The sequence below is a fragment of the Helianthus annuus genome, chromosome 1 (assembly GCF_002127325.2).
Source record: "Helianthus annuus cultivar XRQ/B chromosome 1, HanXRQr2.0-SUNRISE, whole genome shotgun sequence".
Classification (NCBI taxonomy): Eukaryota; Viridiplantae; Streptophyta; class Magnoliopsida; order Asterales; family Asteraceae; genus Helianthus; species Helianthus annuus.
Genome location: NC_035433.2, coordinates 114,606,933 through 114,679,021, shown reverse-complemented (window position 1 = coordinate 114,679,021; position 72,089 = coordinate 114,606,933). Strand labels below are relative to the sequence as shown.

At 39.6% G+C, this 72,089-nt stretch overlaps 3 protein-coding genes and 1 non-coding gene across 5 annotated transcripts; 3 read left to right on the top strand and 1 right to left on the bottom strand.

The window, feature by feature from the left end:
* Nucleotides 1-19,354: 19,354 nt before the first annotated feature.
* Nucleotides 19,355-20,700, top strand: LOC118491217. Its single transcript, XM_035988796.1, has 4 exons — nt 19,355-19,690; nt 19,780-20,067; nt 20,146-20,258; nt 20,622-20,700. Exons 1-4 carry the CDS (start codon nt 19,355-19,357, stop codon nt 20,698-20,700), a joined length of 816 nt encoding a protein of 271 aa, XP_035844689.1.
* Nucleotides 20,701-24,587: 3,887 nt separating this feature from the next.
* LOC110875254 (F-box/FBD/LRR-repeat protein At1g13570-like) lies at nt 24,588-27,127 on the top strand. 2 transcript variants are annotated; one of them, XM_022123454.2, is made up of 5 exons: nt 24,588-24,736; nt 24,953-25,534; nt 26,022-26,254; nt 26,402-26,572; nt 26,676-27,127. In XM_022123454.2, the coding sequence occupies exons 1-5, from the start codon at nt 24,733-24,735 to the stop codon at nt 26,808-26,810; spliced, it is 1,125 nt and encodes a 374-aa protein (XP_021979146.1). In that variant the 5' UTR covers nt 24,588-24,732; the 3' UTR covers nt 26,811-27,127. The 2 variants fall into 2 exon arrangements, with proteins under 2 accessions (XP_021979146.1, XP_021979153.1); XM_022123461.2 differs by lacking the exon at nt 26,022-26,254 and having other exon boundaries at nt 24,591-24,736; nt 24,953-25,068.
* A 3,091-nt stretch (nt 27,128-30,218) lies between these two features.
* Nucleotides 30,219-32,188, top strand: LOC110929538. The gene is made up of 3 exons (XM_022172698.1): nt 30,219-30,615; nt 31,697-31,862; nt 31,951-32,188. Exons 1-3 carry the CDS (start codon nt 30,219-30,221, stop codon nt 32,186-32,188), a joined length of 801 nt encoding a protein of 266 aa, XP_022028390.1.
* Nucleotides 32,189-37,842: 5,654 nt separating this feature from the next.
* LOC118483068 lies at nt 37,843-37,949 on the bottom strand. The gene has a single exon (XR_004869537.1). It is a non-coding gene; the product is annotated as a small nucleolar RNA R71 (small nucleolar RNA).
* Between the last annotated feature and the right edge of the window lie 34,140 nt (nt 37,950-72,089).

The window sequence follows — 72,089 nt, the reverse complement described above, 5'->3', positions numbered from 1 at the left end:
CCTGAGCGGAATGCAATTATCCAAGAGGAAGTTGAAAGATTATTGAAGTCCAGGATGATTAGAGAAGTCAAATTCCCTAGATGGCTAGCAAATGTGGTAGTGGTTCAAAAGAAGAATGGGAAGTGGAGAGTCTGTGTAGACTACACAGACCTGAATAAAGCTTGTCCAAAAGACCCATTCCCTCTGCCTCATATAGACTCGATGGTGGATGCCACTGCCGGTCATGAAATGTTGACCTTCATGGATGCATCCTCAGGATTCCAACAGATTCAAATGGAACCTTCGGACCAGGAGGATACTGCTTTCATGACACCCATAGGTATTTACTGTTATACTGCTATGCCTTTCGGTTTGAAAAATGCAGGTGCAACGTACCAGAGATTGGTGAACATGATGTTTAAAGACAAACTGGGGGACACCATGGAGGTGTACATTGACGATATGGTGGTCAAATCCAAGAAAGCTGAGGATCATCTCCGGGATATTAAAGGAGCATTCGATATCCTGGACCAGTATAATATGAAACTTAATCCTGCAAAGTGCCATTTTGGAGTGGGGGCAGGAAAGTTTTTAGGATACATGGTGACAAAAAGAGGGATAGAGGCAAGTCCGGAGCAGATCAAAGCTATCTTGGATATAAAGTCACCCTCGAATATGAAGGATGTTCAGCGGTTAACAGGACGAGTGGCAGCCTTGAATAGGTTTATTTCAAGATCCTCGGAAAAGTGTAAAGAATTCTATGATATCCTGAAAAAGAATAAGAAATTTGAATGGGGCGAGAAGCATGAAGCAGCCCTGCAGGATTTGAAGCAGTATCTCTCAACCGCGCCTCTATTGATGAAGCATGAGGATGGTGAACCATTATCCCTGTATCTTGCAGTATCAGGGAATGCAGTAAGTGCAGTACTCGTAAAGGATCACCAAGGTCAGCAGTATCCTGTTTATTATGTTAGCAAAAGTTTGTTAAATGCTGAAACTAGATATTCTCATCTAGAAAAGCTAATACTGGCTCTAGTAATGGCATCAACAAAGCTTACACATTATTTTGAAACACATAGGATTCATGTTAAAACTAATTATCCTGTCAAGAATGTGCTTAGGAAACCGGAGATGTCGGGTAGAATGGCTAAGTGGTCGGTAAAATTAAGTGCCTATGATTTAATATATGAACCTAGAAATGCAATAAAGTCTCAGGCTCTAGCAGACTTTGTGGCTGATTTCAGTAGTGATATTCAAAATGAAGTAGACCTAGAAGTGCAACAACTAGGAGAAAACTTAGAATCCTGGACATTATATACTGATGGTGCATCTAATGTAAGGGGTGTAGGTTTAGGTATACTACTAAAGTCGCCACAGGGGGACATAATACCCCAGGCTGTTAGATGTGAATTCCCTGCTACTAACAATGAGGCAGAATATGAAGCTTTAATTGCAGGATTAGAATTGGCTAAGAATATGAATATCAAGAATTTGCAAGTATATGTTGATTCCTTGTTAATTACTAATCATTTTAATGGATCCTATGCAGTCAAGGGTGAGAAAGTAATTGAATACCTCGGTATTCTTATAAAATTAGCAGGATATTTCGATATTTTTACACTTGAACAGGTACCAAGAGAGGATAACGCCGAAGCAGACGCATTGGCAAACTTAGGATCATCAATCAGGATACCAGAAGGGACCCCAATACCGATATTACATATCCTGTATCCTGCAACGAATCCTCAGGATAAAGAAGTAGCAGGTATTCAGGATCCTGGAGCGCTGTATCCTGAAGAGGATCCTAAATCCTGGATGGCCCCAATCATGAGATATCTCAAGGAAGGACATATCCCCGGAGATGAAAATCCTAAGGCATTTAGGATGAAGGTATCACGATTCACTATTATAAACAATGTTTTATACAAGAAATCTCTTGCAGGACCGTATTTGAGGTGCTTGGAGGGTCCTGAAGCCAAAGAAGTACTTCAGGATATACATGAAGGGGATTGTGGTAACCATACTGGAGGCAGGTCGTTATTCTCAAAAGTATTAAGGACAGGATATTATTGGCTAACAATGAGGAAAGATGCCGCAGAATATGCTCGAAGATGTGACGCATGTCAGAGACATAGTAACATACTGCATCAACCTGCTGAACCATTGTATCCTATTGTTTCCCCTTGGCCATTTATGAAGTGGGGTATGGATATAGTGGGAAAGCTACCAAAAGCCCCGGGAGGAAAAGTTTTTATGCTAGCAATGACGGACTATTTCTCTAAGTGGGTCGAAGCGGAAGCATTTGTTCAAGTTAGAGACCAAGAAGTGGTATCCTTCATAAAGAGGAATATCCTGACCAGATTCGGAATACCAGCCGAAATAATCTGTGACAATGGTTCTTAGTTTATAAGCAAGAGAACTACTGACTTTTGCAAGAGTTGGGGAATCAAAATGGTAACATCTACTCCAGTACATCCTCAAGCGAATGGACAAGCAGAATCCTCAAACAAGATAATTGTCAATAACTTAAAGAAAAGGCTTGGAGCCAAAAAAGGAAGATGGGCAGAAGAATTACCCTTTGTTTTATGGGCTGATAGGACAACGGTAAAGAATGCAACAGGCCAAACCCCATTTTCCTTGGTATTTGGAGCAGAAGCAATGATTCCGACGGAAATGACAATACTCACTGCAAGATCTACCCTAAGTGATCCTGAGCAGAATCCTGAAGCCTTGAGTCAGGATTTAGACACTATAGATGAGAAGAGAGATGCGGCAAGGCTAAGGATGGCAGCATATCAACAGAGAATATCCAGGGCATATAACAAGAACATTAGGACCAGAAGATTTAAGGTTGGAGATTGGGTGCTAAGAAAGGCTTTTCAGAATACTACTAATCCTGCCGATGGCAAGTTAGCTCCAAAATGGGAAGGACCATACGAAGTTGAATCAGAAGCAGGGAAAGGAGCATACAGACTCAAGAATATGGAGGGGGATATGCTACCGAGGTCTTGGAATGCTATACACCTTAAGCTCTATTTCAAGTGAGTTTAGAAATTAATTTCTAACTCAGGATGGTATGAATTCTACCTTTTTTAAATATGTTTGGTTTAATTTGTTCTTTGTAACCCAATACTGACTTAAGCATCGGAGGGGTGTTAGCCAAGCTAACACCCACCTTAGTTTACAATTGTTTTGCAGGATATGTACTCAGGATAACTCGAAAGATTAGAGGATTGGCCCCCTCTCTCACGTTTAAGGGATACTGATCCCTTCACAGGTTTAAAGGTATTCACCTTTCTTCCGAATTGGGTTTAAACACCCCGCCTGGAGCGCAAGTTATTCGGGAATAGTTCAAGGTGGCGGGACCAGTCCATGTAAAAGTGGCTGACAATTTCGTTACTATTGGCTATATCCTGAATCCTAAAGGTATATGAGGATTGATCACCCTCTCTCACGAAAGGGTATTTTCATACTCTCTAAGGTTTAAAGGTTTTCACCTTTCTAAGTCTTGGAGTTTATACACTCCCGCCTGTAGCGCATGAAAATTTGGGATTTTCCCCAGGATACAAGGGATTTATCTCCAGTACATCCTTGGGTTTTGCCCTTGGGACGTAAAGAAATTGCCTATACAATGGAAACTGGCATTCAGAAGATTTCTAAAGTATTTGAAGGCATTGTACACAGGGGACATTCCTACCATGGTGGTGGTGTAAAGCTAAAGGGATAAGGCTTGGAACTAATGCACTAAGTACCTTGCACAGGGGACATCTTCATTGGAAGAATTGCAAAGGGATTGAAGTTTGGTAATAGGTTTATACCCTATTTCTGGTATGATCTTTCCTTTTAAACATCGTCTAAGTTTTTAGTAACATTATGATAAGTATCCTGATATATTCTTAAAGTTCTTTTCAGAATATTTGATTAGGGTGTTTGAAACTAGTGTTAGTTTGGAACTTTGATCATTTAAATATTATCGAAAACTGGTTTTGGAAAACAGATTGTTTATCAAAAACTTTCTACAAAGTGGAAGGGATGTTTGGAAGTTCTATCTAATAAAAAGTTTTTACAGTATATCGCTGAGCATACTGATCAGGAAATTTTATAAGATAACAGTATGAAATTTTTTGCAAGCTAAGATTTATACTTAGAAATATATAAAGATGAAATTATTCTTGAAGCAATCAATACTGGTTGATAACCGAAGGTTTCATCCTGAAACCCAGGACCCATCCACCATCGGCTATCAAATTGTTTAGATACAGAAATATAAATTGTTCATAAAACCATAAAATTGTTCGAATAATTCAAAGGAAATAAGCTCTAGGGGGTAGTGCCTTCATGGTCCATAGTGGTTTCAGCAACATCCGTCTTGGGATTCGCTTCAGTATCCTTCTCAGCATCGGTTGCTTTTTCGACTGTTTTGGAAGGTTCATCGACAGTTGATTTGGAAGAGGTGCCGCCAAGGTTCTTTAGCTTGGTCTCCCAAGCACCAACATCCCAGGAAGGGCAGTCGAAACCTAATGTTTTGGCTTCATGAGCCATCTTCAACCTGGCTTGGAGGAGAGAAATGACGACGGAACTTTTGAGGCTTTCCCGGTAGCTGACCATATCCCGTTCATGCTGCACATGGGTGGCTTCCAGATCGGCCTGGGCTTGAAGAGTAGCTTGGTTGAGAGCAACTTGGTGTTCTTGGGTCATAGCTTTGTATTTTTCCTCGTAATGACGAGATTTGGCGGCCGCAATCATACCTTGGTCGGAGATTGTGATTTCTGCTTCCTTTAGTTTAGATTCAAGTGTCTTGTTGAATTCAGGAAAAGGGTATCGAAGACCTAGTGAAAAGGGATATGCTGGAAAATAAACCCATTCAGTGGAAGAAACATCCGATCGGATTGACCGATCGAATGGTCTGAAGACCGTGTTATCGGGGAAAGCGCCGGAAGCTCTTAAAGCTGCAATGTCTGCGTTGTCAAAAGCACAGATCTCCTTTTCGGGATTTTTAAGGAGATTCTGCTGGGTGAAGGTCTCGGCATCCATTGCAAGTAAGGTGAAGTAAATTGACAGGAAGAAAATCAGAAATGGAGAAATTACCTGAGGGTTCTGTTGAAGATATCTGCTTTTCAAACAAGAAAAGAGAATATATGGGGGCATCGTGGATCTCCATTGAGTAAAAAACGCGTTGGAAGTTACGATGTGATCTTGACCGTCGCTTTGTTTTAAATGCCTTGAGTTATGGGATAAGATTTTTGAAATATATCCGTTGGATTGGTATACCAACAGAAATATTTGGGGACAATTGTTATGGCTCATTTTCTAAGCATACATATCCTGACCAATATCCTGCCTTTGTTTGTTTATTTGTGGCCAGGATGCTGGAAGAGGATATTGCTAACATCTTGGGCGATATCCTGAGGTTTATTAATTAACCACGTACAGGTTAAAGGCTGAGACTTGCTAACGGTCAAGAGGACTTCTTCTCCTCAGGACTCGGACGAGTTTGTTGAAGGAGAGACGTTGAGCCCGAAAGACCAGGTCTACAACGTTCGATGAAGGAATATTCGGTGGATCCCGGAAGTTTAGGATAGTTTGTTATTTCATCTTTACTATAACTAGATGGGGGCGGATCAGTTTAAGGCACACAATCTCCACTAACACTCTCGCATACTTTCACTTTCTAGCTCATTGCAAACAACACACTTGTATTCAAATTTCATTGTAACACTTAGTCGATCCGCACCACATCCTGCACTGTATCCTGATATTTGAAGCAATAGAAGAACAAGGCAGCTGCGATTGTCAGCTCCCGAGGTTTTATGCCGGCGATCTAGATTGATCAAGGGCTTTCCTCGTACATCTTGTGTCATTTACTTTACTTTTTTGCTCATTGTTCGATCACAGATACGACTCTATATCCCGAGCCGTATCCTGAAACTGTTTTTGCAAATAACTCAATTAACATATTTTTGAACACATTCTCTTAGCACACTACCTCACTTAACTAATTTGATCACTTAATTGCTTCGGTAATTTTTGACCAAAACAGTACGCACACAATGGGCATACATAGCATGAAATGTAATGAAATCATGTACTATAATGTACTAACGAACATAGCAGGTATATGATGTGAAAACATGGAAAGCATGAAAGTAACAAGTAGGCACATGTGTTTCACCCCAAAACAGTTTGGAAAACAGTAAATGTGGGGTTCAATGTACTCACCTGAGATTGCTTTAAAGTCCTTGTATAACAACGAAATAATGCTAGAGATCACGGAATATCAAACGGCACCTAATAGGTAGCTATATTATATACCGGACCAAAATCGGAAGGATTGGATAGTATGCGGGTTCGTAAACCAAACGAGTATGGAGACTCGTGTAATATGGTTTAACAAAGCCTACATACTAAAATGAAACCTAACCTAAGTGCTTACGGCCCATTACGACCCGTTTAGGTAGCTTATGCTACCTTAACGCGTCGTTCGCGTAGAACGCGTTTGGAACGCCTAACATCGTGACCACAAGGTATAACCTCGGAAGGTTACAGCTATGGTCACCTAATGTGTTTGGTCGGATCCTAAAGATCGACTAAATGGGTCGGGTTCGAAAGTATAAGCGATTGTTTAGATCGCTTACCTTACGGCCCTATATAAGCACTATACTAAAAGTGACGAGCTAAGCATGTTAGAACATGCTTAACTAAGTTTAGAAAACAGGTTTGGCATCAAAACAAACGGCTTTGATGCTCACGAGTAGTTTGGTTACAAAATACGCAAGAATGCGCATTTTGGCCGAAACTACGACTCGTCACTGAGCTTTGATAACGTGGTAATCACTAGGTATAGTCACTACGGACTATAACCATCGTGATCACGCTCACGTTATGAAGTTCCAACGAACTTCGTGTTGACCATAGGCTGGTCAACGCAGAAAGTCAAACAAAACGTTGACTTTCGGACTCGAAAAGCGAATAAAAGAACGAAAGAACACTTACGAAGGGTCCCCGAAAGCTAATCTCGATCCAGGAGCTCAGGTATGAAGCAAAGGCCTCAACTTAGAGCTTTAGATCAGATTTTGTGAGTTTTTAGCCAAAAGGGGGGGGGTATTTATAGGAAAAGTAAAGCCGTTAGGATCGTTTCTTGAATATCGTGCCACGATCCAAGCCGTACACTTGTCGCAAAGTTGTGGTGCCTTATTTTACCCCCACCATAGGAATCCGACACGTGTCGTTGCCCTTTGGGTGTTCGAAAGGCTAATGAAAGTGGATCAGAAACATTGCATCTGGTCTGTTTGTCTGATGCGGCCCGCGTAAGGAAGCACACAGGCGGCCCGCCTGATCAGCACAAAGTTTCAGAAATTACAGTTTTAGTCCCTGTTGCATATTTAAGCCATTTCCGACACTTCTAAGGCCCGTAAAGCCAACTTTAAGGCCCTAAAATGATGCCTAAACATTGTTGACATGAAACATGCTCAAAAATGCTCCGGTTGTCGGTTCGTTTGGCCGTACGATCGCGATGTTTGCTTAATTACGACGAAATGCGCATAAGCGCGAAAGACGATCCAAATGACGCGACGAATGGATTTTTCTCATGCCAAACACTAAGGCATAATATAAGGATGCTTACATAAATTTTTGGATGTCCGGATGTATTCAAAACGTAAGTTATGCGCGAAAGTGCAAACTTGTGCACTTTTTGACATTTTAGTCCCTGAATGATCCAAAAGTTTATTTTAGTATACCAAACCCCTCAAAGCCTATTTCTAAGCTATGTAAAGGATATTTATGGTATGTTTAACTTAAGGACATGTTCCGGAATGTTTGTTACAGTTCAAATTGGCATACTTTCGCAGTTTGTCAAGTTTAGACCCTGTAAGCGAATTAACTTGTTTTTGCCATACCAAAGCCTTCAAAACTTATTTCTAAGTTATGTAAAGGTTATTTAAGGTATGTTGAGTATATGTTGATGTTCCGGAGTATTTGTCGCAATTAACTGAGTACGTTTATGCACCAGTTTGCGTATAATTCTCCAGAAAGCGATGTAGAGTTTGAAATTGAACAAAAGTCAAAACATGAAAAATGTAAAACACAACCAAACAAACATTGGGATCAAATAACATTGTTTTATTCATAACTGAACTGTTCACAATGATTACAAGCACAAATGTTACAAAAGTAAACCTGTATCATACTATTACGCTTTTAACAATAAATTTGTTGTTTATATTCGCTTAATATAAATTAAAGGTAAAAGAGCATTAAAGCAACCATTATCACATAATATTACTTAAGTTCACCAATACCTTCGTCCTCAATGAACATACGAAGCTCGGCTGATGTTGCCTAAAGAAAACAAAACAAAAATGCATACTTTCTTTCCTATGGTTATGAGCTTTTGAAAATACAGAAACAAAACAATATATTAAACTTCCATTCATTCGTGTGTTTGATGAGGGACATGACAACCTTGTGCTAGTCATGTTTGTGCAAAAAAATAATCCCTTCAAATTAAGAATCACATTTACTGCACATTCCCAATGATGATCCCTTAAGCATACAAAGTATGCCTAATGTACAATTCTCAATACATCAAATACGGTCCATATATAGAAGGATACAACCTAAAGCTGTCAGATGTCATAGGGCATAAAATTGAACAATCAAAACAGAAAGTGAACAATCGCAGTCACCGTGGAAAAAAGCCGTTAATGGTAGTTCTGTATTTCTCAAGTAAGGATACAACCTCGAGTTCTCAGACGACTGTTAACCGCCACCGCCATGTGAGACCACATAGAGGATATTCGACTGGTAGCGGCAATTCTGTATTTCTCAAGTAAGCAAGTGGTCATCATCGTCGACCCTCACGGTAAAGCAACGATTCAACCGGAGAGCCACTGCCATCTTCACCGGGAGGCAAAGAGACGTTCGACGACCCAACTCAAGCGATACACCTCCGCTGTCATCACCGACAACGGTGGAAGAAAAATAGAACGACACAAATGGGAGCGACTGAAGGAGAAGAGTTCCAAAATTCTAGGTGGAATTGAGGGAGTCAGAGAAACATGTCTTATAAACACCAAGGGGCAAATGTGTACGACAAACTAAACGTTAGTGCAAATACCCAAATATCAGAACATTGATAGCCAAAACCAAAAGATGAAAACGGTTCCTGGTGCAATAGCCTTTTATCATTTGATATATACTAGTGACGTTACCCGCGCTTCGCGGCGGGCCTTTGAGCGATACTGGTTAAACCAGATTTACGAAGCAGGTGACATTAAATATAATTTCAAATATGGAAATAATAAGGATTAAAAGAATGCTTCTATTAGTAAAGACATTGTTATAAACGTTAAATAAATGATGGGCACTCTTAGAAATTGGAATTGCCATTGTTGAGTTCAAACTCTAAAAAAGTTGCTGCAAAAAAGTTTCAGTTTATGTTACATTTTCACACACTAGTTAGAGTACTACGAAAATATCATCCTATTTTGTTATGCTACAATAATGAAACTCACAAACTTCAATGCTACTCAACTTGGCCATCTTCGCTTGCTTAACATGTGGTATTGGAATTTGGAACAATGAAATCTTCAACATCTGTATCGCCAATATACGTTGAGAACCAACAACAAAGTTAACCAACGTAAGTAACAGCCACCTATAAGTACATAAGTTTATATTGTATTGCTATTGTTACGTTCTAACCAATAGTGAACATAGAATTAGATTACATAAAAAAAACAAAGCTCAACATCTTCGTATACCAAACCAATGCACAGTACATCATAAACAAACAGTATTTCACAACACAAATAGGCATGTAAAAGCGTAAATACTTTCAATTCACTTAAAAACACATGAGCACAATCAAAACCATTTAAACACTTGTTTCGGTGAATTCCAATAGATAATACATTGATTAATCAGTTTATAATCCCTATTTCTAGGGATATACTGATTCAATATATCAGATTTTCTACTACAAAAAAACACACATAAAGAATAACAATTCCTAATATACACAGAAGAATCTTCTAAGTAAAACCCCAAAAGCAAATATGTTAAGACAAATTGTCAAACAGTTGGTGTGTGATGTGTGTAAAATACAACATATAAATTACATCAAATAAGGCATAAAACTAACCCTTTTTAAGTACTAATGTTGGAAAAAGTGTGTTTTTGTCTTCCTTTTGTATTTTCAGGAATAAATGAGCTCAAATAACAAAAGAAGCAAAAAGACAGCTAAATCTAGCATAAATACAAGAAAAGGAACAAAAGTGGATTGCCCGACCCCTCAACAGCATCCTCCCAAGCAAAACAGAGAAGGCAGAAGACTGAACACGCCCCGTGCTCAGCGAGCACGGGGTCGTGCCCAAGAAGCAGCAAAAAAGACAAACCTGTAGAAGCTTCTATTGCTCACCACGGGGCCGTGCCCAGTGAACACGGGGGCGTGCCCAAAGTACTGCAGGCGCATTAATTGTAATTGCGAATTACAATTAATGAGGAGAGATAGTGTCAGACAGGCACGGGGCCATGCCCAGCGGACACGGGGACGTGCCCAGGCCTCTGTTCAGCCTATAAATAGGAGTGCTTGGCTTCATTGCAACTCATCCCTTGGCACACCACCTCTCTCACACTTCATCCACCACCATCACAACACCATCATCCACCACCATCATCCATTGTCCATCATAGAGTGTGTGAGTCATCTCGGGATCCAAGATTGATCGTAAGAGTTCTTGACAATCAAAGCCATGTTTGCCTAAGTCTCTTACATCACTTGGTGAAGACAAGTGTTTAGTATAATACTTTTTATTTTTAATCTTTTGCACTTTTTATTTGGTTTTTATTAATGACTTTAATAACTAGTTTCTTATGTTGAAGGTGACTTTTCCTTATCGTTTGTCCGTGGTGTCTCGGCATTATTTTACTGTCTATATAAAATAAAAGATTTTCACCATTCATATCTCCACGGTCTATATGGAGGTATGTTGGCTACCTGGTCGGGGGTTAAGGGAACGGTTTGGTAAGGGTCTTGCCCTTGTTCAGCGTTTAGAGGTCCTGCAAGGGACCTGGGTCAAATTTAGTAGGATCTCCTTCAATACCCAAAGGTATTGGATGGCGGGGATCCAAACTCTTTGACCCCCTCATAAGTAAACTACTATTAATACTATAACCCGGCTATTTAGGACTGTATCCCTGCTGACTCGGACTACTTAGTCGAGGGTAACGTCACCTCCAAAAGAGGGGCCTACCATAATTTTCATTAATAACTTAATTCATTATCTTTTAATAATCCGACCCTTTAGGATTGTATCCTTGCTGACTCAAACTACTGGGTTGAGGGTAACGTCGCATTCAAAAAAGGGACCTACTGCAATAACTAAGATAATCTCTTAAACAAGTGCAAAAGTGCGAAAATAATCAAAGGTTATACTAATACACGAGTCGGATCCAAGTGATTCATCTTGTCTATCTGTTTTTATTTTTATTTTATTTTTCAGCATTTAGTTAGTTTTATTTTCTTAGTTTAAAAATCTTTTTCTAACATTTCGATTTGATTAGACGTTGAGGATAAACCGGTACTAAAAGCTCTTGTGTCCTTGGATGACCTCGGTATCTTACCAACACTATACTACGTCCACGATGGGTGCACTTGCCCACATGTGTGTTTACTGTTAGTAAATATCGTGTTTTATAAATTTAAAACTTGGCTAAAAAGTGTAAGTTGGGAATTCTAAGACTAACAAGGTTATATTTTTATAAGTTTGTAACCGATAGCGTCGTAATAAAAAGAACCAACATAAGAAAATTATGAAACGACATGACAAGCTTAGTTAAAATTCGATTATATATACTTGATCACATAAAAACCTATTCCCACAAAAGTGAGTTTTGAGCCTTTATTGAGCATACAAATATACATCTTTATGCTAAATGCTCATTTTTCGTTTCTTGTGTGAATAGCCGCTTGGTTCTTACGACTCTAGAAATTGCCACGACAATTCATTCCCGGTCCTTACCAACTTAAACCCAAGTAAGTAAATGATGGAGGCATTAGGACTAACCCTTTTTTCTTTCAACACCATTATTTTTATTTTTCTTTTCACCTACCCAAAAACTCCCCCTAGTTAGCCCCTTTGAGCCTAAACCTTTTCGTTTCTTAACCCAAAACCCTTTTTACCTACCAAAAACCCTTTTTTATTTTTATCCTTTATTTTAGTAACAAGCTCGGTTTTCGTGTGACTAATATATATATATATATATATATATATATATATATATATATATATATAATGTAAGTATCTTTAGAAAACCCACTTTAATTTATAAAACCCGGGAAACTCAAAGCTCCCGATGTTTTTTTCTTTTGAAAAAAATTACACATGTTATATACATGTTTTTAGGGGTTTTGGGCAAAAAAAAACAGAAAAGCGCCGAGTAGATATTTTTTAAAAAAATAAACAAGTTTTGGTGTAACACATGTTACAAATATGTCAGATGAATGTAACATGTGTTACACCAAAACTTGTTTATTTTTTTAAAAAATATCTACTCGGCGCTTTTTTGATTTTTTTTGCCCAATACCTTTAAAAACATGCATATAACATGTGTAAATTTTTTCAAAACAAAAAAACATCGGGAGCTTTGAGTTTCCCGGGTTTTCTAAATTAAAGTGGGTTTTCTATACATCATTCCCCTATTTACAATGAAGTTAGAAATAAACAAACAAAGCTCCTCAAACAAAAGCCTGTTTGAAGAAATATTTCATTAAAAATAAAAAGTCACAAAAACAAAATGTTTTACGAAAACCGACGTTTTTTACGACTTTCGCCCTTTTCTACTAACCACTAACCCAACTACCCACCTTTAGCCCAAACCTAACCCTTCACCCCAAAAAGTCCTCTTAATATATACAAAGGTATAAAGTTAAAAAGGAGGAGGATTGAATGCTTGGCAAGTTTATGGTAGGAATAAGTTCTATGCCGCTCTCGAGTGATTCACTAAAAATACACCTTCGGCCGAGTGTGAGTGATTTCTCCCGTGAGGTATGTGAACTTGTATATAAATGGAATTTTAGAAAGGTATGTTATGCCTTAATAAATAATTTACCTTATGAAAAGTTTTTAATAAATCATGACGAATAGGATTGTAAATAAATAAAAATAAAACCCAATAAAGATCTTGGATTCCCGACACTCTATGACAAGCCAAAACCTTCTCTTCTACCCATTCCATTTGGGAGTGTAAGCCACATATTAAAGAGTTTTGCTTGAGGACAAGCAAAAGTTCAAATGTGGGGATATTTGATGTGTGTAAAATGCAACATATAAATTACATCAAATAAGGCATAAAACTAACCCTTTTTAAGTACTAATGTTGGAAAAAGTGTGTTTTTATCTTCCTTTTGTATTTTTAGGAATAAATGAGCTCAAATTAACAAAAGAAGCAAAAAGACAGCTAAATCTAGCATAAATACAAGAAAAGGAACAAAAGTGGATTGCCCGACCCCTCAACAGCATCCTCCCAAACAAAACAGAGAAGGCAGAAGACTGAACACGCCCCGTGCTCAGCGAGCACGGGGCCGTGCCCAAGAAGCAGCAGAAAAGACAAACCTGTACAAGCTTCTATTGCTCACCAGGGGTCGTGCCCAATGAACACGGGGCGTGCCCAAAGTACTGCAGGCGCATTAATTGTAATTGTGAATTACAATTAATGAGGAGAGATAGTGTCAGACAGGCACGGGGTTGTGCCCAGCGGACATGGGGCCGTGCCCAGGCCTCTGTTCAGCCTATAAATAGGAGTGCTTGGCTTCATTGCAACTCATCCCTTGGCACACCACCTCTCTCACACTTCATCCACCACCATCACAACACCATCATCCACCACCATCATCCATTGTCCATCATAGAGTGTGTGAGTCATCTCGGGATCCAAGATTGATCGTAAGAGTTCTTGACAATTAAGGCCATGTTTGCCTAAGTCTCTTACATCACTTGGTGAAGACAACTGTTTAGTATAATACTTTTTATTTTTAATCTTTTGCACTTTTTATTTGGTTTTGTATTAATGACTTTAATAACTAGTTTCTTATGTTGAAGGTGACTTTTCCTTATCGTTTGTCCGTGGTGTCTTGGCATTATTTTACTGTCTATATAAAATAAAAGATTTTCACCATTCATATCTCCACGGTCTATATGGAGGTATGTTGGCTACCTGGTCGGGGGTTAAGGGAACGGTTTGGTAAGGGTCTTGCCCTTGTTCAGCGTTTAGAGGTCCTGCAAGGGACCTGGGTCAAATTTAGTAGGATCTCCTTCAATACCCAAAGGTATTGGATGGCGGGGATCCAAACTCTTTGACCCCCTCATAAGTAAACTACTATTAATACTATATCCCGGCTATTTAGGACTGTATCCCTGCTGACTCAGACTACTTAGTCGAGGGTAACGTCACCTCCAAAAGAGGGGCCTACCATAATTTGCATTAATAACTCAATTCATTATCTTTCAATAATCCGACCCTTTAGGATTGTATCCTTGCTGACTCAAACTACTGGGTTGAGGGTAACGTCGCCTTCAAAAAAGAGACCTACTGCAATAACTAAGATAATCTCTTAAACAAGTGCAAAAGTGCGAAAATAATCAAAGGTTATACTAATACACGAGTCGGATCCAAGTGATTCATCTTGTCTATCTTTTTTTATTTTTATTTTATTTTTCAGTATTTAGTTAGTTTATTTTCTTAGTTTAAAAATCTTTTTCTAACATTTCGATTTGATTAGACGTTGAGGATAAACCGGTACTAAAAGCTCTTGTGTCCTTGGACGACCTCGGTATCTTACCAACACTATACTACGTCCACGATGGGTGCACTTGCCCACATGTGTGTTTAGTGTTAGTAAATATCGTGTTTTATAAATTTAAAACTTGGCTAAAAAGTGTAAGTTGGGAATTCTAAGACTAACAAGGTTATATTTTTATAAGTTTATAATCGATAGCGTCGTAATAAAAAGAACCAACATAAGAAAATTATGAAACGACATGACAAGCTTAGTATAAATATACTTGATCACATAAAAAACCCATTCCCACAAAAGTGAGTTTTGAGCCTTTATTGAGCATACAAATATACATCTTTATGCTAAATGCTCATTTTTCGTTTCTTGTGTGAATAGCCGCTTGGTTCTTACGACTCTAGAACTTGCCACGACAATTCATTCCCGGTCCTTACTAACTTAAACCCAAGTAAGTAAATGATGGAGGCATTAGGACTAACCCTTTTTTCTTTCAACACCATTATTTTTATTTTTCTTTTCACCTACCCAAAAACTCCCCCTAGTTAGCCCCTTTGAGCCTAAACCTTTTCGTTTCTTAACCCAAAACCCTTTTTACCTACCAAAAACCCTTTTTTATTTTTACCCTTTATTTTAGTAACAAGCTCGGTTTTCGTGTGACTAATATATATATATATATATATATATATATATATATATATATATATATATATATATATATATATATATATATATATATAATGTAAGTATCTATAGAAAACCCACTTTAATTTAGAAAACTCGGGAAACTCAAAGCTCCCGATGTTTTTTTCTTTTGAAAAAATTTACACATGTTATATACATGTTTTTAGGGGTTTTGGGCAAAAAAAAATCAGAAAAGCGCCGAGTAGATATTTTTTTAAAAAATAAACAAGTTTTGGTGTAACACATGTTACAAATATGTCAGATGAATGTAACATGTGTTACACCAAAACTTGTTTATTTTTTTAAAAAATATCTACTCGGCGCTTTTTTGATTTTTTTTGCTCAATACCTTTAAAAACATGCATATAACATGTGTAAATTTTTTCAAAACAAAAAAACATCGGGAGCTTTGAGTTTCCCGGGTTTTCTAAATTAAAGTGGGTTTTCTACACATCCTTCCCCTATTTACAATGAAGTTAGAAATAAACAAACAAAGCTCCTCAAACAAAAGCTTGTTTGAAGAAATACTTCATTAAAAATAAAAAGTCACAAAAACAAAATGTTTTACGAAAACGACGTTTTTTACGACTTTTGCCCTTTTCTACTAACCACTAACCCAACTACCCACCTTTAGCCCAAACCTAACCCTTCACCCCAAAAAGTCCTCTTGATATTTATAAAGGTATAAAGTTAAAAAGGAGGAGGATTGATTGCTTGGCAAGTTTATGGTAGGAATAAGTTCCATGCCGCTCTCGAGTGATTCACTAAAAATACACCTTCGGCCGAGTGTGAGTGATTTCTCCCGTGAGGTATGTGAACTTGTATATAAATGGAATTTTAGAAAGGTATGTTATGCCTTAATAAATAATTTACCTTATGAAAAGTTTTTAATAAATCATGACGAATAGGATTGTAAATAAATAAAAATAAAACCCAATAAAGATCTTGGATTCCCGACACTCTATGACAAGCCAAAACCTTCTCTTCTACCCATTCCATTTAGGAGTGTAAGCCACATATTAAAGAGTTTTGCTTGAGGACAACCAAAAGTTCAAATGTGGGGATATTTGATGTGTGTAAAATGCAACATATAAATTACATCAAATAAGGCATAAAACTAACCCTTTTTAAGTACTAATGTTGGAAAAAGTGTGTTTTTGTCTTCCTTTTGTATTTTTAGGAATAAATGAGCTCAAATTAACAAAAGAAGCAAAAAGACAGCTAAATCTAGCATAAATACAAGAAAAGGAACAAAAGTGGATTGCCCGACCCCTCAACAGCATCCTCCCAAACAAAACAGAGAAGGCAGAAGACTGAACACGCCCCGTGCTCAGCGAGCACGGGGCCGTGCCCAAGAAGCAGCAGAAAAGACAAACCTGTAGAAGCTTCTATTGCTCACCAGGGGCCGTGCCCAGTGAACACGGGGCGTGCCCAAAGTACTGTAGGCGCATTAATTGTAATTGTGAATTACAATTAATGAGGAGAGATAGTGTCAGACAGGCACGGGGCTGTGCCCAGCGGACACGGGGCCGTGCCCAGGCCTCTATTCAGCCTATAAATAGGAGTGCTTGGCTTCATTGCAACTCATCCCTTGGCACACCACCTCTCTCACACTTCATCCACCACCATCACAACACCATCATCCACCACCATCATCCATTGTCCATCATAGAGTGTGTGAGTCATCTCGGGATCCAAGATTGATCGTAAGAGTTCTTGACAATTAAGGCCATGTTTGCCTAAGTCTCTTACATCACTTGGTGAAGACAAGTGTTTAGTATAATACTTTTTATTTTTAATCTTTTGCACTTTTTATTTGGTTTTGTATTAATGACTTTAATAACTAGTTTCTTATGTTGAAGGTGACTTTTCCTTATCGTTTGTCCGTGGTGTCTTGGCATTATTTTACTGTCTATATAAAATAAAAGATTTTCACCATTCATATCTCCACGGTCTATATGGAGGTATGTTGGCTACCTGGTCGGGGGTTAAAGGAACGGTTTGGTAAGGGTCTTGCCCTTGTTCAGCGTTTAGAGGTCTTGCAAGGGACCTGGGTCAAATTTAGTAGGATCTCCTTCAATACCCAAAGGTATTGGATGGCGGGGATCCAAACTCTTTGACCCCCTCATAAGTAAACTACTATTAATACTATATCCCGGCTATTTAGGATTGTATCCCTGCTGACTCAGACTACTTAGTCGAGGGTAACGTCACCTCCAAAAGAGGGGCCTACCATAATTTGCATTAATAACTCAATTCATTATCTTTCAATAATCCGACCCTTTAGGATTGTATCCTTGCTGACTCAAACTACTGGGTTGAGGGTAACGTCGCCTTCAAAAGAGGGGCCTACTACAATAACTAAGATAATCTCTTAAACAAGTGCAAAAGTGCGAAAATAATCAAAGGTTATACTAATACACGAGTCGGATCCAAGTGATTCATCTTGTCTATCTGTTTTTATTTTTATTTTATTTTTCAGTATTTAGTTAGTTTTATTTTCTTAGTTTAAAAATCTTTTTCTAACATTTCGATTTGATTAGACGTTGAGGATAAACCGGTACTAAAAGCTCTTGTGTCCTTGGACGACCTCGGTATCTTACCAACACTATACTACGTCCACGATGGGTGCACTTGCCCACATGTGTGTTTAGTGTTAGTAAATATCGTGTTTTATAAATTTAAAACTTGGCTCAAAAGTAAAGGGCTTAAAATATATACCAAAAATATATTACACTACACGCACATCAGTGTGTAATAACAAAACCCCAAAAAAGAAGCAATAGCACAAATCATATAATAAAGAACAAAACCATAGACTTTGATACCGAAATTAGGGCATAGAGAGCCGTCACTGGCCAGAACAAAAAAAACCGCATAAGAGCAGCGCCCAAGCTCTGAGGATTTCGCAAAACGATAATCGTCGGTGGAACCTTTGTGTCGTTCAGATCTGGGCGTATCAAACAGTGGCTGTTTTGGGGTAGGAGGGATGGGGATTACTCTGGTCAGTGAAATCGTCACCATAAGCTTCACCGGCACCACCATGTTGCCGGTTACTCAGTTTCTCTCTAATCTAGGTATATCTGCTGCAGGGGAAAGAAATTAAAGAGAAGAAACTTAGGTGACCAAAACCTCAATTTTAAAAGGTGACTGGCGCAAACCATCGATGTAAAATGATATATATAATAATGTTTAACAAGTTTTTCTGAACTTGGTGATCAACCTTAAAAAATAGATACTATGCATTAGAACTTGTAGAGGATCATATGAGATGCATAGGTCAAAATTAGAACTTGGTGACAAAATTATCTTTTGTGCAAGACACATAATCATACTTAACAGAAAAAATTAACTGAGTTAGTGTTAAAGGACTAGCAAGTAATATTTTAAAACATTAGCTATAAAACACATCAATTTGATTTTAGAGAAAAATGCAATTTGCGTTCCTGTGGAATATGCCAAACATTAACCTGGGCCCCTAAATTCATTTTTTGGTTTTTTAAGCCCCTGACCTTATAAATTCATAACAGTTTGAGTCCTTCTGTCACACTGCCGTTTGTTTGACTGTTTGAGCAAGGGGTAAGACCGTCTTTTGGATTTATTTCCCTTCTAAAAACCCCAAAATTCAGTATTAAGCCCTAATTTAGTCCCGCCAAAAACAAAGAAAGTTGATTGTGCCAGAGAGAAACCCCAAATCAATGGTGTTCACATGGCGACTTCGTCCTCAAGGTGAATACTACGATCCTGAAGATATATATGGTAAGTTGATTGTGTCTTCCTCCTCAGGGGTATAGTCTGTTTTCGGTTTGTTGAGAATGAGTTTGATGTGTACAAAAACTTGTTGTACGGAGTAGCATGCAAGACATCAATGCCATATTTGAAAAGTCAATGAAAGAAATGAAGATTGCAGAGCCTGGTTTCCATGAAAAGCTATCAAATATCCCAGCAAGAAGTTGGTCAAAAGCACACTTTTCAGGTAGGGCCAAATGTGACATATTGTTGAATAATATATGTGAAGTGTTCAATAGGCGGTTGATAGGAGCCAGAGACAAACCTGTAATCACATGTTTAGAGTTCATAAGAGTGTACATGACCAAAAGAATTGTGAATGTAAAGAAGATTCAAGCTAAAGCTCATGGTCCATTAACTCCTCATGCTCAAGAAGTGTTTAATAAGATCAAAGAAGAAGCCTCACAACTCAATGTTTTAATGGTGGATGCAGTACAGTACCAGGTATGTGTATTGCAGTTTGACCAAATAAGACCCTTTACTAGTTGTATTGCACTTTGACCATTTCAATGTTGGATACTGATTTTGTGTAGGTGAATAGCTCAAGATCCCAGTGTGTTGTTAATGTGAAGAACAAAACATGCACCTGCAGAAAGTGGGATTTAACTAGCATGCCATGTAAACATGCAGTGGCTGCTATCAATGATATGGCCAGAAATGATATTAGGATAGGGGTGCCCGAAGAATTGGTTGATGAAGTGTATTGGTTATCCACATGGAAGAAGGTTTATGAGAATGTGATTAATCCAATTCCCGGGCCTGAGAATTGGATAACCTCACAATGTCCCACCAAACTTCTGCCTCCCAAACACCATAAGCAGGTTAGTGGTTTTTAATAGGTAATCTCATTTATAACAGCTTACCTTTTCTATTTTTAATTGTAGTATAATGACAAATAGGTTGGGAGGCCACAAAAGAAGAGAAAGAAATCAGTTGGTGAGGCTGAAGTTGAAGCTCATTTTGATAGTGAGAGAAAAATGACATGGAAGGGCAACACAACCAAGTGCAGCAAGTGCGGAAATTTGGGACACAACAGTAGGACATGCAAGGGGTAGGGTGGGGAGAATGTTGTACATGCACCAAGTGAGGATCAAGTTGCAGGTGGAGAAAACAAAACCAGGAAGGGCAAGTGTAGCAAGTGTGGAACCTTGGGTCATAACAGTAGGACATGCAAGGGCTAGGGAGGGGAGAATGTTCAAGAATCTCAAACTGCAACACAAGGTGCACCAAGTTCGAGTGAAGCTTAGTTAGGTTGATTTCAATGGTTTAAGACTTGATTATGTTTTGTGAATTACTTGTTTATGTATGGTTTAAGACCTGTTTATGTAGTGGCTGCTATAAGAATTGTTTATGCAGTTTATGTTTTGTAATGCAGTTCAACTGCAGTTTATGTTCGTAATGCAGTTTATGTTATGCTGCTCTTGGTAATGCAGTTAATGTATCAAACACATTGAGTCTCAACCACAACTAAATTTCATTAAACGTATCAAACACATGCCGAGTCTCATCCAATCGGTCAATACAAACATTTAAAACCCTAACAATCTACTTCCAATGAGCATCATCATTTGACCATTCGGAGTCAGAAGAAGGCTCCCCCTGTAACAACCCGCACCTTCGTGCGTTGTTAGTACTCGATACACTCGTTACGCCTAGCACCAAAGATTCAGATCATAATGTAACTATATCAGATATATCGCTAAATCGAAGTATAATCGAATAATTACGCATATTCTATCGCTATTACAAACCTATTTTCGTAAATTATAACACTCACGATGTTGTTGAGTGAGGACTTAATCTACCCTCCTCGATAACTGTGAGGTGTCAGAACGTAAACAACCAACGCTAACAAGGACTATCGGGTGAGTACCATGCCCCCAGCCGTCATGACGATGATGACAATACGAGCAAGTAGTACCCCGATAATCTTTGTGACACATCACATCGAAGAACGCACTCGAAGGCACGCGTAACTCGATCATCGCACCGAATATTGGTTATATAGATACGTATATATGGCCCTTTGTGATTAATTATAATAAATAACTAAATAATTAAATAATTATATAAAAATACGGCCCAAACAGTCGAAAACGTGCCAAAAACGAGGACTAAAGGCCTCCGTACGGACGGGCCAGCCAAACGGCTGGGCCAGTCGATCGGACGGGCAAGCCGATCGGCTGGGCCGCCCGATCGAACAGGCCAGCCGATCGGCTGGGCCGCCCGATCGGACAGAACAGCCAACCGGCTGGGCCGCCCAATCGAACGGACCAGCCGATCGACTGGGCCGTCCGATCGGACAGGCCAGCCAATCGGCTGGGCTGGCCGACCGAACGGGCCAGCCGATCCGGCCCGCCTTTCCTCCTTTCCTCTCCTACCTTGCCTATAAATACCCCTCTTCAACCCCAAACACTTGTTGTTGCTGCTACTACTCGACCAAGACGTTCCAGCCCCTTAATCTCCCGATTTCTCACGATTCTTGTAAGTTTTTAACTCAAATCTTGTACTACTTCGATCTATACGCAATCCTTCATCTTTCTATCTTTCAAAATCCGACTTCTAACCATGAAATCATCGGATTTGGGGTGTTCTAGGGTGATGTCACCATGAAGTTCTTCAAGAGTGATGTCATCCCATGAAGAACAACTCAGATCCGAATGGTTTCCATACGATTTTACATAAATCTCGCCTAAATCTATGTTTTCTAATCAAGAAGTTACGGATTTGAGATGTTCTAAGAGTGATGTCATCATGAAGTTCTTACGAACTTTAAGTGTTGGCCTCATTCCACCAAGAACAACTCAGATCTGAGAAATCCCATAAAGATAATCAAGGTTTTCACATCAGATCTAAACCTAAAAACGGTAGAGACAGAGCTTAGACCGACCTTCTACTCATTCCTAGTGTCGTGTTGGCCAAGGATCTGATTCCTACCGAAGAGACGACCAATTTCGGGTTAAACACGGAAAAACTGCCAAGGACGGCCAGTTCTGATGAAACGGGGTGATTCCCGGCCGTAGAACAGGTCGTAATTGATGGGATTTCAGTTGTTCAACACGTCACAACAACGTCCCGACCAAAACACCGAAGAACACTCGAAAATCATCGAAAACAGCTGGACAGGCTGGCCGATCGAGCGGCCCAGCTGATCGAGCGGCCCAGCCGATCGGCTGGACCAGCCGATCGAACGGCCCACTCGATCGAACGGCCCACTCGATCGAGCAGCCTGGCCGATCGAGCGGTCCATCCGAATGGGCCAGCTCAATCCAACTTTTCGTTCAATTTCACGTAATTCGATACCGTTTAACGCGTAACCCAATACTTATGCAATTAGTCTGCAATCAGGACATTCTCAGGCACCATCCCGTCAATCCAACCGAATACGCACTGTGAGTATACTTGACCCCTTTTTATCGAACTTTGGGTGTAACATACGTTCCTTATAAATCGAACTTATCAAACGAATGATTCAATTGGACAATTTATCATTTGCGAATAACTGTTTGCATAGATATACGTGATGCTAGTTCCATGTATGCTAGGACTTATACTCGTGACGTCCCACCACAACTAGTATAGTACTATTTCGCCCGACGGGGTCTAGTTATGCCATCGAAGAGTCGAGCATCGAGGACTTAGCTGGTAGTATCAGTTTTGTGAGTATATATGTCGTGTATTACGTTTATGCATATGGAAATTCGCAGCACATTTTAATCTATTATATAGCAAACCTGTATACTCGCCAATACTTTTGTATTGACATTATTTTAACGCATGTTGCAGGTTTAGTCGAAGTCTACATCAAATCAAGCTAGGAAGTCTAGAAACTCATCTAAAATCTAGGTTGTCGGATTTGAATTGTTTGAGAGGACAAGAAATCTGTGATAACTTATGTGATTGTATTGTTTGTTAGTATGGGATAACAAATGTAATAAATATTATCGCAATATAGTTGTTATGGATTCTCTTGAGCAATCTGATTCGCCTAGTGCCGCGCCCCGATGATTCCGCCATCGGTTGAGGTGTGACACCCCCGCGTACGGATCATGGTACCAATCATCCTCCGGTGGTTGAACTGCACATTCCCACCTAGCCCATTCCAACTCTTCTGAGTCATAGTCCGCTGCTGGATCTGGAAGAGACGCTTCATACTCTGCTTTCAACACTTCTATCACAACATCATAGTCATCAAACCACTCATCCTTCAGCACAGACGACACTAAGTCCAACTCATTGTCAGCCACTTCCTCAACCAATTCGTTATTCTACACATCAATGGCAACATTCATAGCATTAAACTGATACTAAACTTGTTCATTCATACATTAACCAAAAAAAGACACAAACCAACATTCATTACATTAACAAAAAAAGACACATAACCAACATTCACTACATTAAACTAAAAATACACATAAACCACCACAATCATTAACCAAGTAAACAATAAACACATCTTCAAAAACATCACTTCCTTAGCTTTCTTAATTGCTAAATCATCTTTGTTTTCCATGTTCCTTAACAATACGGGTATTACCTTCTCACAACCAGAGCATGAATTTGAAGGTGGAGATGAAGGTGTATCAGCCCACCGTATAAAACCACAATCTTTCTTCTGTAAAAACACATCAATCGGCAAATAGCCATATAATTAACTTCAATCTTTCTTCTATAATTTTAACTTACACAGCATAAGAAGCGTCGATTTGGATTAGCTTCAGTCTTTGAAACGTTGTACCAAGTCGCTGCACCACATGAACACAGGAATTGAGAAGCTTCCCCACCCTGAGATGATTTCTTGTTGGAGCTTGCAGCGGATTTTTGAGACATCTTCACAATAGATCAGGTTGGATCGATCGATTTGGGAATTAGGGTTAGGGTTCGTATGAGATCAGTTGTCTTATGAATCAGTTTGATCAATTTAGGGAATTAGGGATTATATGTATGTATCATTAAGGGTATAAAGGACATTTCACAATAGTCAAACAGACGGAAGTCTGACGGAAGGACTCAGAGTGTTATGAATTTATAAGGTCAGGGGCTCAAAAAACCAAAAAATGAATTCAGGAGCTCAGGTTGATGTTTGACATATACCACAGGGAAGCAGATTGCATTTTTCTCTCTTGATTTTATCTGCATAGTACCGCTTGAAATTGGCTCTATATAGGGCATCTTTGGCTTAGCTTATTTTCAACTTTTGCAAAAGGACTTTTGTCCAAAATAAGTCAGGAAATCCTGACTTTTGACGAATCCAAAGGAATTTTGCCCTTCAAAAGGAAAGCCAAACACTTTTCAAAAGTATTTTTACGCTTCAAAAGTCCTTTTATCCTCAAAATAAGGAACCCCAAACACCGAAAAAAAAAAAAAAAAAACACTTGCAGTTCACTCTCTTTTACCCCCTTTTTTTATCTTCGGAGCCCTAAATTCCCGTTCTTTGAAGTTTCCAATCCCCAACTAGTTGATCGCTTGAGAGTTTCCAATTCATGGGTAAGTTGTACTAGTTCACACACCTGCATTATTGTATCTCTTTCTTTTATTATCATTATAATATATTGTTGTTTACGTTTTAGTGAGATTCTGTTCAAACTATCCTCTATTATGTGATTTCATAGTGTTCTCTAAACAAGCATTGTTCTAGATTCTAGTTAAATTCATAAACTCTGTTTACTTTTGAAGTCATGGTTTTGTTGAATGTAATGATAGATAATCGTCATACAAGGAGGAGGTTTGTAAGCTCCTCTGCTGACAAGGACATAATCAGTAACTTGCCTGAGGATTTGCTAGACCCGATTTTAGAGCGGCTCCCAGTTAAAGATGCTGTAAGGACAAGTGTTTTATCTAGAAAGTGGAGATACAGATGGACCACTATGAAGACACTGTTTCTCTATAAGCAATTCTCTCAACAGTTTTTAAAAACTGGAGCCTTCAGTTGTAATGGGTTTATTAGGGTTTTAAACCAGATTATGATCCTTCACAGTGGTCCCATTTTCAAATTTGTTCTCCATATACCAAAAGAGATATTTCTTGATAGTCTCAAAGAAGTTGATCAATGGATGTTAATCCTATCAAGGAATAATGTTAGGGAACTCCACATTGTGAACTCCAATCGGGTTTATCATATTCCATCCTCCGTATTCTCTTGTCTACAATTGACAAAGCTGAACTTGTTTACCTGTATTTTCAAGCCACCACCTGCGTTTAAGGGATTTCCCAATCTTCAAGATATTAAATTAATGCATGTTGATTTCGGGGTTAATTTAGGTGGAACTGTAATCAACTTACCACCATGGTTGCAGAAATCGGCCTAGGCGGCCGATTAATCGGCGCCTAGGCGCTAGGCGGTCATCTACTGCCTAATTTTGAGCTAGGCGGTCAATTAATCGGTCATGGTAAAAAATCGGTCAATATCGGTCCTAGGCGGTCAAAATCGGTCCTAGGCGGTCAAAAATCGGATTAATCGGACAATATTAGTCGGTCAAAATCGATAAAAATCGGTCCTAGTCGGTTCTAGGCGGTCCTAGGCGGTCCTAGACGGTCAAAATTGGTCAAAATCGGTAAAAATCGAACCATACTATCTGAAACTTGAAGTATTTATGTGAATTTTGAAGTATTATTTTTATATTATTGGGTATATATATATAATTTTGAAAAAATACATATAAAAATCCCATTCCGATTAATCCCGATTAATCCTGATTAATCCCGATTAATCCCTAGGCTGTACCTCACCGCCCGACTAGCGCCTAGCGCCTTCTACAACATTGCTTACCACAACTTAAGAATTTGATACTTTATGGTTGTCGCAATGTTAACAACTTCAACATCAAGGCTGAAAAATTGCAGAATTTGCGTGTCAACGGTTGCCCTGATGCCAATGCCATGGTGCTCCAATTGTTGCATAGTGAACACCTTAATGCAGTTTATATATGTCGTCTGTCAAAATCCGTAAAAGATTTATTTCAAGTTAAAAGATTTAGTTTTACTATTGATAGTTATTTTCTCAAGGTATGATACAAACTTTTATATTAGAATGCTTAACCTTCGTTTTTTGTCAGTCACAAACTAGCATTTGCACAAAAGATTTATAGTTTGTTAGTCTGATACAGTCCTCATGTTATTTCGGTAACTTAAAATCTCACTTTCACCGCACAGATTTTGGCTGCAGAAAAGTTTCCAAACTCGCTTCCACATGTGGTACAATGCTTACAGGAACTGGAGTTCACAAGTTTTAGTTTCGGAGATTTGAATCAACTTCAAGGTGCTCTATCTATGCTTCGGAACTCACCTTGTTTGAAAAGACTTCTTGTGACCCATATGCCGATGGTAAGGAGGGCTAAAGTTTGATAAAAGTTTATTGGCTTATATAGTAAGTAAACAATTAGATGGTAAGACATAATATCACTTTTGTATTGTATTGTATTTGTAGGGACAAGAGGCTGATTTGCAATTAACATCTAACTACTTAGAATCCCCTGACTGTCTGGATCAGACATTGCTCAAGTTGCAAACTGTAGAAATGACATATTTAGAAGGGTCAAGACCAGAGCTCCTCTTTGTATAGCTTCTGCTCGATCATTCTCCACATCTTGAAAGTATGATTATCAGACCAAGTGCAAAGGTTGATGCTGAGAAAAGGCACAACATTGCAAAGGATGTTTTGATGTTCCCACGAGCCTCACCAAAAGCAAAAGTGGTCTTCTTGGATCCGGAGCCATAATTCTATAAGAATGTTTTAAGTGCATTGATATCCGGTAGCTATCTCGTAGTTTATATATTGTCTTTTATTTAACCTTTTTGGTATGCAGTTGAAAGAACAATGTATGTTAAGGACGCGTAGCTCTATATATCTAGTTAAGACTAGTGGACTTGGACTCAAAACGGGTGTTGGTCAAACTAGGTTCAGGTCAAAACATATCGCGTTAAAATAGTATCATTCTCGCTCATGTCAAAACAAGTTCCGACCAAAATGGACTCGGGTTGAAGCGAGTCGTTTTAAGAAAAAAAATATCGAAATGAGTTTACCCAACATTATGTTTTTATGGTGGCTAGTGATGTTTGTGAGCGGAGGCAACAAGCGCGACCGAGGTGGAGGTAGTGAACCGCCTGGCGGTGCATGACGGTTATAGGTTAACAAGGGTGGTGATGACTATATGAACATAAATACTTCTTTTAAAAGTTTGGGTCAATGCGCACCAAGTCACTCTTCAATCCAAGAGAAATATGAAACGTTAATTGCTTAACAGCACAACAGGTCAAGCTAACGAGCTATAAATACTATGCCTTTAAACTAGATATATGATTTCTTTGAAATATATAAATATGGCATAATAATAAACTTATATAAAAACATGGTGATATCTATAAATTCTTAACGAACCCGTCACCTTAAATATAGGATTCGACGAATGAACGATCAAAGATAGGATTTATCTTAACAGCATAAAAGGTATGGATTTTTACCCCTCCACTTATTGTTACCACGGAGGATTGTTAGACTATGGGGAATGACGCTTGGGTTTGGGCGTGGGAAACCCACCGAAGCCCTCAACCCCCCACCCATGGGCTTGAGATGGCGTGTGCCCTTTTAGCTTGGCTTTTTGATCGGACGTGGGGCATGCTTGGGTTGATTGGGCTAGTTTTTTTTTTCCGTTGGGGGATGACCGTTATAAAAAAAATTATATTATATACACACAATATTAAACCAACTTAAAACCATTTTCCACAAACCATTTAACATCAAATTCTCTACACCATCTATAATTTCAAAATAAAAATGCAATCTTCAAGTTCGTTAGATTCATATGAGCAATTTGTTTTGTCATCTTCATCCGACGAAGACTTAGTGACGATGCGAGAAGATTAAACAAATTTGAAATCCAGAACTGAGCGGATTTGGTTGAACATATTTGGACGGTTCCGAGATACAACCCCAATGATGATGACGATGGTGATAATTAAAAATCTGAGATGTAGTAGTTTTATTTTATTTGATGTATTTTTTTATTTAATTTGATGTATTTTTATTTAATTTTATTTCATTGTTTTTTTAAATTAATATAACATAAATATGTTTTTTTTATATTTAGTTCATTTATTTAACAAAAGAAATTACAAAAAAAAAGAATATAATAATGACACGTGTCAAGTTATGCCCACAACTCAAGCCCCTCAACTCTCATCTCTTTTGGGGTTTGAGTTGTGGAGCCAACACATGAGACGTGTCAACTCATACCCTCAACCCAAGCTCATCCACTCCCTTGAGTCTTGTAAACCCCATAACATCCCTACTCACTTCCCATCACATATAAAACAACAAAATCATTTAGAACAACACTAAACACTTAGTCTTACACAATTATCTACCATAGTCCATAATTCTCAATTTTAATTTTAAAAAATTCAAGCATCAAGCCCTAATTTTAAATGTGATTACTTGTAACTAAACATTTAAACAAATAAAACATCAAAATCAAATCACTAAAAGTCCAAAACAACAAAAAAAAAAACTTCAAAATACCAAAAAAAAAAAAAACAAACAAACCCTTTTACATCTCTATTCTCACAATCAACACAAAAAAAAAAAAACAAAAAAAAAAAAAAACAATAAATAAACAATGCATACCGATCTTATAAGGGATTCCGACGATTAGAACCTCCTTTTGTGGCCAAAATTTAGGTTTTCCGGCAAAAAATTGTCCGGCCATGGACTGCCCAGGTTGCTAGGGCGAGAGTTCGACTGGAATTGTAAAGACGCTAGCTTTCGATAAACAATTCCCTCAACAGTTTTTAAATATTGGAGCTTTCAGTTGTCATGGGTTTATTCGGGTTATAAGCTAGATTATGATCAAACACAAGGGTCCCATTTTGAAATTTGTTCTCCATATACCAGAACAGATAGTTCTTGATAGCTTCCAAGAAGGTGATCAATGGATGTTAATATCGGAAAGAAGGAAACAAATAGTATATGAGCTAGTGTGTAATATGTAGTCTATATAATCACCATCTTTGTGTAACCCTATTCTTGTATAATACAATTAAATTCAGAAAAATCAAAACCACAGTATCTTTTCTCTATGCCAAACAACATGGTATCAGAGAAAACTTTATGATCCTTGAAAACTCTGTTCGTCAATCTCAAACCAGCAAGACCAAAAACAAACTTCGTTCAAAACCAAATCTCAAACCAAAACCAAAACCAAAAAATCGTTCAACAATCTCAAAAAAATCAGTCATTCAACCAAACCAAGAAAAATCGTTCAAAAACATTGAATACTCCGGTCTGTGATTTACCGTTTTTCCGTTACTGTCACATCGACCGCCGGAAAAACTGCACCAGTTCCCTTTACCCACATTCCTTTTGTCAACAAAACCCTAACCTTTTTCGCCCACGAACCCTCATTGCCACGAACTCTCATTGCCAATGAACCCTCATTGCCACATCCAACGAACCCTCATTGCCACATCCAACGAACCCTCATTGCCACATCCCTTCACCCACGAACTCTCTTTGCCAACGAATCCTCATTGCCTACGAACCTTTGTTTATCCCACGAAGAATATTTTTTTTTTTTTTGGTTAGAATAAAACACAATATTTAACCTTTGTTTTATCCCATGAAGAATAAAACACAATATTTAACCATTCTTCGTTGCCCCATATTGGTTTCATAACATATTGGTTTCAAAAAAAGCTTCCACTATTCAAGGGAAGTATTTGTTCAAAAAAAAAAAAAACAAGAGAAAAAAATAGAGCTCAATCATGGAAAAAACAGTTCTTGGATAAAACACAATATTTAACCATTCTTCGTTGCCCCATATTGGTTTCATAACATACTGGTTTCAAAAAGAAGCTTCCACTATTCAAGGGAAGTATTTGTTCAAAAAAAAAAAAAAAAAAACAAGAGAAAAAAATAGAACTCAATCATGGAAAAAACAGTTCTTGGATATTCGATCTGGTGCCCTCTGACACCATGACATTTGAACCGTTAGACATACTGTCAATGTCCAATCCTCAAAAAACTCAAATCCATACTGCAAACAACGGAACGATGCAAGTGAAAGGAGGAGGAACAATTGAGATTTCACCAACTATGAAATTATCAAATTGTCTTTATGTTCCATCATTGTCGCACAAACTGCTCTCAATTAGCTATATTACCAAAGAGTTAAATTGCACGGTACTAATGCATCCTACTTTCTGCCTTCTACTGGATATCAGGACGGGTGTGATTATTGGACGTGGTACTGATCGCCAAGGATTGTACTACGTGGATGAAGTGGCTCGACAGGGTACTGTGATATTGGCACATGGAACCGAAAATCGAGAAGCCTGGATATGGCATAGACGTTTGGGACACCCATCCAATGGTTATTCACACCTTTTGTTTCCAAAAACTCTTCCCTTCAAATGGGAAAATAGATTGTGATACCTGTCTTCGTGTCAAAAGCCATCGACAACCATTTAAACCTAGGAATACGAAAGTTTCTGCACCTTTATCACTAATCCATTCTGATGTGTGGGGTCCTACTCCTGTGATGGGGGGGGGGCAGGGTCTTCGGTACTTTATACTATTCGCGGATGATTGCACTCGCATGACATGGGTATATTTTTTAAAAAACAAATCCGAAGTTTACAAAAAATTTATCACGTTTTATGCTATGATTCAAACTCAATTCCGAACTCAAATTCAAATCCTTCGATCCGACAATGGGGGGAGGGGGGAATTTGTCAATACATCCATGAAACAATTCTTTAAAACCAAAGGATTAATTCATCAAACCTCTTGTTCTCATACCCCCGAACAAAACGATGTTTCCAAACGGAAAAACTGTATTATTCTTGAAATAACTCGAGCCCTTTTAATCGAATCCCAGGTTCCTAAGTCTTTCTGGCCGGAGGCAGTTGCAACCTCCGTGTATCTCCTGAATCGACTTCCCACAAAAGCTCTTGAATTTAAAACTCCCTTAGAGTGTCTTTCTAAGTCTGCTAGTATTCCCCATCCTCTTACACTTGAACCTCGAATCTTCGAGTTTACCGCATTTGTCCACATACCCAAAATCAACCAAAACAAGCTCGGCCTATGTGCTGAGAAATGTGTATTTGTCGGCTATGGGATCGACCAAATAGGTTACCGGTGTTATAATCCAAAAACTCATCAAATGTTCACCACAATGAACGTTGACTTTCTTGAAACAAAATACTTTTATAACACCCAACTCAGTGGTAAGGGGGAGAACAAATGTATAGACACCCTGAGTTGGCTAACCCAACTTCCTTCATCTGAAGAAGAAACAACAGAAAATCATCACAGTACTACGAGTCCTTCAAACACAGCCACACAATCTGCGGAGCACAGTACCACTGAAGAAAGTCCATCCAACGTGATACCTAAGGTAAGAAATACTGAGGACCCTGGATGTTCTACGTTTTATAACCATGAGATAACAGGGGAACACATAGAACCGACAACAACGGAACCTACTCCACAGGCTGAACCAGATGTGGAACAGGGTGAACCAGACTTGGAAGAGGTTGAAAAAGTCGTTGAACATGTGGAACCAGTTGCAGCAGAGACAACCGGAAGATACCCTCTCCCTCCTAGAGCCAATAAGGGGTCCCTCTAAAACGGTACTCGCCAGAGAGGCAAACTAGTACCTCAAGGTATCTTGTAGCTAATATAGTTAATGGGAACTTATTAACAGTGCGAAAGCATTCGTCACCTCTCTATACTCCGAACAAATACCTGGCTCTGTAAAGGAAGCACAAGGTAAGAAGAACTGGAAAGAAGCTCTGGAAACAGACATGCAAGCTCTTATGAAAAACAATACGTGGGAAAAGTGCATTCCCCCAAAAGGAAAGAAAACAGTTGGCTGCCGTGGGTGTATTCAATTAAGTATAAACCAGATGGTTCTATTAGAAGATACAAAGCTTGACTTGTAGCCAAAGGGTACACTCAGACGTATGGGATCGATTACTCTTAGACGTTTTCTTCGGTTGCAAAGATGGACACCATCAGAGTCCTCTTCTCCATGGAAGCAAATAAGAATTGGCCTCTCCATCAGTTTGATGTTACAAATGGATTTATCCATGGAGACCTAGCGGAAGAAGTCTACATGGAAGCACCTCCAGGTTTTTCAGGGGCGGTTTTAAAGATAAGGAGGTTTGTCAGTTGAAAAAATCTCTATACGGGCTAAAACAGTAACCTCGGACCTGGTTTGGAAAGTTCACCTTGGCCATGAAAGAATACGGGTATTACCAAAGTAACGCTGATCATACCCTATTCCTCAAAAGAAGAAACGACCTCATAACCTGCCTGATCATATATGTAGACGACATTATTATCACCGGAAATGATGTGGAAGAGATAACACGGCTGGAAAAGAATTTGTTTTCAAAGTTTGAAATGAAAGACCTTGGGAATCTCAAGTATTTCCTCAAATAGAAGTTCTCAGGTCTAAACGGGAGATTTTCATCTGCCAAAAGAAGTAGGTCCTTAATCTCCTGGCGGAAACTAGTTTGATTGATTGTAAACCAACAGATACGCCAATGGTGGTGAACAACAATCTTTACATGGAACTTAATGGCGAGCTTGCAGATAAAGAAAGGTACCAACGGCTCATGGGCAAGTTAATTTATCTCTCCCACACTTGCCCTGATAAAGCTTATGCAGTTGGAGTGGTAAGTTAGTTTATGCACTAACCGCAAGTTACTCACATGGAAGCTGCTTAGAGAATTCTAAGGTATCTAAAGGGAACCGCAGGCCATGGAGTGTTGTTCAAGGCGAATGGACATTTGAACGTTGAGCTCTACACTGACGCCGACTGGGCAGGAGATAAGGGAAATCGACGGTCAACATCAAGGTACTTCTCCTTGGTTGGTGGAAACCTTGTTACCTGGAGGAGTAAGAAACAGAAGGTGGTCGCTCTGTGGAGTGCAGAAGAAGAGTTCAGAGGCATAGCTCGAGGGTTAAGCGAAGTTCTTTGGATCAGGAAACTTCTAGAAGACATTGGTTTCTCCCAAAGGACAACACCCAGTAAAATTATGTGCGACAATATAGCTGCAATACAAATCTCAGAAAATCCAGTTCAGCATGATCGAACAAAACACATGGAGGTAGATCGACATTTCATCAAGGAAAAACTGGAGGAAAGGATCATAGAGCTCCCGTATATATCATCAAAAGATCAACTAGCAGACATTCTCACAAAAGCAGTCAACAGAAATGCTTTTAGTAGCTGTTTAAGCCAGTTAAGTATTGGAGATCCCATTACTCAACTTGAGGGAGAGTGTTGATGTGCGTGAAGTGTGTTATATTTTAGGTGTATATCTTAAGCCCTTTTTACACTTTTTTAGCCAAATTTTAAATTTATAACACACGATATTTACTAACACTAAACACACGTATGGGCAAGTGCACCCATCGTGGACGTACTATAGTGTTGGTAAGATACCGAGGTCGTCAAAGGACACAAGAGCTTTTAGTACCGGTTTATCCTCAACGTCTAATCAAATCAAAATGTTAGAAAATATTTTTAAACTAAGAAAATAAAACTAAATGCTGAAAAATAAAAATAAAAACAGATAGACAAGATGAATCACTTGGATCCGACTCGTGTATTAGTATAACCTTTGATTATTTTCGCACTTTTCCTCTTGTTTAAGAGATTATCTTAGTTATTGTAGTAGGCCCCTCTTTTGAAGGCGACGTTACTCTCAACCCAGTAGTTTGAGTCAGCAAGGATACAATCCTAAAGGGTCGGATTATTGAAAGATAATGAATTAAGTTATTAATGCAAATTATGGTAGGCCCCTCTTTTGGAGGTGACGTTACCCTCGACTAAGTAGTCTGAGTCAGCAAGGATACAATCCTAAATAGTCGGGTTATAGTATTAATAGTAGTTAACTTATGAGGGGTCAAAGAGTTTGGATCCCCGCCATCCAATACCTTTGGGTATTGAAGGAGATCCTACTAAATTTGACCCAGGTCCCTTGTAGAACCTCTAAACGCTGAACAAGGGCAAGACCCTTACCAAACCATTCCCTTAACCCCGGACCAGGTAGCCAACATACCTCCATATAGACCGTGGAGATATGAATGGTGAAAATCTTTTATTTTATATAGACAGTAAAATAATGCCAAGACACCACGGACAAACGATAAGGAAAAGTCACCTTCAATATAAGCAACTAGTTATTAAAGTCATTAATACAAAACCAAATAAAAAGTGCAAAAGATTAAAAATAAAAGGTAATATACTAAACACTTGTCTTCACCAAGAGATGTAAGAGACTTAGGCAACCATGGCCATGATTGTCAAGAACTCTTACGATCAATCTTGGATCCCGATACGACTCACACACTCTATGATGGACAATGGATGATGGTGGTGGATGATGGTGTTGTAATGGTGGTGGGTGGTGGATGAAGTGTGAGAAAGGTGGTGTGCCAAGGGATGAGTTGCAATGAATCCAAGCACTCCTATTTATAAGCTGAACAGAGGCCTGGGCACGGCCCCGTGCCTGTCTGACACTATCTCTCCTCATTAATTGTAATTCGCAATTACAATTAATGCGCCTGCTGTAGACACGCCCCCGTGTTCACTGGGCACGGCCCCGTGGTGGGCAATAGAAGCTTCTATAGGTTTGTCTTTTCTGCTGCTTCTTGGGCACGGCCCCGTGCTCGCTGAGCACGGGGCGTGTTCAGTTTTCTGCCTTCTCTGTTTTGCTTGGGAAGATGCTGTTGAGGGGTCGGGCAATCCACTTTTGTTCCTTTTCTTGTATTCATGCTAGATTTAGCTGTCTTTTTGCTTCTTTTGTTAATTTGAGCTCATTTAATTCTGAAAATACAAAAGGAAGACAAAAACACACTTTTTCCAACATTAGTACTTAAAAAGGGTTAGTTTTATGCCTTATTTGATTCAATTTATATGTTGCATTTTACACACATCAAATATCCCCACACTTGAATTTTTGCTTGTCCTCAAGCAAAACTCTTTAATATGTGGCTGATGTGTGTAAAATGCAACATATAAATCACATCAATTAAGGCATAAAACTAACCCTTTTTAAGTACTAATGTTGGAAAAAGAGTGTTTTTGTCTTCCTTTTGTATTTTCAGGATGAAATGAGCTCAAAATCACAAAAGAAGCAAAAAGACAGCTAATTCTACCATAAATACAAGAAAAGGAACAAAAGTGGACTGCCCGGACCCTCAACGGCACCTCCCAAGGCAAAGGAGAAGAAACAGAGTCTGAACACGCCCCGTGTCCAGCGAACACGGGGGCGTGCCCAGGAAGCAGCAGAAAAGACAAACCAGTAGAAGCTTCCATTGCCCACCACGGGGCCGTGTCCAGCGAGCACGGGGGCGTGGTGAAAGTACAGCAGGCGCATTAATTGTAATTCGCAATTACAATTAATGAGGAGAGAGAGTGTCAGGCGGGCACGGGGCCGTGTCCAGCGGACACGGGGCCGTGTCCAGCCTTCTGTTCAGCCTATAAATAGAGGAGCTTGGCTTCATTCTCTCTCATCCCTTGGCACACCACCTCTCTCACACCTCATCCACCACCCACCACCACCATAACACCATCATCCACCACCATCATCCATTGTCCATCGTAGAGTGTGTGAGTCGTCTCGGGATCCAAGATTGATCGTAAGAGTTCTTGACAATCAAGGCCATGTTTGCCTAAGTCTCTTACATCACTTGGTGAAGACAAGTGTTTAGTATAATACTTTTTATTTTTAATCTTTTGCACTTTTTATTTGGTTTTGTATTAATGACTTTAATAACTAGTTACTTATGTTGAAGGTGATCTTTCCTTATCGTTTGTCCGTGGTGTCTTGGCATTATTTTACTGTCTATATAAAATAAAAGATTTTCACCATTCATATCTCCACGGTCTATATGGAGGTATGTTGGCTACCTGGTCGGGGGTTAAGGGAACGGTTTGGTAAGGGTCTTGCCCTTGTTCAGCGTTTAGAGGTCCTGCTTGGGACCTGGGTCAAATTTAGTAGGATCTCCTTCAATGCCCATAGGTATTGGATGGCGGGGATCCAAACTCTTTGACCCCCTCATAAGTTAACTACTATTAATACTATAACCCGGCTATTTAGGACTGTATCCCTGCTGACTCAGACTACTTAGCCGAGGGTAACGTCACCGTCAAAAGCGGGGCCTACCACAATTTGCATCAATAACTTAATTCATTATCTTTCAATAATCCGACCCTTTAGGATTGTATCCTTGCTGACTCAAACTACTGGGTTGAGGGTAACGTCGCCTTCAAAAGGGGGGCCTACTACAATAACTAAGATAATCTCTTAAACAAGTGCAAAAGTGCGAAAATAATCAAAGGTTATACTAATACACATGTCGGATCCAAGTGATTCATCTTGTCTATCTGTTTTTATTTTATTTTATTTTTCAGCATTTAGTTAGTTTTTACTTTTCTTAGTTTAAAACATTTTTCTAACTTTTTGATTTGATTAGACGTTGAGGATAAACCGGTATTAAAAGCTCTTGTGTCCTTGGACGACCTCGGTATCTTACCAACACTATACTACGTCCACGATGGGTGCACTTGCCCATATGTGTGTTTAGTGTTAGTGAATATCGTGTTTTATAAATTTAAAACTTGGCTAAAAGTGTAAAAAGGGGCTTAAATACTCATCAAAATAATAACACACTTCACGCACATCAAGTTTTTGGCGCCGTTGCCGGGGACACAAGGATTTTAAGAAAGTTAGGAATCAACGGCCTAATCATATTTTTATTTTTCTTTAATTTTTTTAGGATTTTTTTTCTTAGATTTTCAGCTTCTGCAGAGCTCAGCACGGGGCCGTGCCTGGTCGGACACGGGCCGTGCTCAGCAACGTTACTGGCAGTTTTTGTTTTTCAAGTTACAGAAGGCTGACCACGGGGCCGTGCCGGTGCAACACGGGGCCGTGTCCAACTTCCAGTAACTGGGATCTGAAAAACAATCACTGTAATTCCGACCACGGGGCCGTGTTCGCTCAACACGGGGCCGTGGTGAACCTTCTGACCAACGTTCTTTTCTGTTTTTATTGCAGGACTTGGAACCCGACGCCGTCCTCACGTAGTGTATGAGCTCCGGTTCCAATAAAGACATAAAGGAACCGCTAGAAGAACCCGAACGCTTTCTAGAAAAAGGTTAAAAGCCAAAAACCAAGAGAAGGTTTCGGGTGATCCACCCCCAATGGCGGACCAACGTACCCTTATGGATTATCTACGGCCCACCGTAGGTAATCTAGGCGCCGCTATCAATGCTCCGAATGTCGAAGCCAATAACTTCGAACTTCGACCGCATTTGATACAAATGCTCCAAAACTCCGCAACCTTCCACGGGCTTGCGGACGAGGATCCTCATCTACATATAACTAATTTCTTAGAAATATGTGATACCTTTCGGATCAATGGAGCATCAAACGACGCCATCCGCCTCCGTATGTTTCCATTCTCACTAAAAGACCGAGCGAAAGCTTGGCTCAACACCCTCCCAGCTGGATCGGTAAACACCTGGGATGAACTAGCCCAAAAATTTCTATATAAGTATTTCCCTCCTTCTAAAACTGCTAAATTAATGGCTGAAATTAATACATACTCACAAGAGGACGGGGAATCCTTATATGAAACATGGGAAAGGTTCAAGGAGCTATTACGCAAGTGTCCCCATCACGGCCCCGCAATATGGCAACAAGTATCCACTTTCTACAATGGATTGTTGCCACACACTAGGCAGACACTTGATTCTAGCTCCGGGGGACTTTTAGGTAATCGACGCCCACATGAAATATATAATCAGATTGAGGAAATTGCTCAAACCAATTTTCAATGGCACACTCCCCGGGGAAATAAGTCTATCGCCCCGGGCGCCCATAAGGTCGACGAAAGCACCTCTTTACAAGCCCAAATCGAGGCCCTTTCTTCAAAAATAAAAAAATTAGAAATGACAAAAACAGTCTCGGTTATGGCTTGTGAAGGGTGTGGTGGGTCACATGAAAATTGGAGTTGCATGAAAGAAACGGACGATCAACAAGAAATGGTAAACTACATTGATAATAGACCTAGGCCGTCGGGTCCTCCAACGGGAACTTACAACCAAGGATGGCGAAACCACCCAAACCTTGGTTGGAGAGAAACCGGCAATAGTAGTAACCAACAAATCCAACGAACAAACTTTCAGCAATCAAGAAATGAGTCACAAAATTTCACTCAACAACAAGGTGGACGAGAAAGGCTCGAAGATACTATATCTCGCCTCGTCTCCGACACTGATAAGAAAAACTCGGAAAGATTTCTACAATTAGAATCTAATTTTAGGAATCAACAAGCTAGCATTCAAAACATAGAAAAACAAATAAATCAACTAGCACAAAATTTTTCCGAGAGACCGCAAGGCGCATTACCTAGCAATACCGAAACAAACCCAAAGGCGCAAGTTCACCTCATCACACTACGAAACCGCACCGTGGGGCCTGCAGAAGTACCTCCACCAACGGAAGAAACAGTGCCAACACATCTGCAGGAAAAGAACTCTCCCCCATCACCAGAGCCTACCAAGGCTCCTCGAGTTCCGTACCCCGGTAGGTTAATTCGTCAAAAGACCAATGAGCAATTCGCAAAATTCGAAAGTCTGTTAAAACAATTGCATGTCAATATTCCTTTTATCGAAGTCCTAACCCAAATGCCCAAATACTCTAAATTTATGAGGGACTTCCTTACACATAAAAAGAAAATTGAAAATTTGCAATTAGTTAATTTAGGCGAAGAATGCTCTGCCCTCGTACTCAATAAACTACCCCAAAAGAAAATCGATCCCGGGAGTTTCACGATTCCATGCTCAATAGGGGAATCACCCGTTCGCAATGCCTTGGCCGACTTAGGGGCTAGCATTAACCTCATGCCCTCATCGATGTTCAAAAGGCTTGGCTTGGGAACCACGAGCCCTACAAAAATAAGCATACAACTAGCTGATCGATCAGTCAAGTTCCCACAAGGTGTCATCGAGAATGTCTTGGTTAGGGTAAGCAGATTCGTTTATCCAGTTGACTTTGTCATACTCGACATGGAGGAAGACACCGAGGTCCCCCTTATCCTAGGGAGACCCTTCCTTGCCACAGCACAAGCAGTGGTAGACATGAATGACGGGACACTAACTTTGAGGTATGGGGACGATGAGGTGAAATTCGGAGTTGGGAAGAAAATAGAGGACGACGACCCAGTCAATTACATGAAGGTTATTGATTCAAGCTTGGATCCCGCTCTCCGACGGTGTAACTTGGGAAGCAAGGCACTCCACTCAGAAGATATATAACCAGGAATCGGGTCTAGCCAATGACCCTTATAAACGTGGCGCACCACGGAGGCATTCCGCGGATCTATCCTTAGTTTAGTTTAGTTTAATTTTTTAGTTTTTGCAGAATAAAACACACTCATGGTGGTAATGGATGAAAAAGGGAACGAGAAAAATGGAACCATGCACGAAGAACAGAGCAACCCGACAAAAATCTCCATCACAGAAGGCTCAACACGGGCCGTGCCCAACTGACACGGCCCCGTGCTGAGCCCCTGCAGAAAATCACCCAGTTCAGGTAACTGGACACGGGCCGTGTTCAGCGGACACGCCCCCGTGTCCAGGCTTCTGTTTCAATTCTGTAATTTTTGTTACTGGCACTTGACCACGGGGCCGTGCCCGGTGAACACGGGGCCGTGTCCAGGATGCCAGTAACATAAATCTTTGCTTTTTAACCCACTTTTATACATTCTAATCAACCAAAAACATTATTTTTGGACACATTGAGGACAATGTGTAATTTAAGTGGGGGGGGGGGATGCTAAAACCTTGAAATTTTGCAAAATCCTAAACACAAGCCTTACACAAAACTCTATTGGAACCGCTAAACACCCCAAATTTTTTCAAAAACTTTTTCATTTTTTTTATTTACTTGTCTTAGTTTAAGTTGGGAATAACAAGTTCTAAAAAGGTTATATTTTTATAAGTTTACAACCGATAGCGTCGTGATAAAAAGGGAACCAACATAAGAAAATTATGAAACGGTATAACAAGTCTAGTTTAAAATTCGATTATATATGCTTGGTCACATTAAAAACCCATTCCCACAAAAGTGAGTTTTGAGCCTTTATTGAGCATAAAAATACACATATTTAGATTAAATGCTCATTTTTCGTTTCTTGTGTGAATAGCCGCTCGGTCCTTACAAATCTAGAACTTGCCACGACGATACATTTCCGGTCCTTACCAACTTAAACCCAAGTAAGTAAATGATGGAGGCATTAGGACTAACCATTTTTTTTCTTTCAAAACCATTATTTTTCATTTTTTTTTTACCTACCCAAAATCCCCCTAGATAGCCCCTTTGAGCCTAAACCTTTCATTTCATTACCCCAAAACCCTTTTTACCCACCAAAAACCTTTTTATTTTTTTTATTTTAGTAACAAGTTCGCTTTTTCGTAAACTCACCTTTTTATGTGACGATGAAAAAAAAATGATGAAGTCAAAAACAAACAAAAGCTATAAAAGCCTGTTTGGAGAAATACTTCAAAATAAAAAGTCACTAAGAATAAGGTACTTCACGAAAACCGACGCTTGTTACGATTTTCGCCCTTTTTACTAACCACTAACCAACCACCCACCTTTAAACCCAAGCCTTCACCCCAAAAGTCCTCTTGATATTTACAAAGGTAAAAAGTTAAAAAGGAGGAGGATTGATTGCTTGGCAAGCCTATGGAAGACGTAAGTTCCGTGCCGCTCTCGAGTGATTCACTAAAAATATACACCTTCGGCCGAGTGTTGAGTGATCTCCCGTGAGGTATGTGAACTTGTATATAAATGGAATTTTAATAAGGCATGCTATGCCCAAATAAGTAATTCATCTTATGAAAAGTTCAAAATAAATCATAACGAATAGGATTGTAAATAAATAAAAATAAAACCCATAAAAACCTTGGATTCCCGACACTCTAGGACAAGCTAAAAAAAAAAAAAAAACTTCTCTTCTACCTATTCCATTTGGGAGTGTAAGCCACATTTAAAGAGTTTTGCTTGAGGACAAGCAAAAGTTCAAGTGTGGGGGTATTTGATGTGTGTAAAATGCAACATATAAATCACATCAATTAAGGCATAAAACTAACCCTTTTTAAGTACTAATGTTGGAAAAAGAGTGTTTTTGTCTTCCTTTTGTATTTTCAGGATGAAATGAGCTCAAAATCAAAAAAGAAGCAAAAAGACAGCTAATTCTACCATAAATACAAGAAAAGGAACAAAAGTGGACTGCCCGGACCCTCAACGGCACCTCCCAAGGCAAAGGAGAAGAAACAGAGTCTGAACACGCCCCGTGTCCAGCGAACACGGGGGCGTGCCCAGGAAGCAGCAGAAAAGACAAACCAGTAGAAGCTTCCATTGCCCACCACGGGGCCGTGTCCAGCGAGCACGGGGGCATGGTGAAAGTACAGCAGGCGCATTAATTGTAATTCGCAATTCCAATTAATGAGGAGAGAGAGTGTCAGGCGGGCACGGGGCCGTGTCCAGCGGACACGGGGCCGTGTCCAGCCTTCTGTTCAGCCTATAAATAGAGGAGCTTGGCTTCATTCTCTCTCATCCCTTGGCACACCACCTCTCTCACACCTCATCCACCACCCACCACCACCATAACACCATCATCCACCACCATCATCCATTGTCCATCGTAGAGTGTGTGAGTCGTCTCGGGATCCAAGATTGATCGTAAGAGTTCTTGACAATCAAGGCCATGTTTGCCTAAGTCTCTTACATCACTTGGTGAAGACAAGTGTTTAGTATAATACTTTTTATTTTTAATCTTTTGCACTTTTTATTTGGTTTTGTATTAATGACTTTAATAACTAGTTACTTATGTTGAAGGTGATCTTTCCTTATCGTTTGTCCGTGGTGTCTTGGCATTATTTTACTGTCTATATAAAATAAAAGATTTTCACCATTCATATCTCCACGGTCTATATGGAGGTATGTTGGCTACCTGGTCGGGGGTTAAGGGAACGGTTTGGTAAGGGTCTTGCCCTTGTTCAGCGTTTAGAGGTCCTGCTTGGGACCTGGGTCAAATTTAGTAGGATCTCCTTCAATGCCCATAGGTATTGGATGGCGGGGATCCAAACTCTTTGACCCCCTCATAAGTTAACTACTATTAATACTATAACCCGGCTATTTAGGACTGTATCCCTGCTGACTCAGACTACTTAGCCGAGGGTAACGTCACCGCCAAAAGCGGGGCCTACCACAATTTGCATCAATAACTTAATTCATTATCTTTCAATAATCCGACCCTTTAGGATTGTATCCTTGCTGACTCAAACTACTGGGTTGAGGGTAACGTCGCCTTCAAAAGAGGGGCCTACTACAATAACTAAGATAATCTCTTAAACAAGTGCAAAAGTGCGAAAATAATCAAAGGTTATACTAATACATGTGTCGGATCCAAGTGATTCATCTTGTCTATCTGTTTTTATTTTATTTTATTTTTCAGCATTTAGTTAGTTTTTACTTTTCTTAGTTTAAAACATTTTTCTAACTTTTTGATTTGATTAGACGTTGAGGATAAACCGGTATTAAAAGCTCTTGTGTCCTTGGACGACCTCGGTATCTTACCAACACTATACTACGTCCACGATGGGTGCACTTGCCCATATGTGTGTTTAGTGTTAGTGAATATCGTGTTTTAGAAATTTAAAACTTGGCTAAAAGTGTAAAAATTGGCTTAAATACTCATCAAAATAATAACACACTTCACGCACATCAGTGGCTTACACTCCCAAATGGAATGGGTAAAAGAGAAGGTTTTGGTTTGTCATAGAGTGTCGGGAATCCAAGATCTTTATTGGGTTTTATTTTTATTTATTTACAATCCTATTCGTCATGATTTATTAAAAACTTTCCATAGGGTAAATTATTTATTAAGGCATAACATGCCTTTTTAAAATTCCATTTATATACAAGTTCACATACCTCACGGGAGAAATCACTCACACTCGTCCGAAGGTGTATTTTTAGTGAATCACTCGAGAGCGGCATGGAACTAATTCCTACCATAAGCTTGCCAAGCAATCAATCCTTCTCCTTTTTAACTTTATACCTTTGTAAATATCAAGAGGACTTTTTGGGGTGAAGGGTTAGACTTGGGCTAAAGGCGGGTAGTTGGGTTAGTGGTTAGTAGAAATAGGGCGAAAGTTGTAAAAAGCGTCGGTTTTCGTAAAAACATTTTGTTTTTGTGACTTTTTATTCTTTAATGAAGTATTTCTTGAAACAAGCTTTTGTTTGAGCAGCCTTATTTCTAACTTCATTGTATATATATATATATATATATATATATATATATATATATATATATATATATTAGTCACACGAAAACCGAGCTTGTTACTAAAATAAAGTGTGGGAAAAAAAGGGTTTAAAGATAATGAAAAGGTTTAGGCTCAAAGGGGTTAACTAGGGGGAGTTTTTGGGTAGGTGAAAAGAAAAATAAAAAATAATGGTTTTGAAAGAAAAAGGGTTAGTCCTAATGCCTCCATCATTTACTTACTTGAGTTTAAGTTGATAAGGACCGGGAATGAATTGTCGTGGCAAGTTCTAGAGTTGTAAGAACCAAGCGGCTATTCACACAAGAAACGAAAAATGAGCATTTAGCGTAAAGATGTATATTTGTATGCTCAATAAAGGCTCAAAACTCACTTTTTTGGGAATGGGTTTTTATGTGATCAAGTATATATAATTGAATTCTAACTAAGCTTGTCATGCCGTTTCATAATTTTCTTATGTTGGTTCTTTTTATCACGACGCTGTCAGTTGTAAACTTGTAAAAATATAACCTTGTTAGTCTTAGAATTTCCAACTTAAACTTTAGACAAGTAAAAAAAACGAATTTTTTTTGAAAAAAAATTGGGGTGATTAGCGGTTCCAATAGAGTTTTGTGTAAGGCTTGTTATTAGAACTTGCAAAATTCAAGGTTTTAGAATCCCCCCCCCACACTTAAATTACACATTGTCCTCAATGTGTCCCAAAAATAAATTTTTAGGTTGATTGAATGTGCAAAATGGTGTTAAAAGCAAAATTTTTATGTTACTGGCAGTCTGGACACGGCCCCGTGGGGACCGGGCACGACCCCGTGTTCAGGTGCCAGTAACGATAATTAAAGAAAAGAAACAGAAGCCTGGACACGGGGGCGTGTCTGGTGAACACGGCCCGTGTCCAGTTACCTGAACTGGGCATTTGTCTGCAGGGTGTTCAGCACGGGGCCGTGTTGGCTGGGCACGACCCGTGCTAAACTTACTGTAATGGAGAAATTGTTGTCGGGTGGCCTTGTTTTTGTGCATGGGTCCATGTTTCTCGTTTCCCTTGTCATCCTTTACCACCATGAGTGTGTTTTATTCATTATGACACCAACCAAACTTTAAAACCATCGTTCCATTAAAATCATAGAGAGATCTTACATAACGTTCCTAAAAAAGAAAAATAAAAAGAAACAAAAGAGAAATCTTAACTAATTAGGTCAGGAGGTGCACAAAGTTATCATAAAGAGTTCTACTATTTGTTAGGAAAATTTCGGGAATAGTTTCTCGGTGTAGTAGTACTCTCGGCCGATGGTTTTCTTCCTAAATGTTGTTAAAGCAATTCTTCTATCTCCCTTGGGAGGAAGAAGGCGGCTTCATTCTCCTCAACATCCTGTGGAGGAGGGGGAACAACCACCGGAACTCCTTGCACTATCCCTTGCGGAGGCTCCGGGTGTATGGCGTACCATTCGGTGGGTATGATGACTCCGGGGACCACGTTTCATGCCCTTTGGGTTATTATAGGTACCAAAGGAGGAGAGGCGAGGAGGTTTAACCTCTGGTGCAAGAGGTTTACCTCTCGGAGACATCCCTCCAGTCCCACCGTTAGATGGTTGATACGGTCGACCAATGCTTCCTCCACCCCCGTCATTTCATCAATAGCCTCTCTTAGGGCGTAAACATAATTTACAAGAGAGTCTTCTGCCGTTGATGATCTCCTCCCCTGTCGGTTATTTCTTGATGAAGACGCTCCGCTAGTTTGCCATTTCTGGGAAATAGACTGAAGAGAGTTCAATTTTCATGAAACAGAACCTCGGACACGGCCCCGTGCTTGCTGAGCATGGCCCCGTGTCCAGTTGTCTGCAGGTTTTGAGATCAACGAATCTTAGAGTTTTAAATTATTTTTATGGTGTTTATCCGAGTTTTAAGCACAGATAATTTAAAACAAAGTTATATAACTTACTTTGAGTAAGATCCCTTGGATAACAACCTTACAAACTTTACACCAAAGGTTGGAATCATGGAGTTTCCAAGCTTTAGTGGAGGAGATGTTATGAAAAATTGAGAGAGAAAGCAATGAATAGAAATGGAAAAGACAAGAGGGTTCTTTGGAACCTTCTTTTAGAACTTACCTAGGATAGTATGAGTGAAGATCCCAGGAATCTCTGTCTTTTGGAGTGGTAAAAAATGAGCAGGAATCAGGCTGCATTTAAAGAAAACGACAGCGCACTGGACACGGCCCCGTGTTGGTTGGACACGTCCCCGTGTGCAGATAAAATCCTGACACATTTTGTCCATATTCTGACAAAATCAGCAGAGAATCTTTTAGGTGGGCACGGGGGCGTGCTGACCTTGACACGACCCCGTGTCTGGAAGCTGTCTTATGGAGTTTCTTTAATTTCTAAGGAACTTATTGATATCGGGTGGTTCCTTACTGGTTGGAACAACCCCAAAGTGCCTAAGATACCTTAATTGTCCTAGACTAAGGCGAGAACGCAAGAGGTTGTTGGTGAGGGTAATTCCTATTTTTATTCTAGGTGTACAAGTCCAACCCTTTCCCGGGCTCTCGTTAAAGAAGGTATATGCCGAATCGCTCAGGTCTATGTATGCACCGAACGAAGTTGATGGAGAGTCCTTCACGGCACAATCGGCACAGGGACGACTATCGTCCAAGTCTTTGCTAGAACTGAAGGTATTTTTGGAAGCAACGAGTTTGTCGGAATGCGACCCCAACATTTCTTCATGGTCATCATCTTGGGATGGCTTAATGAAATCCTTCCTAAGCTCTTTTAACCAATTTAAAATTAGATTTTCCAGTTGAAATAACTCGTCAAGGAGCATCTCTCCTATAATATCTGGTTGAGCGCATTCGAGGGAGAGATAGTGACTATTTTTACTTTCGCCCCTCTTAAGGTTATAGGGAGACGGTGGGTCTATATAGTGGGGCTTATAATTTAGAAAGTAACATTCTAATTCTTTATGTTTGCCTCCACATAATTGACACCACGTACCATAAGAGTGCCGAAAGTAAAAAGAATTACTATCACTCATGTTTGTGTCAGAAATTACCAACCGCCGGGATCTAACGGTTCTGTTTTCAGTAACTGAATCTTGGGCACGGGGGCGTGTTGAGTGAGCACGGCCCCGTGTTCAGCTTACTGTCTGACTTAAAACAGGATTGCTAGTTCCAATGATTGGGCACGGGGGCGTGTTCAGCAAGCACGGCCCGTGCTGAGCTCTGCAGAAGCTGAAAAACTAAGAAAATCCTAAAAAATTAAAACAAATGATTACGCCGTTGATTTCTAACTTTCTTAAAATCCTTGTGTCCCAGGCAGCGACGCCAAAAACTTGATGTGCGTGAAGTGTGTTATATTTTAGGTGTATATTTTAAGCCCTTTTTACACTTTTTTAGCCAAGTTTTAAAATTATAAAACACGATATTTACTAACACTAAACACACATATGGGCAAGTGCACCCATCGTGGACGTAGTATAGTGTTGGTAAGATACCGAGGTCGTCCAAGGACAAAAGATCTTTTAGTACCGGTTTATCCTCAACGTCTAATCAAATCAAAATGTTAGAAAATATTTTTAAACTAAGAAAATAAAACTAAATGCTGAAAAATAAAAATAAAAATAAAAACAGATAGACAAGATGAATCACTTGGATCCGACTCGTGTATTAGTATAACCTTTGATTATTTTCGCACTTTTGCACTTGTTTAAGAGATTATCTTAGTTATTGTAGTAGGCCCCTCTTTTGAAGGCGACGTTACTCTCAACCCAGTAGTTTGAGTCAGCAAGGATACAGTCCTAAAGGGTCGGATTATTGAAAGATAATGAATTAAGTTATTAATGCAAATTATGGTAGGCCCCTCTTTTGGAGGTGACGTTACCCTCGACTAAGTAGTCTGAGTCAGCAGGGATACAGTCCTAAATAGCCGGGTTATAGTACTAATAGTAGTTAACTTATGAGGGGGTCAAAGAGTTTGGATCCCCGCCATCCAATACCTTTGGGTATTGAAGGAGATCCTACTAAATTTGACCCAGGTCCCTTGAAGGACCTCTAAACGCTGAACAAGGGCAAGACCCTTACCAAACCGTTCCCTTAACCCCCGACCAGGTAGCCAACATACCTCCATATAGATCGTGGAGATATGAATGGTGAAAATCTTTTATTTTATATAGACAGTAAAATAATGCCAAGACACCACGGACAAACGATAAGGAAAAGTCACTTTCAACATAAGCAACTAGTTATTAAAGTCATTAATACAAAACCAAATAAAAAGTGCAAAAGATTAAAAATAAAAAGTATTATACTAAACACTTGTCTTCACCAAGTGATGTAAGAGACTTAGGCAAACATGGCCTTGATTGTCAAGAACTCTTATGATCAATCTTGGATCCCGAGACGACTCACACACTCTATGATGGACAATGGATGATGGTGGTGGATGATGGTGTTGTAATGGTGGTGGGTGGTGGATGAAGTGTGAGAGAGGTGGTGTGCCAAGGGATGAGTTACAATGAATCCAAGCACTCCTATTTATAGGCTGAACAGAGGCCTGGGCACGGCCCCGTGCCTGTCTGACACTATCTCTCCTTATTAATTGTAATTCACAATTACAATTAATGCGCCTGCTGTACTTTGGGCACGCCCCCGTGTTCACAGGGCACGACCCCGTGGTGGGCAATAGAAGCTTCTATAGGTTTGTCTTTTGTGCTGCTTCTTGGGCACGGCCCCGTGCTCACTGAGCACGGGGCGTGTTCAGTCTTCTGCCTTCTCTGTTTTGCTTGGGAAGATGCTGTTGAGGGGTCGGGCAATCCACTTTTGTTCATTTTCTTGTATTCATGCTAGATTTAGCTGTCTTTTTGCTTCTTTTGTTAATTTGAGCTCATTTAATCCTGAAAATACAAAAGGAAGACAAAAACACACTTTTTCCAACATTAGTACTTAAAAAGGGTTAGTTTTATGCCTTATTTGATGTAATTTATATGTTGCATTTTACACACATAAGTGTCGTAAAGAAGGAAACAAATAGTATAAGGGCTAGTGTGTAATATGGTGGTCTATATAAACACCATCTTTGTGTAACCCTATTCTTGTACAATACAATTATATACAGAAAAATCAAAACCACAATATCTTTTCTCTATGCCAAACAACATGGTATCAGAGCAAAGTTTATGATCCTTGAAAACTCTGTTCGTCAATCTCAAACCAGCAAGACCAAAAACAAACTTCGTTCAAAACCAAATCTCAAACCAAAACCAAAACCAAAAAATCATTCAACAATCTCAAACAAATCAATCATTCAACCGAACCAAGAAAAATCGTCCAAAATATCGAATACTCCGGTCTGTGATTTACCGTTTTTCCCTTACTGTCACATCGACCGCCGGAAAAACTGCACCAGTTCCCTTCACCCACATTCCTTTTGTAAACAAAACCCTAACCTTTTTCACCCACGAACCCTCATTGCCACGAACTCTCATTGCCAATGAACCCTTATTGCTACATCCAACGAACCCTCATTGCCACATCCCTTCACCCACGAACTCTCTTTGCCAACGAATCCTCATTGCCTACGAACCTTTGTTTATCCCACGAAGAATATTTTTTTTGGGTTAGAATAAAACACAATATTTAACCTTTGCTTTATCCCACGAAGAATAAAACACAATATTTAACCATTCTTCATTGCCCCGTATTGGTTTCATAACATATTGGTTTAAAAAAGAAGCTTCCACTGATTCAAGGGAAGTATTTGTTCAAAAAAAAAGAGAAAAAAATGGAACTCAATCATGGAAAAAACAGTTCTTGGATATTCGATTCTGGTGCCACTGACACCATGATGCTTGAACCGTTAGACATACTGTCAATGTCCAATCCTCAAAAAACTCAAATCCATACTGCAAACAATGGAACGATGGAAGTGGAAGGAGGAGGAACAATTGAGATTTCACCAACTATGAAATTATCAAATTGTCTTTATGTTCCATCATTGTCACACAAGCTGCTCTCAATTAGCCATATTACCAAAGAGTTAAATTGCACGGTACTAATGCATCCTATTTTCTGCCTTCTATAGGATATCAGGACGGGTGTGATTATTGGATGTGGTACTGAGCGCCAAGGATTGTACTACATGGATGAAGTGGCTCAACAGGGTACTATGATGTTGGCACATGGAACCGAAAATCGAGAAGCCTGGCTATGGCATAGACGCTTGGGACACCCATCCAATGGTTATTCACACCTTTTGTTTCCAAAACTCTTCCCTTCAAATGGGAAAATGGATTGTGAAACCTGTCTTCATGCAAAAAGCCATCGACAACTATTTAAACCTAGGAATACGAAAGTTTCTTCACCTTTTTCACTAATCCATTCTGATGTGTGGGGTCCTGCTCCTGTGATGGGGGGGGGGCAGGGTCTTCGGTACTTTATACTATTCATGGATGATTGCACTCGCATAACATTGGTATATTTTTTAAAAAACAATCCGAAGTTTACGAAAAATATATCTTGTTTTATGCTATGATTCAAACTCAATTCCGAACTCAAATCCAAATTCTTCGATCCGACAAGGGGGGGGGGAATTTGTCAATACATCCATGAAACAGTTCTTTAAAACCAAAGGATTAATTCATCAAACCTCTTGTTCTCATACCCCCGAACAAAATGATGTTTCCAAACGGAGAAACCGTATTATTCTTGAAATAACTCGAGCCCTTTTAATCGAATCTCAAGTTCCTAAATTTTTCTGGCCGGAGGCAGTTGCAACCTCCGTGTATCTCCTGAATCGACTTTCCACAAAAGCTCTTGAATTTAAAACTCCCTTAGAGTGTTTGTCTAAGTCTGCCAGTATTCCCCATCCTCTTACACATGAACCTCGAATCTTTGGGTGTACCACATTTGTCCACATACCCAAAATCAACCGAAACAAGGCCCATCTGCTGAGAAATGTGTATTTGTCGGCTATGTCGACCAAATAGGTTACCGGTGTCATAATCCAAAAACTCATCAAATGTTCACCACAATGAACGTTGACTTTCTTGAAACAAAATACTTTTATGACACCCAACTCAGTGGTAAGGGGAGGAACGAATGTATAGACACCCTGAGTTGGGTAACCCAACTTCCTTCATCTGAAGAAGTAACAACAGAAAATCATCACAGTACTACGAGTCCTTCAAACACAGCCACACAATCTGCGGAGCACAGTACCACTGAAGAAAGTCCATCCAACGTGATACCTGATGTAAGACATACTGAGGACCCTGGATGTTCTACGTTTTATAACCATGAGACAACAGGGGAACACATAGAACCGACAACAACGGAACCTACTCCACAGGCTGAACCAGATGTGGAACAGCGTGAACCAGACTTGGAAGAGGTTGAACAAGTCGTTGAACATGTGGAACCACTTGCAGCAGAGACAACCGGAAGATACCCTCTCCCTCCTAGAGCCAATAAGGGGTCCCTCTAAAACAGTACTCGCCAGGGAGGCAAACCATAACCTCAAGGTATTCTGTAGCTAATATAGTTAATGGGAACGTATCTAATAGTGCGAAAGCATTCGTCACCTCTCTATACTCTGAACAAATACCTGGCTCTGTAAAGGAAGCACAAGGTAAGAAGAACTGGAAAGAAGCAACGGAAAACAGAGATGCAAGCTCTTATGAAAAACAATATGTGGGAAAAGTGCATTCTCCCAAAAGGAATGTTGGTGCATATTCTGTGACAACAGCTTAGATTTGGTCTTTGGGTATCTTGTAATTAGTTAAACGACAAACAGTTAGGGGGTTAGCTTTGTATTAGTGAGATAATAGAGTTTGGGCTAAACAAAACCCACATTGGGTTAAGGGGGACGACTTGGGCTAGCCCATGTAGTAAACCCTAGCCTAGTGTTGCAACCTTGTGTTATATAAACAAGGCTTTGCATTAGGGTTTATGTTAATCAGCCAAAACAGTTTGTAAGAGAACAATTTCGTGAGAGCAAGTCTTGAACGAAATTAGGGTTAGGGATCTTGATTGATTGTAATTCTTGTTTGATAGATAATCAATAAAGATCCGGATTGAAAGTGATTTTTGTTTCTACTCATTCTGCTATATTCTGATCAAGAGGATTCCGCACTCTTGATTGGAAAGACAATTCTGTGAAAGATCCATAGACATCAAGGGGACCTACAATTGGTATCAGAGCACTAGGCTCTTGAAGGCTCGGTTCAGAATTGTTTGCTGCAGAAACAGGGAGTTTTTCGAACTGTTTAAATTTAGGGTTTTGGAATTTTCGAAATTTTTTGTGTGTTTGATACTGATTTTCGATTTTTGTTGGCTGTTTTGATCTTCTGTTTTGTTTGATTGCTATTTTGCAGGTTTTAGGGTTTCCAAGAAAGTTTTTGGTTGATTGTTTTGAAGAAATTTTGGCTGAATTTCTTGAAGATTCGAAGACTGTCTTCGTGTTCTTCATTAAGTTCATCAAATTTTTGTCAAAAGTGTGCTGATTTGCTTGTTTGATTGTGCAGAATTGTGTTGGTGAATCTTCAGAATTTCGAACAGATCAAGTTTCCAAATTTAACTGGCGAATTTGATTAATTTCGCAGTCTAGACCAGCGAAATTACACACCAGCGAATTTGTGACTAAATTACTCGGTGATCGGCGAAGTTAAATCCAAAGGCGACTTTGGTAATCGTATAATTTTCCACAGCGAAATTACTACGGTTTTCGGCGAATTTACAAGTCGTCGTAATCGCGAAATTGATCAGCGGACATGTCAGCAAATTTAACATATCAGCGAAATTGACCAGCAAATTTAACTGATTTACCAGCGAAATTAACAGGACCAGCGAAATTAACTAAACCAGCGAAATTAAAGTGGTGGAATTTCAGTTGGCAAGCATCAATAAAATTTCAGTGTTTTGCAAATAGAAATTGATCCGTAGCTCGTATGACGAAACCGTCTGCACCGTTGAATTCGTGTGAGTTTTAGGAAAAAAAGGCTCTGGAAAATCCCGAATTCGGTTTTCGACATTATATATCATTGGACTCGTCTTTTCGAGACGATTCTAACGGTGTAATTTGGTAACCACTGTTTTCAGAGATATTTCAGTCTGCAACGTTTAAAATGTCGAACATGACCAACTTGAATGCTCCTAAGATGATGAAGGTGGAGAATTATCTTACATGGAAGGACAGCTTCAAATCCTTCATTAAATCTCAGGATGCACGCATGTGGATCTGTATTGAAGATGGGTACATAAACCCAGTACATGACTTTGAGGGCAGACCACGATTAACTGACTATGTGAACATGAAAGATGATGATAAAAAGATGTACGAGGCTGAAAAGAGAGCCTTGGCTGCAATAAAGACATCCTTACCTGATAGCATCAAGCATATCTTCAAGAAGTACACAAATTCAAAGGATATGTGGGATGCATTAAAAAAGAGGTATCAAGGCAATGAAGATGTCAAAAGGAATAAAGCTACGAGCTCTACATCACAAGAAGGTTCAAATGATGGTAGCGTTCATCTGGAAGATAATAAGAATGCCACTCAGGCATTGATGGCAAAGATAGTGCAACTTGATGAGGCTGGAACTACTGTGAGTGATGCTGAATCTGAAGTGAAAAATGCTGAAGCAAAAGTAGATGCTGAAGTAGAGAATAAGAGTGAAGCTGAAAAGGTTGTTGCTGATCAAACCACAGAAGTTGATGAGAAAGAGGTACAATCTAATTCTGTGTTTTTGAAGTGTCGTGAATTACAGGGTGAGGTTGTCAGGTTGTTAACACAAAACCAAAGTCTGGTAAGCGAGATGTCGAGCATAATAGAGTCAAACTTTTTTGCTAAAAGAAACGAATCTTTAAACTTGAAGAAGATAAAAGGTTATGAAAATGAAATTGAATCTTTAACCTGCACTCTAAACGAAAAACTTCAAGTCATAGACATAGCTCATGACATGATGGCTGAGAAAACAAGAGAGGTTTATGAAAAATGAAAAGAGTTATCAGATGCACAACTAAAAATTGTTGAACTTGAAAAGAAATTAGGTCAATTCAGAGACTCTACTTTTGTAATGAAACACATGATGGGTGGGTTAAAGAAGAGTAATGACAAGACCACTGTGGGCTTCCAGGGCTTTAATGAAGTCCCACCTCCTCTTAGTCATGACTATTCTTTCCTGCCTGATGAAGATGAGCTAATAGACTTTATGTCAACTGCACCTAGTAGTTTCGCATCCACATCAAGTCAAAGTAAGGGATCTGAGAGTGATGATGCTAAGAAGAACAATAACAGGGAACATTTGAAAAAGCAAAATTCACATCCTAAGAGCAAAAATCAAACTTTTGTTAAAAAGATTAATTTTGTTCAAGGTAGTGATATGAAAAATGAAACCGCTGTTATTGAAAAAGAATCAAATGTAGAGTTTGCAAAAAATAAGAACATACAAAAATCTGAAATTAAGCAAACTGAACAAAATTCTTCCAAGGCATCATCACCATCTGATAAGGGATCTACCTCAGAGACTCCAGCTAATAAGTCTTTGAAAAGGAGATCGTGCTTCAGGTGTCACATAAAGGGACATGTAGCTAGCTGCTGTCCTAACAAAAAGAGTGAAGCACAAATAAGTGACAAACAGAGAGAGAAATCACCTGAGAAGAAAGGTGATAGTGAGGAGAAAGGATCAAATTCTCCAAAGAAATCTGTTCCTAAGCAACCACAGAATGTTGCTGTTGGTGTAGATAAGGCTGGAACAGGAACTCAACAAGTTCCACGTTTTCAAAGAAATCAACAAAGATTTCAGCCTAGATCTCCACCAGGCAGATATCAGAGACCTAGAAGCAGTTCACCAAGAATGAACAATTATAATTCTAATAATTTCAGAAGTCAAAGTCAATATCAAAATCGATACCAGAATAATGGTGGTCGAACTTTTTATAACAATGGCTTTAGAAATTATAACAATCAAGCTTCTTGGAACCAAAAATCAAGGTTTCAAAATCAAAATTTCCAAAGGATAAATAGTCCAAATGTATATAGGAACCCTCAGGACCAAAGACCTAGTGGAAATCAATATCAAATTCCAACAGGGTCTGAGATCCAAGACTACAGTTAGGAGTAATGGATATTGGATGGATGTTCCAGTGGTTGGTGAATTTGGACGACCCAAGACCATTAAGGCTTGGGTCCCCCAATCTAACTAATTTCTTAAGTTAGTGTGTGCAGGAGCTGCTAAGGAGGATTATCAACTTATGTTGATAGTGGTTGCTTCTGGCACATAACGGGGGGTGTGAGATTGATGATTTATATATATTAAATGATTTAATTTGAAGTTCAAAGTGCTGAGTCGACACAGAAGATAACCTGGCAGATCTTTATACTAAAGCATTTGATAGGGCTCGCTTTGAACATTTAGTAGAACTCAACGGGATGAGGAATCCTGAATAACTGGTTTTTCATAAGAATTTTTGTAAATAGTTTACTGTTTCTCTCAAAAATAAAATATTAAAACAAATAGAAAACCACAAAAATACAAAAAACATTAAAAAATCAAAAACATAAAAAAAATTGGAAAATCAAAAATTGAGTTATCACTGTGTGAAAACGAAGAAATGATAGTACATCGGCAAGTTAGACTGTCACACTGAAATTGAACCATAATTTGCTTAAGTGTGATAGCAGCTTCATCATATGATGTACCAGTAGGCAAAAAGCATGAAATAATCAACTTACCAATGTGATATAAACCTAAATGAACTGAATATGAATGGGGAACACATCAGTGGTGTATGGTTTAATGACCTTAATTCTTGCGTTGATAGATTGCCAAAATCTGAAGTTTTGGGTCTTTATACTGTTATTTCATCTGGGGATATCTTGGCTGTCATTCTATTTAGAACTAAAATTGTACATGACCCCAGGAAAGAAAGTCACTTGGAATTAGCTCATTTTTATTTGAATGTCTGTATGTTGTCCCGATACACACAATTTTGATCTAATTCTGAAATCTTATCTGAAAAAAAGTCGTGTACCTCCTCTGCTGCATCTAGAAATATGCTGACCTGGAGGTTCTAGGCAACGACAGCTTCTGCTGCATCCAGATACATGCTGACCTATCTGTACGTTGTCGTGCTATAGATCTAATACACCCGAAAGAGGCCCTCAAGTGCCCAAAAGAAACCCAAGAAACCTATATCAAACTGAGAAAAACTCATTTGATCTGTATATTATACCATCTCTGCTAAAGATCTATTATGTTCTCTTCTCAACCTATTCCCAATTAAGATTTCAGAAATCTGGATTGGACTTGTGAAATATGTGGTAGGGAAGATACTTGCATGATAGAGCGTGTTGTTTATATTTCCAGGATTTGATTAGTATTTATTTGGGTGTTCATAGTTAAGCAATCAAAACACGACAAAACAGATTATATGCAGACCTAGACACAGTCAGGATATCTTAAAGGATGACATCAGTATACTCACCTACTACGATGACTCTTTGTGCATACCTTGATCGCGGGGTATATCCTGAAGTGGGACACGCTAATATTTCAGTAAATAAAATTACCTTACCGTATCATACGGTAATGGTACTTGAAATGTTCATGCATTTTGTTTAAGTGGACAAACATACTGGTAATCGTCTTGAACTGTTTTTCACTAAAACATTAAATAAAGAATAATCTAATTGTGTGAAACAGTGATTGTGCTGGCATGATCTTCTTACCAGTGATTCTCACAAAAATAGAGTGTTTATTGCTTTTGTATTTACTTGCTTTCAGAAAAATATAAAAATCCAAAAATAGTTTTTTTTTCTCTTTAAAATTCTTAATGTACGGAAAACTGTTAATCATGGAGGAATTGTTACTGATAGGGGGAGACGGTGTTAGAAAGTGAGTTCAAAATTTTAAATCAGACAGGTTCTTCTGTGTTGAACAAAAAGTTTTGCGTGTTGGTGATAAGTTGAAAAGGTTTAATCTGTTATACCGTTTAACTAATCTCTTGAAAAATAATAATTTATTTAACTTATGTTGAAAAATTCTTATGGTTTCTCGAGATGTTTGTTTTATAGTATACAGATTGAAGCGGTTTGTTGCTGAGAAGTTGCTGTGAAGTGTGAAGATGAGAGTTTGATTGGATGCATGGTAGAACCTCCTTTCTACATTGCAGACAAAGTTGAAGAGTTGAAGATTGCTTTGCAAATGCTGAACTGGAGTTTACTCAAGTGCTAACGTGTTGAAGATTTGGTGATTGGATGCATCAGCTTAGGGGGAGTCTGTTGCTGACAGAAGCTATTGAAGCTGAAGCTATCCAAAGACCAAAGACAGTGTAAGATTACTTGAAGATTGCAAGAAGACTGAAGATAAAGTTTTGACTGAAGACAAAGTTTTTATGAAGCTATTGTCAAGGGGGAGTTTGTTGGTGCATATTCTGTGACAACAGCTTAGATTTGGTCTTTGGATATCTTGTAATTAGTTAAACGATAAACACTTAGCGGGTTTAGCTTTGTATTAGTGAGATAATAGAGTTTGGGCTAAACAAAACCCACATTAGGTTAAGGGGGACGATTTGGGCTTACCCCATGTAGTAAACCCTAGCCTAGTGTTGCAACCTTGTGTTATATAAACAAGGCTTTGCATTAGGGTTTATGTTAATCAGCCAAAACAGTTTGTGAGAGAACAATTTCGTGAGAGCAAGTCTTGAACGAAATTAGGGTTAGGGATCTTAATTGATTGTAATTCTTGTTTGATAGATAATCAATAAAGATCCAAATTGAAAGTGATTTCTGTTTCTTCTCATTCTGCTATATTCTCATCAAGAGGATTCCGCACTCTTGATTGGAAAGACAATTCTGTGAAAGATCCATAGACATCAAGGGGACCTACAAGGAAAGAAAACAGTTGGCTGCCGTGGGTGTATTCAATAAAGTATAAACCAGATGGTTCTATTAGAAGATACAAAGCTTGACTTGTAGCCAAAGGGTACACTCAGACGTATGGGATCGATTACTCTTAAACGTTTTCTTCGGTTTCAAAAATGGACACCAGAAGATTCCTCTTCTCCACGGAAGCAAATAAGAATTGGGCTCTCCATCAGTTTGATGTTACAAATCCATTTCTCCATGGAGACCTAGCGGAAGAAGTCTACATGGAAGCACCTCCAGGTTTTTCAGGGGGGTTTTAAAGATAAGGAGGTTTGTAGGTTGAAAAAATCTCTATACGTGCTAAAACAGTCACCTCGGGCCTGGTTTGGAAAGTTCACCTTGGCCATGAAAGAATACGGGTATTACCAAAGTAATGCTGATCATACCCTATTCCTCAAAAGAAGAAACGGCCTCATAACCTGCCTGATCATATATGTAGACGACATTATTATCACCGGAAATAATGTGGAAGAGATAACACGGCTGGAAAAGAATTTGTTTTCAAAGTTTGAAATGAAAGACCTTGGGAATCTCAAGTATTTCCTCAAATAGAAGTTCTCAGGTCTAAATGGGGGATTTTCATCTACCAAAAGAAGTAGGTCCTTAATCTCCTGGCGGAAACTAGTTTGATTGATTGTAAACCAGCAGATACGCCAATGGTGGTGAACCACAATCTTCACATAGAACTTAATGGCGAGCTTGCAGACAAAGAAAGGTACCAACAGCTCATGGCAAGTTAATTTATCTCTCCCACACTCGCCCTGATATAGCTTATGCAGTTGGAGTGGTAAGTTAGTTTATGCACTAATCGTAAGTTGCTCACATGGAAGCTGCTCAGAGAATTCTAAGGTATTTAAAGGGAACCGCAGGCCATGGAGTGTTGTTCAAGGCGAATGGACATTTAAATGTTGAGCTCTACACTGATGCAGACTGGGCAGGAGATAAGGGAAATCAACGGTCAACATCAGGGTACTTCTCCTTGGTTGGTGGAAACCTTGTTACCTCGAGGAGTAAGAAACAAATGGTGGTCGCCCTGTTGAGTGCAGAAGAAGAGTTCAGAGGCATAGCTCCAGGGTTAAGAGAAGTTCTTTGGATCAGGAAACTTCTCGAAGACATTGGTTTCTCCCAAAGGGCAACACCCAGTAAAATTATGTGCGACAATACAACTGCAATACAAATCTCAGAAAATCCAGTTCAGCATGATCGAACAAAACACATGGAGGTAGATCGACATTTCATCAAGGAAAAACTAGAGGAAAGGATCATAGAGCTCCCGTATATATCATCAAAAAATCAACTAGCAGACATTCTCACAAAAGCAGTCAACAGAAATGCTTTTAGTAGCTGTTTGAGCCAGTTAAGTATTGGAGATCCCATTACTCAACTTGAGGGGGAGTGTCGGAAAGAAGGAAACAAATAGTATAGGGGCTAGTGTGTAATATGGTGGTCTATATAAACACCATCTTTGTGTAACCCTATTCTTGTACAATACAATTCAATACAGAAAAATCAAAACCAGAGTATCTTTTCTCTATGCCAAACAACAGTTAATCCTATCAAGAAACAATGTTAGGGAACTCAACATTATTAATCAAAATCAGATGTATCCAATTCCGTCATGTGTATTCTCGTGTATAGAATTAAGAGTGTTGATATTATCTAACTGTAATCAAAGGTGTACAATTTTAAACTGTATAATGTTGGTGCATCCGTCTGTCAACTTCGTCTTGTATCAAGTCTTGTATAGAACTAGTTAGATCACGTCGTAAAAATCAAGAAAGTAGATATTAGTGGTGATTCCGCTTGAAATGACATCAAGTCACGTTCAAGCGAAATCAGTTAAGTTCTAATTCCGCTCGAGTTAAGTTGATGATTTCTCTTGAAAGAAATTGTTCTAATTCTGCTTGAAACGTGTTCAAGCGGAATCACGTCGCCTATAAATATGGCTGTTCAAGCGAAATCACATAATAATTCTTTCCGGTTTTGCAACGAAGTGCTGCCGAAGTGTCGTCACGCTGTAAAACGTCATTATATCAATCAAATCGACAGTTTAAGTGATTTGTGTGCTGAATTGACCTCAATATTTAATGGTATAATATTTTAAACGTTACAGTATTCGAACCGCACCCAGACTTGGTATAATATTTTAATTTAAACGGTATAGTATTGAATCGTTATCGAAATGTACCCCAGTATTTCAAAATATTGAACGGTATAATGTTTTAAACGTTATGGTATTTGAACCGCATCCAGACTTGGTATAATATTTTTGTTTAAACGGGATAGTATTGAAATGGTATAATAATTTCGAACCGTATCCGAGTATTTCAAAATAATTAACGGTATAATATTTTAAACGTTATAGTATTTCGAACCGGACCCAGACTTGGTATAATATTTTAGTTGAAATGGTATAATATATTCGAACCGTACCCTAGTATTACAAACTAATTAAGCATATAATATTTTAAACGTTATAGTATTCGAATCGCACCCAGACTTGGTATAATATTTCAATTTAAACGGTATAATATATCAGAACAGTACCAGAGTTTTTCACAAGATTTTAACGGTATAATATTTTAAACGATTTAATGTTCGAACCAGGTGAGAATTTATAACACCAAAACACCAAATTTACAAATCATAATTCTTATGGGTATTTACATTGCGTATAGCTCTATACACAGCGTATACAAACCCTAGTATTCTGCGTATATAAACCCTAGTATTTTGTGCTGATGATTCTGGCCAGGCGCTGAAATCCATGTACTTCTATACGTTGCGTATAACTTTATACGTAGCGTATATAAACCCTAAGTGTGCAAATAGCCACCAGCAGTATGCCAATAGTTTGAGCCTATAATAATTTCGCATGTATTGATATTTTTTCTTCGAGGTTTAAAGAAACCAACGACCACGTCCATTGAAACCTAAAACCATTCCTGTCAAGTCTTACTCTCTCTCCCCGGTAAGACCCCCCCTCCATAGAAATCATTACCACCTAAAATCTGAAACATATGGTTGTTGTTCAGTTTTTTCTAAGATGTGAGCAATGGTAGAGATATATGGGTTGCTAGAGCCGCAACCGCCCTCTTTCATCAAATCTGGCTTAAATCGCAGGAGACGATGATACTGGTGGTGATGAGAACGATGAGAGGTCTCTAGCCATTGCATGTCCTATATCTATTAAGCAACAAAACCAAATAGCAAAAAACACTCTCGGAGCTACTAACCAAATTGCAAATAAAATGACAGTCATCAGGCCTATTATTTATTTATACCTCAATTCCATGTATTTTTAAGCAAAAGTTTTAGACCACGTATGGTTTTTGCTATTTATTAAAATAAAACGAACCGAACCAAAATCGTCAATCTAATCAATTAAAGAAACCAAACTGATTAACCGAAAACTGACTGATTAGTAAAATACACTAACTGATGACTTCGGTTTCGGTTGTGGATAATAAACCAGCTAAACAATGCTTACCCTTCCATCACATCACACAGGCAGCCTTCTAGTAAATTATATGTTTGTTTTAACTCTGGTAGAGGCATCATAGGAGTTGTAGATTTGTGTGTGTGGTTGTGAAAGACAAAAGATAAAAAAATATTAAGGTAGCGTTTGTTATGCACGAATGAGAGGTGGAATGGGATGGACCATTGAGAAGGAATGAAGAAAAGAGTGTTTGGTTGGTCGATGGAATGGAATCGGCCATTCCAAAATCCATTCCGTTCCCTCAAAATCATTCCATTTGTCCCCCTTGTTTTTTTTCCATTCCATTCCCTCTTCACCCTTTATTAACAACACCACAACCCACTACCATTGCCACCACCCACCACCAATGTCATCCGTCGCCTTCACCCACCTTCGCCGCCACCCACCACCGTTGTCACCCGCCACCGTCGTTGCCGCCACCTACCTCCATCCCCGCCACCGCCTTCGCCGCCATCTACCATCGTCATTGCCACCTCCTGTCACCGCCACCACCCACCTTCGATCATCGCTGCTACGACCTCCGATCACCGCCGCCATCGCCACCCACCTCCGCCATCGCTATCAACAACCACCACCCACCGCCACCACCGCTACTACCTGCAACCAACGTCGCCACTGCTACCACGTCTGACCACTGTCGCCACCCACATTTGCCGTCACCCAACACCACCACTGCTGTAACCATGCACCGCCGTCTCCACCCACCACCACCGCCACCGCTAAAACTGCCACCTATCACCACCCACCATCGCCGCCCATCATTGACCACCACCATCTGATTTTATTGCTTTGTCTTTTCTCACATACCAAACAACATAAAGTAATGGTTCATTCTATTCTCACATGGTAAACAAACAAGACATGGAATGGTAATGACCAATTCTATTACCTCATCCTTTCCATTACCTCGTCCATTCCATTCTATAACAACCCTTAAAAATGTAACAACCCGCACTTTCGCACTTGTTACTCTCATTACACTCGTTACGCCTAGCACCAGAGATTCGGATCATAATGTAAACTATAACACTTACTACGCTACTTCGCATATTTTCGCACTACATCGCTTATTACACACGTTGTATCGCACATCACAATGCATACTCTTATAATGCTATTACTATGCTATTCACAAACGCAAACGCAAACTCAAACTTGAAACGCAGTAATTTATGCTATGACCTATTATGTTATAATACTAGTTATATACATATATTTATTATCTATGTATCAAAGCTTGCTTAAACACGCAAACGCTGGCACGCGCAACTCAATTTATCGCACTGGAACGTAACGCAACCCGATACTTAATACCTTACTAAAATATTTAAAGTACTTACAACAATCAACGCAACGCTTACACGCTCAACGCTTATTCGCAACTCGCTTAAACGCAACGCAATGCTTAATGCACGAAGCAAAGTTGGAAAACTAACAAAATGCAACTCGGCTATTCGAATGAGCAACCGATCGAATGGACTTTCATCCGGATGACCATCCGTTCGGATGGCCATCCGACCGACTGGCCATTCTACCGGATGAAGCCATCCGATCACAACCCATTCGATCGCACCGCCTTAACTTCCACCCTCACCTATAAATAGGGCCATTGTGTCTCATTTCAACACCTTGGTTCTCTCATCCGACCACACGTACTCGAGTCGCCTCAGTCATTTTCATCGCGATTCAAGTCTTTTTAGTAAGATTCGCTCTTGATCTGAAAGATTTCATGCCTTTTAAAACATAATCTCAACAAGATTTCAACCCTTTTCATCTGTTTACAGTTTTTTTCAACTTTTCTTCACTTTTCTACTCAAAACCGATGGAATCTAGACTCATTCAGGCTCTCTACCCATTCTTTAGTTGAGAGCCGGCTTGAAAACGGATTTCCATCAGAGAGATGGACCGATTAACGGGTCAAACCTGTAATCTCACCAAGAACAACTCATCTGTTAGAAGGGGTGGTACCCATCCGACCGAATGAAGTGGGCTGGGTATGTTTCCGTTGTTTGACACGTCGTCACGCCATCACCGTTAACTTTGTTAAACTTTAAACTTTTAATTAGAAAATTTTACGAGTTTTCAAATAAAAAGATCGCCCAATCGAATGGCCATCTGATTGGACGACCATCCGATCGAGTGACTATCCGACCCAGTTACCTGTCCCTTTATAATTTCCAATGTTTAAACGATTTGACTAAACTTCAAACAATTTTCCAAAACAAGCACACTCATTAGAATGGCCATCCATTTGAATGGTCATCTGATCGGATGACCATCCGTCTGGATGACCATCCACTCGGATGGGTTATAACTTATTCGACCAAATCACCATTGGAACACTCTACCACCCGACATTCTGCTTACGTACTGTTCAACACGATGCTCAATGACTTATGCTACTATTCACAGGCTATCTCAACACGCTCCCTTTCAAACCAACTCAGCTTGTGTTTACTTGCCAAACACACACTGTGAGTATACTCGAACCCATTTTCTTTTAACGTACTTTTGGGTGTTACATACGTTCTACATCAAAACACAACACACAATGCAAACACCTTATAACGCTTACCGCCCCCGCAAGCTATACGTGATCTATGAATGCTTGTACTATGCTTATATAGTGTTACATTATACCGCCTCTTGCAACGATAGTACTATAGTTTGGACTCAGCACCTGTTGTGGACATGGGTTGCTAGGGATCACAACACACTCTACTTCATGTGTTTCCAGTGGTGAACATGTGGCGCGCATACCCCAAAACACAGTCTCGTGGTTAGGAGGTATCATGTAACACCCAGTGTTACGAAAGTCAAAGTACGAGTCAAAGTCAAAGTCAAAGTCAAAAAAGAAAAGATTGCGAATTGCGATCTGTCATTCCTTGCTTAACTATTGATTGTACGTCAATGGCTTGTAAATCGAATCTTTTTATTTAATCGCTTTAGTTGTATTATGTGGTGTATCTATTAATAATCGAGGATTAATCGATGTTTATCGCATGTTTTATCACTTTATCGCTAATCGCATCTCAATTGCATTCGCCCCTTTAATTGGCAGGTTCTGTATATTGTTTTACGTGTGTGTGTTATTTATGTGTTACTTGTGCATGTTTACTTTATGTTGTGGTGATTAATCGAAACGCAATCGCAACTCCATCGCAAACGTTAAATGCAAGTTATTTAGGATGATTGTATGTTAGATATAGTATTTGTGTGATTATTATTAACCTATCGCATCGCATAATCGATACTCGCTTAAACGCGTCGCAACGCCCAACACGCGAAACGAAATGCCGAAACTCAATCCGCCGGACCACTTCGATCGAATAACTGTTCGATCTAATGGTCGTCCGATCGGATTGCCATCTGATCGGATTGCTGTCTGATCGAAGTGCCATCCGATCGATGTGCCATCCGACACCTGCACCCCTCTTTCCTCTTTTCGCAACCTATAAATACCCCTGTCACATCACCAACAGTGATGTGACAGCTCTCTCTCGTTCGACCAGCGTTCCAGACGAGTTTTCTCTCGATTTCTTGCGATTCTTGTAATTTTTCAACTGAAATCTTGTGCTTCTATGATCTACACACACTTCTTCTTCATTTTCACATTTGAATCTTAACTTTTAACCATGAAACCAGCGGATTTAAGGTGTTCTAGGATGATCTCATCATGGAGTTCTTATGAACTTTAAGTTTTAGCATCATTCCACCAAGAACAACTCAGATCTGAAGGATTTTCATATGATTTCACAACGATTTCGCAATAGATCTAAACATTTTCAAAGTTAAAAGGATTGGAAGAAACTTTTCCAACTTTCTTTCAACTCTTTTACACTTAATGCACTCAAAACCGTTAGAATCAGAGCTCGTTCAGGTCTTCTACTCATTTCTTAGTGAAGTATCGGTCTGAGATCTGAATTCTATCAAAGAGACAACCGATTTCGGATTGAACATGAACAACCGTCAAGCACAGTTGACTGGTCGAATTAGGGTGATTCTTGTTCGATCGGACGACTTAGGACTTGACGAGGTTCTGTTGTTTAGTACGTTATCATACCGTCTCGAGCAACCGCAAAACTTTTCAAAATAATCAAGTTCCGGACGTTCAGGCCGTTGGGACGGATTGCCGTTTGGTCTGATTGCCATCCGATCAAACAACAATCCGATGGGATTGCACTTGAGCCTCCAATACTTAAACATTTTCAATTTTCAAAACAATCTGAATGTCAAACGGATTGCCGTCTGATCGGATTGCCATCCAATCGAACGACAATTCGATCGGGTGACATTTGGAACTTCAACACGTAATCATCTTTAGTTTTCAAAGATCATCAATTCTAACGGATTGTTAGCCGATCGGAAGACCATTCGATCGAATGACCATCCTGCTATGAACTTGTTCTCACTAGAAATGTCTCGCCAATCGGATCGCTATCCAATCAAACGACCGTTCGATCGATCGACCTGAAAGGTAGAGATACTTCTCTGATTTTAAAATGCGACAACGAAAACTTCAAAGCCATCATACATATACATATCATTCCCAAACGAATGTCAATCCGACCGAATGGCCATCCGATCGGATAACCATTCGAATGTATTGACATCCAATCAATGACCAACCAATCGAATTTCCATCCGATCAGATTACCATTCGACATTTGGGTCTTTTTACCGTTTATTGTGCCGTTCTTTGCTTATGCTATCGTTAACTGTTCAGTCTAATCTCTCAGCGCTCCCTTCAATCCAAGAGAGTGTTTATTTACTTAAACACAATATGTGAGTATACTCGAACCCTTTTTGTTTTACGCACTTTTGGGTGTTACATACGTTACTTATTCAAATCACAATCGACACACAACGCAAACACTATTTATATGCTGACCGTTATTGCATGTTACGTGTTATTCGATGAATGCTTGTATGTTATGTTAGCACAGTGATTGTTGTCTGACACCTTAGCAACGATAGTACTATAGTTTGGACTCAGCACCTGTCGTGGACAGGGGTTGTTAAGGGCTTTACTTCACGTGTCCCAGTGGGGATATGTGTTGCGCATTCTACAACTCGTAGTCACGTCTTGCATATTTCAATGGCGATAACCTACATGCTTCACTTTGCTACATGTTACATGCTGGTTATGCGTAAACGATTTCGAAATCTACTATACTATCAAACTTGTATGCTCACCTTTACACTATGTGTATTGACTTTATTTTAACATATGTGACAGGTGTTTGAGATGCTAGGATGTTGCTTACTTCATGGAATCGAGTAGGAGAGTCTAGAAACAAACAATTTATTTTTGAGTTATCGAAACATAACTATTTGTCTTTGAATTGTCTGTAATAACTATGCTACTTATTATGTCATGGTATGGGACGTGATTCTTAAATAATTGGTAATCATAGTTGTTATGAAAACTCCTGGACAATCTGTTTCACTCAGTGCCTCACCTCGATGTTTCCGCCATCGGTTGGGGTGTGACAGATTGGTATCAGAGCCATAACTATAGGGAATTAGGCAAGAATCGACCTAGTCCAGGTCGATGTCTTAGAAACGACCTAGTCTATAGTCTAAGTACTAACAGATCACCTTGTGCGAACTTGTTAGGGGTTCCGTACGAGCCTATCACTTCTATTCATCGACTCACAATCATGCTATACTATCACACTGCCTTTCCTAAGGCAGTTGCACTGCACTATTTTCAACAATGAATGAGTGATTAGATCGAGATTAGGTGGAAAACCACAAACTCTTGATTAAATCGCTTGTTCAACCGTATTCTTACAACAAACAAGAGAATTTGCATTGAATCAGGAGTAAATCCGTACTTTAATGTAGTTTCTCCCTCAATCTCGTGATTTTATCACACAAAAAGGAACGCAGTCGCTAAGTTAGGGGTGGAACCCGAACCTTGATGACTCGTTCTGTTATCTATTTTGGTTTTACAAAAACTCTCACCAAAGTCTCGATGAATTCCAACGCCTCGAGTTGCGTGAATAACCGAAAGGATGCGTGCCCCTCAGCGTGTGTCGGTGATAGAGCACAATCTATTAGGCCAAAACTTATACTTGAAGCCCTAGAGAATAGTCGAATCACTTTGGGTAGTCTACGTTTATCAAGCCTAAGACAAATTATTTTCGATTTCAAGCTCGCAATCGCTGATTTTATGTGTTTTCGATTCTGAGCCGACAACTGCTGACTCTGATATTCGTCGCTTTTATGTGGAATTTTATGTGGTTTTACCTGTTTACGCGTTCGATTTTTGGGGGGATCTATACGCTTTTCGCTGTTCACTTTGATCGACACACACAACCCGCACTACGCATCTATCTCATCACGCTACCAAATCGCTGCTATGTTACTCGCTGTGTACCCGCTAATCGTAATCGCTATTCTCAAACACGCAACCTTGAATGATTGGTGAATCAGTACGACAAATGTAGGTGAATACATGCAAATATAGTGTGGTTCCTGTGTTCTATGTGGTTACGTGCTTCTGTGCTCTACGTGCTTATGTGTTTCTATGGTTATGTGCCAATGTGAATATGTGCCTATGTGATTGAATGTGTTCCTGAGCTTTATTTAGTAGTGGTGCGTGTGAGGTGAGATTCGATTATATAGTGTTTAAGACCTAGGGCGATGTCTGTTGCAGACAATGTCGTCATTTGGATCGTTTCACTCCCACTCCGCTCGCCGCAATCATGAAGACAAACGCATTGCTGCTCTTGTCGCCAAGCAGATGGCGAAAGTTATTCCACAAATTGTTAGCGAGCTGAATGAAAACGCTAGCAAGTCCTCTGAAGAGTCCAGGACTGATTCTCCAAAAGCTACTTTTAGCTTCAAGCAGTTCAAAGCCTACGGAACCAAAGAATTTACCAGAGAAGATGGACCTACTGCCATGTTTCAATGGTTTGATTCTATCGAAGTCACCCTACATCAGAGCAACTGTCTTGATAATCTCTGCATTGTTAACGCTACCGGCGTTTTCCAGTCCAGGGCTCTAGACTGGTGGACTACCGAAAGAAACAAGCGTGGAAATGATGCAGCTTACGGGCTTACGTGGGACGAGTTGAAGGACATCATGATTAAAGAGTTCTGCCCTCCCCACGAGCTTCAAAAGTTGGAGGACGAGTTCTGGCACATCAAACAAAAGGATGGTGACAACGCTGGTTTAACTGCCCGCTTTAAGCACCTGAGCATAATCTATCCAGGCCGAAGTTACTACGTCCGAAATGACCATCAAGAAGTATATCCGTACAATTGAGGAAACTGTCTTACTCGCTGCTGAAATCAACGACAAGCGAGTCAAAGCTGGTTACTTGGATAAAGCCTCCAAGAATCTGCACCAAGTTACCGCTGCTCCAACCGCTGAAACTGCCGCTCCGCAGTCTTCCAAGTCCTCCCTCCGCAAGAGAAAGAACAACAACTACAGTAGCAAGAATTGCGCTATCACAGTTGCCGCGGAGCCTATCACCCACGCACCGCTGGCCTAGCGTGCATACACTGGTCCTCACCCGGCTTTCCCTACCTGAACTTATCATCACCTTGTGGGGATTGCTTGCAGATATTGTGTGCACTGCAACATGTATGGCCACTTCACCACTAACTGCCGTACTGGTCCACGTCAAGCTCCAGCTCCAACTCAAGGTTAAGCTCCTTCTCAGCAAGCTCTACTTCCTGCTCCTCAAGGCCAACAAGCTCCTGCACCCGCGATTCACACTGGAGCTTGCTTTGCGTGTGGTGATCCCAACCACTTCGCAAACATGTGCCCCAATCGAGCGGTAAAGCAAGAGCCACAACAGCAGCAGCAGCCAGCAGCCCGCGAACGTGCTTTCAACATCAATGCACGCTAGGCTCAAGCAGAAAACAACGTGGTTAATTGTACGTTCCTTGTGAATGGTATATATGCTTCGTGTTTATTTGATACTGGAGCCGATAACTGTTTTTTCTCATTTGAATTCGAAAAGATCCTTAATAGTAAGCGTGCATATCTCTCCTCGACGTTCGATGTTGAAGTTGCCACTGGAAGAACCGCCGTTGTCAATTCTATTCTTCGTGATTGTACTCTTGGACTCAACAATCACATCTACCCTATCGATCTCATCCCGATGCAGCTTGGTAGTTTTAATTTCATAGTAGGCATGGATTTCCTTTGTGAAAATCGTGCTGAAGTCGTTTGCTTCGATAAGATGATTCACTTCTCGCTCGCTAATGGTGATCAATTGTGTGTTTACGATGAAGTCACTTCGAAGAAACTCCAACTCATGTCGTGTGTCCAGGCTAGCAAGTATCTTCGCAAGGAATACCAAGTATCTCCGCAAAGGAAAAGAAAAGAACCACAGGTGTGAAAGATGTTCCCGTTGTTTGTGATTTTCCTAGGGTCTTACCTGATGATTTACCTGGTTTACCCCCGAGTCGTGATATTGATTTTCGTATTGACCTCATTCCTAGAGCCAACCCTGTTGCTAAGTCTCCTTATCGCCTCGCTTCGTCCGAAATGCGTGAACTCTTAACTCAACTCCAGGAATTACTTGATAAAGGCTTCATTCGCCATAGCACCTCTCCTTGGGGCGCACCAGTTCTTTTCGTCAAAAAGTAGGACGGGTCGTTCCGGATGTGCATCGACTATAGGGAGTTGAATAAGCTGACTATCAAGAATCGTTATCCCCTGCCTCGAATCGATGATTTGTTTGATCAATTACAAGGTGCTATGTGTTTTTCGAAGATTGATTTACGCTCAGGCTATCACCAGTTACGCATTCAGGTGGATGATATACTGAAAACTGCATTCCGAACCCGCTATGGCCATTATGAATTCGTCGTAATGCCCATTGGTTTAACCAATGCACCTACGGTTTTCATGGATTTGATGAACCGTGTGTGCAAACCATTTCTTGACCGCTTCGTCATCGTATTCATCGACGACATCGTTATCTATTCAAAGTCAAAAACCGAACACACGCAATATTCACGTTTGGTTCTCGAACTACTCCAAGGGAATCAACTCTATGCCAAGTTCTCCATATGCGAATTTTGGATAGAGGAGGTTCAATTCCTCGCCCATATCGTTAATAGTCAAGGTATTCATGTCGACGCTGCTAAGATCGAAGCTGTTAAGAGTTGGGTTACTCCAAAATCACCATCCGATGTTCGTTCGTTCCTCGGATTTCCGGGCTATTACCTTGAATTCATCGCTGATTTCTCGAAAATCGATGTCCTGCTTACTTCCTTGACGCATAAAGACAAGCTTTTTGTTTGGGGAACCGAACAAGAGATTGCCTTTTAGACTCTCAAGCATATGCTCTGCAATGCTCCCGTTCTCGCATTACCCAACGGAAACGATGACTTCATTGTCTATTGTAATGCCTAGAACCTTGGTCTTGGTTGTGTTCTCATGCAACGAGACAAGGTTGTCACTTACGCGTCTCGTCAGCTCAAGATCCATGAGAAGAACTATACAACCCACGACCTCGAGCTAGGCGCAGTTGTTTTTGCGTTGAAGATTTGGCGGCACTACCTTTATGGTACCAAGTGTACGGTCTTCACCGACCATAGGAGCCTACAACACATCTTCAGCCAAAAGGAACTGAATATGCGCCAACACCGATGGGTTGAACTTCTCAACGATTATGACTGTGAGATCCGCTATCACCCTAGCAAAGCAAATGTCATTGCCGATGCTCTAAGTAGACGAAGCTATTTGTATAGCGTTCGTAATATCCAAGCCCAGCACCATCTCGAAACTCTTATTCGTGACGCTCAACATGCTTGTTTCACCGAACGCACCTTGAAGAAGGAAAGAATTCTTAACGATGGCGCCCATCTAGAGAATAAGTAGAATGGTATATTCCATTATCTGGACCGGATTTGGATCCCCAAGCGTACCAATTTACGACAAATTCTGTTGGAAGAAGCCCACAAGTCCCGATATTCTATTCATCCCGGTGCCGATAAGATGTACCAGGACTTTCGATATAAGTACTGGTGGCCAGGTGATGGATGGGTTTAGGAATGTGATTTATATGTGTTTAATGTCTAATGTTATGCATATTTGGTTGTTTATATGTGTGGAATTGGATAACTATGAGAAAATGATGTTTTGCAGGTTAAATACGAAGATTGGATGAGTTTTGGGGAATGTTAATGGATTGAAAATGAAGATATTAGAAGATGGCATGATAGAGGGTTGAATTACGAAGACGTGGGCGAAAACGGTGCGTAAAACGGAGCTAAAACAAAGAAGTTATGAAGAAAACAATTTTGGAAGAATCTACTGAAACTGTAAGCTACGGTTCACCAACCGTAAGCTACGGTTGGGTGCTAATGTTGGTCAGAATTCTGAAACTGTAAGCTACGGTTCCCAAACCGTAGCCTACGGTTTAGGTTACGGAAAAACACAAATTTGAGGGTTTTTATGATATACTAGGGTTGGTTAATGTGGGCAATGATTATCTCATCTTCCAAGTCGAACCCAGGCACCTCTAGGGCATCAAGATCGACGCTTTTTCACTCCAATCCATCATTCATCACACCAAATCATCAACCATGATCATGAATTCATCATTAATCGAAGCTTTTGAAGATTCTTCGTGCGAGATGAGCGGCTAGTTCTTTTAGTGGTTTCCTCCAGATGGAGAGTTTTTGTAAGTTAGATAATTTTATGTGTTTGTGACAATCGTTTAACTCGGTGATCTAAGAATTTGATGCTTTTCACCTTTGATTTGATTTATTGGTTGTAAACAATTGCATTTATTTAAGCCTTAATTTCTAAGCATTCAGTTCCCGAGAGTTCAAGTAATTGGGATATATTTGACATGGGGTTAGGGTTTGTAATTGTAATTGATAATCATTCGATAACCTCCCGTTATGTATTGCCCGGAATACTTAGTCGTTGGTTATCACAATTGATGAATTAAGTTTAAACACTTATATCTATGTGAGTGTTTCGATTAAACACATAATTGAATCTAGTGGTAAAACCTGAAATCTGGAGGAACCATTGTTCTTTCTATTGATTTAACTCTCACTTTTAGCTCGTAATTTTTAGATAATCA

Coding starts and splice junctions, on each gene's coding strand:
- LOC118491217 (XM_035988796.1), top strand. CDS start 19,355: ATGAAGATTGCAGAGCCTGGTTTCCATGAAAAGCTATCAAATATCCCA. Junction 19,691..19,779: donor TGGATGCAGTACAGTACCAG/GTATGTGTATTG, acceptor GATTTTGTGTAG/GTGAATAGCTCAAGATCCCA. Junction 20,259..20,621: donor AACACAACCAAGTGCAGCAA/GTGCGGAAATTT, acceptor TTTGTAATGCAG/TTCAACTGCAGTTTATGTTC.
- LOC110875254 (XM_022123454.2), top strand. Junction 25,535..26,021: donor AACTGTAATCAACTTACCAC/CATGGTTGCAGA, acceptor ATTGCTTACCAC/AACTTAAGAATTTGATACTT. Junction 26,573..26,675: donor TTGTGACCCATATGCCGATG/GTAAGGAGGGCT, acceptor TTGTATTTGTAG/GGACAAGAGGCTGATTTGCA.
- LOC110929538 (XM_022172698.1), top strand. CDS start 30,219: ATGACATTTGAACCGTTAGACATACTGTCAATGTCCAATCCTCAAAAA. Junction 30,616..31,696: donor TTTGGGACACCCATCCAATG/GTTATTCACACC, acceptor ATGAGATAACAG/GGGAACACATAGAACCGACA. Junction 31,863..31,950: donor CCTCCTAGAGCCAATAAGGG/GTCCCTCTAAAA, acceptor ACTTATTAACAG/TGCGAAAGCATTCGTCACCT.